Consider the following 72,089-nt stretch of genomic DNA (forward strand, 5'->3'; position numbering starts at 1 on the left):
CATTTGAAACAGGGGTGTTAAGATCCCCCATAATAACACCTTTTTTTATATTATTGTTGTGAATAACATCAAGCATCTTATTCCAAAAAACCTTCCTTTCCTTTTTAGTATTAGGGGCATACACATTTAGAATGAACCAGGACTCACCACTATATACATTGGAGGCCTTACAAAGAAGAGCATTACCTTCATTAAGAATGTTGGAGATTTGGTAAACCTTTTTTTTTAAGAGCATCAAAACTCCCCTTGCAGCACCTTCCAAATTTGTGGCTTCACTATTCATATTGCTATTGAAAGATAACTTACCTATCATATCTTTTCTCATCTTTGTTTCTTGAATCAGTAGAAAATCAGGTCTTTGATCTCTGATCATATTTTGGACTAACTCTTGTTTATGGACACCATTTAGGCCCCTTATATTCCAAGATACGATCTTCATTTCTTTTTAACAAAACATTCATTGATGGTTCTCTGGCTCTCAGCTGCCAAGTTCTTTCTAGCCTCCTCTTGAATTGCTGGACTCAGACTTCTTCTTCCTGGAGACTTAGGTTTTAACCTGACATCTTCTTTGATTCTACTTCTAGTAGCTACTAGAGTAAGTGGAAGATGATCTCAGTTCTGATATTTCTTCTTTTTAACTAAGTTCCCCTTGACTTTATTATCTTGAGAACAACTATTAATCCATTTCCTCCAATTAGGATATCTGCTCCGGGGAAGAGTTATTGATTAAATCTACCACTTTCTTCCTCAAGGCATTGGGAGCTGAAGGCTTCTCCAAAGAAGCCAATGGGGGATCCAAAGTATTCTAAGCCTTAGCTTCCATCTCCTACCCTACCTAGCTAACCTCTTCTCCTTTATTTCCTTCACTTTGTTTATGAAAAGAGTTATTAGGAATTCCCCCTGGTTTTGTGATTGGGACCAAAGATTCTTCAACCGAAATCTCCATCCAAGGTTCCTCTAGGATACCAACCTCCTACTCTTTCTCAATCAACAACTCCTTACTTGCCTTTTCCATGGTTTGGGGCTCCACATTGTGATCCTTACTATCTGACACCTTTAATCCTTCTCCTCCATCGAAGCCCTAATCTCCCTCAACAACATAAACTTGATCCTTACATTCTGACACCTTTAATCCTTCTCCTCCTTCAAAGAACTGATCTCCTTCAACAACATGAACCTTATTTTCTAACTCCTTTATTCCATTTCCTCCTTCATTGCTCTGCTCTCTTTTCTGGTCTATGACATTGTTTTTTTCCTCAGTCCCCTTCTAGTTCTCTAGCTTATTCAATTTATGTTTCCAGACCATTTTCTTACCCTTTGCTGAGGTGCTAGAAGTCTTGCGTTTATTCCTTTCTGCCTTTGCCCTAGGACATTGGTTTGCCTTATGCCTATACTTAAGACAGAGGAAACATGCAAAGGGAATAGACTCATAAATCAACTTTTGAACATGCACTCCCAACTTGGAATGGAACACCACCATATCTGGCATATCCACACCTTCCCTTACCCCTATGCAGATGCGAGCATAGGTAAGACATCTTTTTTGAGGCTGTGATTGGATCTATTGAGAGAAGCTCCCCAAAGGAGCCAACAACCCCCACAAAAACATCTTCATTCCAATATTCTAAGGGGAGCTCTGGAAGCCTTACCTAGTAGGGGCTTGCACAAAAAAATAGTCATTCATATTTAGATTAGAAGACCACTTCTGAAGAACCAAAGTAAACGACCAACAACCCACGGCCCCTCACACAGAATGTTAGAAAGGTCTTCTATACAAGAGAAATCGAAAGACAGAAAGCCCTTAGCGATTGCCATAACAGATACTTGACCTTTAAGGACCCACTTATTTTTTATGAAAGATCTCACAATATCAATATTTGGCCTTGGCCCTAAAATTTTTCCAACCAAGGTCGAATCCATTGACGCAATACTATGATCCATAAGCTCGTCCAGAATGGCAGGGCACAAGAACCATTCTTTGCCTCATGTAGAATCTTAACTAGTGGAAAAGAGGACTTACCTATAGGCTTGACCTCGAAAAGTGACGACCATTTAGCGGGGTCTAGAAGACCCGTCTTGGGAACCAATGGAATCTTGTATGACACCTTGGATGGAGCATCTGGGTCCCCGTCATCTTTCTCTGCCTGGTCTCCTGTGCCCGAAGATCCTTGATTGTCCTCCTTCTATGACCCACGCCCCAAGCTAGGGGCCCAATTTTGACAAACCAGAGAAGTCCCACCCTAATCGAAATTCAAAATTTAAAAATTGCTCTTCCCTCCCTTACCAACGCTCACCATGCTTTTTTTTTGGTTTTCCTTCAACATTGTTACTACCCTAAGCTTTAGGTGTTTCAAATCTCCCCAAATGGGGTGAATATATATTATATAAAAACTAATATAAGGTCATGTAATTTTTAATAATTTTATTATAAAAATAATTGATTTTTAATAAGTATATTTATTTTAATTATATCTTTAAATTCTTTTCATAATTAACTATATGTTTAATTTAGATACACAAGAAGAATTTTTTTTAAAATATTATTTTAATAAGTTAAAAATAATTATTTAAAAAAAATTATTTTTATAAAAACTTACTATTATATATATAATTCAATTAATTATTACATATATTGCCATATAATTATAAAATAGATATAAATTTTAAAATTACAAACTTAATATTACTTTACCATTAGAACTTGTGAATATATGTTTGATTTTTAATATATTTATTATTTTATTTTTTATAATCTAATAAAGAATAAAAATAAATCATTTAAAACAATAAAAAAACATATTGACATAAGTGTAAAAAGTGTGATATAAAATGTTTAAAATTTAAATGTTATTATTAACAATCGCCCTTATTTATTATTTTACCAACAATACATTAATGTGCATTTTCTTCTGATAGTATGTTGCATGTACGATGGCTTTAGACATGACAGGTACGGTGGCTTTAGACATGGCCATGGGCATACCCAGCCATTGGGTAGTTATTGTTGTCTTATAGAGGATTGAAGCTCTATTTTTTAGGAGGGTGTAGTCTCATGAACAATTTCTTTTTTAAAATTTTTGTTATGAGATGATTTAGAACCTTCTCTTTAAAAATAGGAGCTCTTAATTTTTATCAAGGGAATGAAAAGGGGGTGGAGATAGACAACTTAGAGTGCTTTTTGTCACTTGTCAAACATTTTGATTTTTAACTTTTTGTTTAAAAAATAAATTGAAGAGAAATTCTTTTTAGGTTTAATTACACTACATTATTCATGAGATTGTTAGCTTAAAAATATTCTCTAAAAAATAACAAGCAACTCCATCTATATTGTATAGGAAGCCCCCTTCAATCTGACCCCACCATAAATGTACATAAAATCGTAATTCTAAGTTTGGAGGAGATTTTTAATGATATTTAACATTATTTACCTTTGTATAATAAAATTACCTAAATATTAAAATAATAATTTTAAAAATATTTTTTAAATTAATTTTAATTTCTTATATTATAAGTTTAAATTTAATTTTTATTTCATACAAAATGATATTTTTTAATCATAAAATGAGAACTATTTTTTTATTTACAAAACTTAATTTTTTTGGCTCATAAATACTTTGAAATAAGTAATTCTTAAATGTTATTGAATTGCTAAATTTTAATTAGTAAATATTAAATAATTTTTTTGCATGTTTTAATGTAAATAGCATATTTTTTTTTGGTCGGTAATAATATCTATTTATTTATATTTAAGAAAGTATACATCATATAAAAGGCCCTTATTTTTTGCCAAATGTTCACACATTGCTAATCTTCATTACAAAAATATCACCCTATCCCCTTATCGTAAAACAAGACCACTATAAACCTTCTAACATCTATACAATCTATACTAAATACTACACCCCTCATAAACATAGACATTTCCTGTATTACATCAAGGCATTACATGCACAAGGCCTCCCATCGACTACCCATGAAAACATATCACTTAAAATTCTTCCTTTCCATACGTCACCTTGTTGGTCCCATCTTTGTATCTCGTCCACTTTCTGCTACCCACATTGCCACTCTTGTTTGCAAATTTCCACACTTTCACTTATCTTTGAACCCCAGGCTATAAACAAAGAAATAATATCAAGATTTATGCAGTGTTTTATTTTCCTTTCATGGAAATTCTTTCCTATCACTGCAATCACAACATTCACCATTTTCCTCAATCTTAATTTTTAACAACCCTCTACGTGCAGGGCCTTTAAAGGATTTCATCTGCTTGTCCAAAGTGACTGAGAAAGTCATTTCCATGACTACCTCTGCATGCACACACCAACACTCTTAAACCAGACACCTCTAACACCTTAAACTTGATCTTTGTTTGGCACAAATGGATTTTCTAGTCACTTTAAACAAGTAACCTTTAGATTTAGCTTCACAAAGAGGCAATTCCCATCCATGCAAGACATCTCATCAAAATCATTTAGATCCATTATATATTTTTTACCCAACTTGGGTTATACGATGGTTGACCATCTACCTAAGCACTAATAAACATAATTCCTTAGCTGACATTACAGGTCATTTGTCCTTTATTAATTAATTCTCATTCATTATTGATTGCAATCTCTTAAAAAGGTAATTATTCATCATTCATCATCTTGATAGGACAACCCCTACTATTACTACTCATTAATTACAACTAAAAGCACCTTAGTGTGCAATAGGTACATCAAAGATATATTTTGGATCAATTACAAAGAAATATATTAAAAGGATAAGGGTGGACAAAGATTAGTGGCATTACACTTCATCCATACTTAGAATTCATATAAGTTTCGTGTTTTGAGGGCAACTATTAATTATCTATGAGAATAATACTACCTATGGAAAAATCAACAAAACTTATTGTGGAATATTTTTGGGGGGAAATCATAGCCCATTGCATAAAATTACAAGGCTTTAATTCCTAGATTTGAGATGTAAAGTTTATGGGAGATCTAGAGTGACCAAGACTATGTAGAGGAGAGGGCTCCATTGAATGAATAGATCCATCATGATTGATTGTTCCTATTTCCTTTTGTCCATACGTAGGCTCAACATGTTGGGATCTCCACTTGTTTGTGATATTTGGATGCATCGGTCTATCAAGTGGTGGTCTTGAAAGAATAAATATGTCTAAAATAGCAAACCAGATGCCTAGCAAAATGGTACACATTGTGTTCTTCTACATGGGCTCCATTTTTCATCATTTTTCCATGCCTAGCTTTACACATTTATTATCCCCTTGAAGAAATAAAAATATACTCATAATAACACAAATGAAGTTCTCTCCAAACTACTTTAGTAATGCAACACTTAGGGAGATTTTATTTAGGGTTTTTAATACCTAGATCACTCTTATTATTAGTTGAGTTATTTTAGAATGCATGCACATATTGGGTTTGTTTTGGCTAACAGACATTTGAGGTTTTAAGTTGTTTGACCTTTAATGGTTTAAAATTGGTGAGCAACATCAAGGACCAATGGTTGAAATCAATGAGAATTTTGTAACACTATTTATGTGCGGTGTCATTTGTAGCTTCCTCTTACCCATTGTTATTTCCATTGTTTCATGTTGTGTGTCATGAGCTTATCTAATAATTCACAAACACCAACAACAATATTTGGTCAATTCTACAAATCAAATGGGTTCTAGGGATAAACCTCCATCATTGCAACTTTATCTTCCTCTTTCATCATGCACATATTATATAAATGACAAGGATCCTAAAGCACTATATAAGTCCTTGTTAATTCCATCCACTCTACCTCCATCTAATCTTCGATTGAGGTTTATACTCTATTTTTAATATCATTATTATCCTTCAATTCCTGCTAAAATGAAGAATGATAAATGGTTGTTATGCAATTTCATATGTCTAAGAAAAACTCACTTTTAATCTCTTGAGCATCTATCTTTACGAGACTTTTATCTACTAACAACTTGCTCTTTTATTTGTTATAATTTGTAATTTCATTAATCTTTCATCAGTTTATTATAGAGTTATTTTTCATTCCATATTTCCATATGCTCTTTTTTGGTTGTGTATTCTCTGCAAAATCTCCACTTTCATTAGTTAAGCCAAATCTTGTACACTGGTCGGTGCCTGTGATGTGTCACTTGACAAAGATTGGGCGACAAGAGTGGTGACTTATTCCAATGTTGTTGATTTCAATATCTACAGTAATGGAGTTGTGCACAACATTGATGGTGTTGATTTATAGTATTGGTCATTTGAGGCAGGTAAAAGAAAAGTTCATTTTTGGTCTTGTACAAAACATACTTTTGCCAATTATAACGAGGATCAATATAAGAATTTTCTCACATTCATTGATAGTCTAATTAAAATTAGAGTCTTTTCTTGCATTTTCTGGTCTCCATTGTGATTCTCCTGAGTCCTTTTCAACGTCTCTTTCAATTGACTTTTACCTTTCAAATAATGAATGGCGATGATCAATTATATGGTCGTCCAATGCCTCTTAGCAAGAGCAGGCCATCAAATGTAGAATTTAGCTCCTCACATTTATATAGGGAATGCCTTTGGCATAATAATAAATATTACCAACCTCTTTTCACAATGTTGCCCAATTTGTCAATTTATGCTTCCTTATTTCCCTCATGGAGAGTGTGACTTAATTGGTAATCCTTGTACTTTTTCAGATCTTCTAACCCCTCCCTTGTTAAAATTTGAATATATCAAGTTTGAGTATTACTACACTTCAAGGCCTTCACAATGAATTTTGAATCACCTTTGCTATGAATCCTGATCCTTTCCAAGAAGCATCCCCAATCAAATTACTAGAAGACTTGCCTATTCTTTAGCTTGGTTATTCTATCCAAATTGAATCCTTTTAGCTACCAAAGCTAGAACCTCCCCATAAGAATCTCTTTCTATTACACCCACCCCTTAAATGCCTAGATTTCCTTTAGAAGAACCATCAAAATTTTATTTTAATCCACCCAACTTCAGGTGGAGCCTAGAATACATCCTCTCATTGTCTTTTGTTGTTCTCATTACTACTCAAATCATTCTTATATCTTACTCTAATGCTTGGCCAATGCTTATGAACCAAACTATCCCATGAAGAACAAATTATATTGGGGCTCATCTCACTAATCACCAAGCTCAACATTTCCTCAACTGCCAAATTAAACCTTTGTATCACTCTTTCATTCAATTACAATTTGTCTTGGAAGATTCTCTAATTTCTCTCCTTCCAAATCTCCCATATTAAGAAAGATGTTGGATATAGTGGTTTTATTCACTTGAGTTGACCAACACCTAAAGATACTAATAGATTATTTGGGAGTGGGCATATAAAATTTAATCTTCATCGCAGTTGCTCCCAACACTTCTGAGAAAACATAGACAACACCAAGAGATGATCCACATCTTTAGAAGCATCATTGCACATCATACACCTAGTTGGACCCACAAATCCATACTTCTTCCTTCTTTCCTCTATCAAGATTCTCCCATGTATAGACAACCATGCAGAGGCCCATGCCTTCTATAAACAATATTTGTCCTAGCATAATTTATAGGGGCATCCCTCTTGTAGCTCCTCCCTAACTAATAAATTGTAACCAAGTTTTGCCAAGTAAGACTTTGTTTTCACTACACACCAAATTAATTTGTCTTTGCAACCTATTAATGAAATTATTCTCTCCTTGAATATTTCTTTCAAAAACTCTTTATTATCATCGCTTAATTCTAAAGTTGGATAAATCTTTCCATTCCCATAGATCACCTAATGGGGAAGGGTGCAACTCAAAGTAATCCTTCACCTTATTCCCCCACCCAATCTTTATCATATCCTTTATCTCCTGCACATTCTGCCTATCGACAAGAACTGGTCCTCCATCCTAAGAATCCTCCGTAAAGGAAACATTATCCCCATCACCAATTTTCCAAGATATATGATTAGTTATCACTAATCTACAATCCAAAATAAAGTTCCACACTATATATCCTTTAGGAGGATCTCTAACCATGAAAATCCTAGTATTCTCCTTCGAGTCTAGGTATTTAGCTTTAGAATCCTCACCCATATTTGTGATGGGTTATTATAAATATCCCACAGGTCAATTTGTCTCCCAACACCTTATAAATTACATGTCATTTTCTTAGACCATCACCACCATTCTTTTTTTTTTTACAAATATTATTCTTTTATTTTCAACTTATATATTCTGTTGATATATATCATATAACTCTTCTACAATTATTTTCTTATTTTCTAGTTTCCAAAAGGTTTTCTTCATCACTAACGTTATTGTCTTAAAACTACATATTTGTTTGTCTTATGCTAATTTCTTTTCTTCTTCTTCAATCTCAATATTTTGTATTCAACACTCTCCTTATTTTCTTCACGTTTCGTCTATCGTGCCCTTCTTTCATGTTGTGTACATATGCTAGAAGATGCAATATATTAATATTTACCTGATCATTATTATTGTCTAATATCCCTCCTTATATTTTGTATAATTCCCTGTGTTCTTTTCTTATGGTTAAAGCACCCATTTATGCCATTTTCTTAGACCAACACCACCAAATTGGCTCTCACAAAAAGTTTGGATTTGGAATGACCCTAATAGTATCGTTAGATAGCTAGGTATCCTTTTTTCTATTCATCCCTTTGATAAATATATGTGGCAATGGGTGTAATCCAAGATTGAGAAAAAAACACATCAAATGGTAAACACATTTTCTTCTCTAGCTATTGGAGTGAAATTTGTACAAAAATTCCTACCTTCACATGCTATTTATTATGCTTCCTTGTGGTTATTTAAAATTTATCAAAATAATAAACTTGAGAATATTTTGAGGGACTTCTTGTGGTCTGATAGTATGTGGCATATAAAAAGACTTTGTGTTAGTTGAGATTGGTGTTTTACTCCAAGAAGCATGAGAGGTTTGGGCATTATCGATCTTATGTCTCATGGGGTAGCTCTTGCATCCAAGTGATTCTTTAATTGCCTTAACATAAATGATCCCTATAAAGTACATATCAAGAACAACATCTTCAAAAAAAACAAGAAAGGGAAATATTGGAAATATAATCTATTATGTGATATTATTTTTGGGCATTTTTGGTTTGAAAGTTTTTGGCTCTAATATTTTTGTTATTCTCTGGAAAGCTTGGACTTAGGTGATACCTCTACTTTGTTCCAAGGATGTTGTGGGAGGTCCCCCTTCCTTTTCTATTCCAAATTGATCCATCTGGTGGGAAATATATCTTAATGATAAACCTTTGGCTTTAACTCAATGGTTCTCTACTAGAACCTGGAATGACAAGGGTATTAAATTCATTAGGGATCTAGTAATTGATAACAAGATAGGGGATTGGGAGACATTAAAAGATAAATGTGATTTACCATCCACTCAAAACAAAAATTATACTCTAATCTCTAAAGCTAATGGACCATTATTCCTAGTCAAAATTCTTAACTCAGACCAATTCATTTAGTGGTTATAATGGAATGATGACAATGTTGGACTTAAGTAGTCATAATGCCATGGTGGAATGGAAAAACAATGATGACTAAGATATGGCATCACAAAGGCTTTAGTATTGTCTAAGACTTGGAGTGTTGACATTGATTAGCATCTGGTTAATAAGAGAAAGAAGTGTTGCAAGGGAGTGCAACCATATGTAGACTAGCATATCAACCATGATAGAAGGAATGTGCAGTCAAGGCTATGGGCAAAATATAGGCATAGAAGCTAGTTGATCAAGTGTCATCCAAGATGATTCACCAATGATATAAAAGGACTAGCAGATAATCTAATAATGATGTGACATGCATACATAGAAAAGCAATGGAAGCAACTAAATAATGCAAGGACACAAGTCTAGATGAAGACTTATAGGAGGATATGCATGCTTACATGAATAGACACCTATGTATAGGTAGTCATAGGTATTTTGTGACTAGCTCACTTATGGATTTCAAATCTTGAATACACATTTTGAGTGGGATAATTTAAGGTTTTGGCACCCAATTAATGTGAGTGTATTTAAGGACACTTGAACTTAATTGTTGAGTTTATTGTTGCTGAAGATATTATTGGTCAAAGATCTATAGAAAAATGGAAGAGTTCAGAAAGGGAGAACACAGTGTAGAGCAATAGCCCAGTGCACTGGCACACAAAGAGAGAAGTGAACAAAGAGTGTTCACAAAACAAAGCCAGAATAGAAGAAGGAGGTCACATAATCTTTGTAGGTAATCATAGAGGATCTATAAGACAAGATGTGAAATACTCTTAGATATAAACCTTTATTTTGATTTATTAAAATTGTAGTGATTATAAGCCTCTAATATGGAACCCTTTTACTTGCAAGAGAAGGCTAGTGGGTATATTGCTCCCACCGTCTTTTTCATCTTCTCGTTGAGGATTTTCATGTATAAATACCTATTTCATTGATGTATGCCTTCTTGTGTGATCTTATATAGTTTTATTGTGTTGCATTTCTTATTATCTTATTAGCTAAGAGAATGGTGAGTAAGATTGATGTTATAACAGATAGAAAAGTGTGTATTGATTCATCCCCTAGTACTGGCTAGAACCAAAAATTAGTATCAAAGCTCAAAACCCTAGTAGTGACAAGTTTGATAGCTTGAGATTAGATCAAATGATAGCCGCTAAAATTTAAAGACAACTTGATGATGCTCTAGACACTATTGAGGACTTGAAAGAAAATTTGAGAGAATCGGTGGCAAAGAGAAAGAAACCAATGAAGAAGTTAGATGAAAGTCAAGTGTTAATAGAAAAACTAAAAGAGCATAGTGGATCTGAGGAATCCAAAGAAGTAATATCAAAACTCATGACTAATAATGAGAAGCTAACTCGAAGGATTATGTTAATGAAGAAGGAACAAGAGATAGCAGTAGTCAGATTGAGTAAATCTCAAGATGAGAGAGGAAATGCCATTCTGACAAGAGATCAAGCCTATGAAGAATTGAGAATATCCCAGGAAGAAAACCAACAAGTTGAATAATTTCTAAGAGAAAAGGATGGCTATGATGGAAGAAGAACATCGATACATCAGACAAGGGAATAGTATTTTGTATGAACAATATCATGACAAAATGGAACAATTAGAAGTTCTAATTAAAGAATGAAAACAAATGGAAGAGCAAGTTTGTAAGCTAATGGATGAACTGAAGGACACAAAATAAAATAATGAAATATTTATGAAGTCTAATGAAAAGTACCATGAAGTTGGAAGAGCAACTCAAATCTCAAAGGAAAATGATGAGTTCAACTCATCTAGGATTCAAAGGAATCAACATAATAGAGAAAGGAGTCTTTGGGAATGAAAGAATTGAACCTCAAGAGGAATAAGAAGACATCAAAAAGATTTAATAAATCTAAAAAAATTGTTATTATTGTGGTAAAGTAGGTCATATGTGAAATGTTTGTTGGTACAGGAAAGTAGTACTTGGTACTCAACATGCCTACAATGGTGATTGTAAAATTTGTCTCTTGCATGGACATAGTACACATGACTACATAGATCTTACAAATAAGGCAAGAGAAGAAGGATATTTCTACCATTGTAATAGGTATGGTCACAAATCCAAAAAGGCTTGATAAAATAAATCATCTCCAAAGACATGAAGACACACTAGAAACAACAAGTGTGTCATATAGGTTTACCCCACCTTTGGGAATGGTGGTCATCTTGCATTCCACTATAAGCTAAGGACTAGCTGCAATAATAATGTCAGAGCATGGAATGGTACATGTACAATGTGCTAGACATTTCATATGATTGGTCATACTACCAAAATTTGTTGGGCCAAACAAAAACCTAAACAAAAAACCATGGAAATAAAGGAAAGAAAAATATCATTGATATCGCACAAGTTAGCAAGGAATTCATGAAGGTATGGACCAAGAAGAAATTGGAAGAAGCTAAAAACAAACTTGTAGAGGTTAAGAACTCATTGATGAATGGTGAGACCTCCAATTCAAGCTAAGCTAGCAAAGCTTAAGGGGTTATGCAAGTAAGGAAAATTTTGCACTGGTCCTTGCATTCAAATTAGTAAGTCATGAAGTGTGATGCCTTGGAAAAGTGAAATTAGTCTTTGTTTTATTATGCTTTACCTATGAAAATAAGATAGGATGCCTCAAAAATATTGACCATTAGATGACATGTTAGAAAGAATTAATTGCATAAAGATAGAGGTAGGTAAGACATAAAGATATAGGTAGGTAAGAGATGTGTTTACCATTGGAGGCCTCAAATCTATAAATAGGCACATCACAAAGTGAATATGACTTTGCAAACCTGAGACCTCTCAAGATTTCATATTCATGAAACCCTATCTATCGAAGTGTGATATTAGAGTGAATATTATGTGCGAATTTGATTGAAAAATAAAAGGTGACCTAAGAGTCAAAACAAAAAATTTAACCGTGTGAAGAAATAAACCAATTTACAAACTTGGCAATGGATGTGGAACCATTTGAAGTTGAGCTAGTCAATGGAAAGGAAATTTAACCACCATTATACATGCTCATTCTAATGAGGCTTGATGAAAACATGAAAGTATCCCTATCCAAACCGCCAAGAAATGTTATCCTTGTTGAGAATGTCAGTGCATACTTGAAGGCAAGGATATATGAGTTGGGTGACAAGGAAATTGGAGTGATGCATCAATCGTTCCATCATAATAAGGCATAGAAATCAGAATTTATTTGGAAGAAACAAACCTACATCATTCTATTGATATCCCCAATTCATTTAGGGATGATTGGGTTAGATTAGTGCTCAGTAATGTACATGAAAATTACATGTATCTTGACAAACCCTACAAGATTAAAAAGTAGGTGATCGAGAGAGTCACAAGGCTCAACAAAACTGGAGTAGAGCTGACACTAAAGAAGTATTCACCTATAGAAGTGGCTAAACTAATAGGATGCCACCATGATGGATGCATGTGTTCAATAAAGGACACCAATGATGAGAAAGTTGAGTTTATAGTGATAGTGATTTCACACCAACTCTATCACTCCAATAGGGGTAATAGCTTGCCAAGAAGAGCGGTGTATGGTACACACCAAATAATAAAGGAACATACACCACATTATTTGAATGGATGGATATACATGCAACTACTAGAGAACATGTAAAAGATAAAGAGGGATAACAACACACACATATTTAAGTATGGAACTATACTAGTAAGGATATTTCTTCTTCAAAAATGAGTTCCTTGTATTTCTAGAATTTTAATGGAAAACCGAAAGTCACATTACTATACAAATCACTAGTATGAACAACAAGTTGAAAGATGAAGGCCTTGGACTAGTTTATGGATACTTAAAAATTTTACAATTGGAAATGCAACAGAGGAAGAGGACACCCTTCAATATTATTATAGACTAGAGACAAGAAATATGTTTCCTTGCAAGCATAGCCATGTGCATTGTTCAAGCAGTCCAACCCTGAACCCACTGGCTAAAAGAGCTACTTTATGAGACTAGTGTAGAGTAAAAACAAAAACATATCAGGGGGTTAATGACTATGCCCATTGATCCAAAAGAGAAAAGCTTAGGAAAAAAAGAGGAGAAAATGAAAGAGCTGAGAGAACAACATGAGACAATTGTAGAGGACAAGAAGAAGAAAAAGAGTAAAGGTCAATCCTCAACATAGGTTGACAAAGAAGAAGTACAAGAAGAAGAGGAAAAGAAAAGAGAAGAGTATTCACTTGAGCCCATATTGGAAAGGGAAGCCATTGGGAAAAGGATCCCCTCTATCGTTAAACCTCCAAATATATAGACATACAAAAGAAAGACAATACAAAAGGAAAAGAAGAATCCTCCAACCCCACTAGAGGAAGAAGAGTCAGATGAGGAAATAGAGTCTAAGAGCTTGAAAATTCGAAAGGAATCTAAGAATTTTACTATCAAGAATATTTTAGATGATATCATGCACAATGACAATTACAATACACTGAATAATAAATTTACAAATTTCAACAAAGAAAACAAGAATAAAATTGTAAATCTTGTTTTGATAAGAATGAGAAAATTTAATAGAGAACCACCAAACATTAAAAAAAAATTGGTGTCCATTGAATTGGATACAATAATTTGTAACAAATGCAAGGAAGGAATCATTGAGTGCAAGGGCATGTTAGATGAAGCTTTAGCTAAGACAAGGCCTAATTATGATGATAATGAAAGAAAAAGAACTAGTAGAATCATGCAAGAAGGATTTCAACATGCTAGTAAATGTAATCCTAGTGATTAAAAGCCTAAGAAAGGAAGCATTTTAGAATGCAAGAAAGTTCTGGACAAAACTAGTAAGTCAAGAAGAATCAAGCTTAAAGAAGAAATATGATCGAAAACAAGTGCCACAAGTCTAAGAAGAACAAATAGGTGAAAAAGAACCAAGTGTGTCTACATCACATGTTGAGAAGTCAACAAAACATCATGGATCATAGAAGAAGATAGTTGAACAAACTGTTACATTAGCTAAGAAAAGGAATCAAATAAATCAAGATCTAAACAAGGAATCAAAGATAGCAGAGAAGTGAATATGAGAAAATAATAGAAACATCACTAGAGGCGGAAGTACAATGAAAAGTTGACTCACATATAAGAGATAGTCATCCTTAAAAAAATTATGTTACCATGATGGATTCAAGTCCAGAAAAGCACAAGGAAATAGAGAAAGGTGATTTAAAAGGTCATACTCTGACTCGTGATAAGAAGGATGAAGAAGCAAGTGAAAAGAAAGGAAGAAATATAGAAGATAAGGATTAAGTCCTTGAATAGGATGTCACACCTGAGGAACAACATATACCTTTAATGGATATTTTTGATGACACTATAAACCAAGAAAACACAAATGGAGAATAGGAAAAGGATACAAAACAAGAATTGAGGCAAACAAAGTTACCATCATTAGAGAAATAAAAGAATTCAATCAAGACAAGTTGATTTGGTAGCTCATTCAAAGGAAAGAGAAGTATGAAGAAGCCCAACAAAGGCAAGAGGAAGCGTGATCTAGAAGAGGAGTTAGATACCAAGGAAAGGCACAAAAGAAGACAAAAGACCCCTAAACTAGCCTCATCGTCCACATTTGAGGATGAGGGAGAAGTATATGAAGAAGATGCTAAAGAAAACATGAGAGAAAAGGCCATACTTGCCATACTTGAATAGCTAATGAAATGGAAAAGAGGCTTAATGAGCTAGATAAAAGTACAAGAAAATAAAGTTATCTAGAAAAAGATACAAGAGGGAAAGCACATTGGTTAAGGCCAAAGATCTCATCAAGGAATTGGTGTCGAGAGCCCCATACAAGGTGGATGATGATTTGATCCATTAGATAAAAGATCTCGTAGAACACATCTATGAGAAGGCAGAAGAGACATCAAAGGTCACGAAACAACACATTCTAGTGACAACTTGAGAAGAAAAAGACATCTTATTCAAGACAATAAAGAGTAGTTGACAATCCTTAAAGATAAAATATCTAAAGCATTAAAAGACATCAACCTAGTGTTCCAAAATCTATGTACGAAACACACCTTAACCAATGACCTAGAACAAAGAAGAGAAAAATATCATTAGGAGCTTGATGAAGCCATCCATGCTTATCATCCTCCAATAGGATCCAACCTCATAGCACACACCAAAATTCAAAATACCATGTATTTGGTAAATTAGTTGCAAATAGAGTAAGAGAAGAGGGAATTTTGATTAATGGAACTATAAAGTTTCTTATCCCCACTAGCTTGGATCATAAGTGAAAATGTCAAAGAAGCAAAAGCACATATTGCTAAGCATCGATAGATACAAAGGAAATTATAAACATGAAACTGACAGAGATAAGGAGTGGAATACTTGCTTTCACTCATTAGAAGGAGACGCGAGAGAGTCGCTTCAATACAACTCGGGATAGATGCAAAGAAATATCTTAAAATTCATAAGCCTTTGGAACTCCATACCCTTTTTCCTTGATGACAAAAGGGGGAGAATATTAAGGGGGGTTAGATGATAACAAGTTGAGAATAATAAGAAAGGGGAAGATTAGAAACATGGAGAATATAATTGAGGTGGGGAACATAGAAAAGAAAGGGGAGATATAGAGATAAGAAAAATGAGAAGAATCCAAAAAAAAGAAGAATATATAAGTAGAAATAGAGTTATCAATCCACAGAGGGGGAGATTAAATTCTTAAGGTTGCAGATAAATAGAGATGAGACTCGAGTGAAGAGATAGGGGAGTACAACTTGTGAAAGAAGAAAGTCATGTTAACATAAGAAAAACAATTGAAAAGGTTTTTCTATTAAAGCTAAATGGGAGATTGTTGGACTTAAGTAGTTCGAATGGCATGGTGGAATTGTAAACTGATGATGACTAAGATGTAGCATCACAAAGACTTAAGCTTTCTCCAAGACTTAGAGTGTCATCGTTGATTAACAACTGGCTAATAGGAGAAATAATTGTTGAAAGGGAGTGCAACCACCAGTAGACTGGCATACATGTCATGACAAAAGGAATGGTGCAATCAAGGATAGGATTGATAGATAGGTGTAGAAGTTAGTTGGTCATAGGTCATCTTAGTTGAGCCACCAATGATGTAACAAGCCTAAAGGATAGTCTGATAATGATGTGATATGCACACATAGAGAAGTGGTAGAAGAAGCTAAAGGATGCAAGGACATAAGTCTAGATGAAGAATTATAGGAGGACAAGAAAACCTACGTAAATAGGCACCTATGTATAAGTAGACATGGGTATTTTGTGACTAGCTCACTTATGGATTTCAAAATTTGAATACATATTTTCAGTACGATAATTTTAGGGGTTTGACACCTAGTTAATGTGAGTGTATTAAAGGACACTTGAAGTTAATTGTTGAAGTTGTTGTTAATGAAGATATTATTTCTTTAAGATCTATAGAAAAGAAGAGTTTAGAATGGGAGAACATAGAGTACAACAACATACTGGTGCACTAGCACAAAAAGAGAGAAGTGAACAAAGATTGTTCATGGAAAAAATCCAAAATAGAAGAAGATCACATAACCTTTATAAGTAATCACATATGATATACAAGGCAAGGTGTGCCATAGTCTTAGATCTAAGCTTTTAGTTTTCTTTCTTACCATTGTAGCTATTGTAAGCCTGTAACAGGACACCCTTTTGCTTGCAACGAAAGGCTAGTGGGTATATTACTCCCATCGTGGTTTTCATCATCTAATTGAGGTTTTCCACATATAAATACATGTATCATTTATGTGTGCCTTCTTGTGTGATTTTATATGATTTTATTGAATTGCATTTATTATTATCTTACAAGTTAAGAGACCTACAACTAGTTTAGTGAGTAAGATTGCTGCTATAACCAACATAAATGTTCATATTGATTCAACCCCCCCCCCCAATACAAGTTCTGACCAACAATCTTTTATTTTATATTTTATGTTTCTACCAAAATGATTTACAATACATTGAAAGATAATTACTGTATTCTTAAGTGGATTAATCATAGTTGGAACTTCGAGTGGTCTAATTCTAGATGGCACCTTGTTCTTGATTTGTTTTTGCCATTGGTCAGGTGAACCTAAGAGTCTTCTTTATATGGATTTTATTGATTAAAAATCTTGTTGTATGTTCTAGATTATCTTATATTGGTTTGGTACTAGCTCAATGTTCCCTATGTGGTTGCCTTGAATCTTTTGAACACATTTTTTTTAGTACAAATTTTCTTTTGAAATTTGTTCAGTCTTTCTTGGTAAATCATTAAAATGGAATATCATAATTGGATTATCTTGGCAATAAATATTAGCAAGTTATTTAGAACCCTTTGGTATTAATATGAATATGTTCTAGTTTGTTCTTATGATGGAAATACTATGGTTCCTTTGGAGGAGGAGAAATGAAGATATTTTTTAGAGCAAAAGGAAGGTTCTTACTGAGTTTAACTCTAAACTCACTCATTTTCATATAATGTCTTAGGTCTCTGCAGTACTAGAAGTACTAAAAGATAGGTTCATGACTTTGATCTGGGACAAAACAATGATCCTGTATAGGAACTTGATGTGCAATTTGTTTGGTACTTCAATACCTACTATGAAATGCTTAATGAAAAGGAGCATGAAAGGTTAACAATGTATACACAAGAAATCCAAATTGGCAATGAGAATGAGAAGAAATCAAATCAAGTAAAATGGGAACCCAATGGGCACATTTGGAAAGAAATCATTAATTCTCAAGATGTTAACCCTCAACAAGTGCCCTAGACAAACATATACTCGACTGCAACAACAAAAAAATCAACCAATGTAAATGATTTATTTCCTTGCATCATTATTTTTTTGGTGTACATACATGTAATTTGAATATATAGTCCGACTGGAAAAAAAAATAGTAACATAGCACTACATACTCGGTTAGTAAGGGTGAACCTACTTGAATTGGTGATACTTTCACCCTGATCGCATTTTTTGATGTAGCTAGCTTTACAAACAGTTTTAATATAAAAAATAATTATTTTATATTATTTTATTTTGTTTAAAATAAATATTTATCTATTTTTGTAAAAAGAATTTGGTAAAGGTATATAATTTAATTTATTATATAATGTAGAATTTAAGATATGATGTTAGAAGAAGTGTTTAAAAAAAAAAAAATTTAAATAATATCTTTCAAAATTTATATATTAAAAAAATCATTATAGAGGAACTATATTGATTACATTTTTATATTTTATTAAAAGCATTATTTTTAAAATTAGCAATAATATAACTTGAAAAAAATACAAAGCACACTTATTGATGAACAAGCACTTTTTTGTAAAGGTCAATGTTTAATGCTCATAATGAACGTATGGATACAAACATGGGCTCTAAAATAGAGCTCCCTATTAAGTAATTAACATTGTTTATAGGAAAACCACTGGATGTCTCAATGTTTGTTGTAACAAAGAAAAAACATTACAACAAAGCATTTAAGAAAATACAATGGGAGGTTTAAAGCTACACAACCTTTTCCAACATCCTCCTTGCCTATGCCAAAAATGGGAGCTTTCAAATAGGGATGGATATCCATCAAGGCATATAGGATGTAATATTTTTTATATAAAATTTGTTGCACTTTCTCTAGTTGGCATGTATACAAAATATGGAACCATGGAAAAGGCTTGTTAACTATTTGACAAAATGCCTCAAAGATATGCCATCTCATGTAATCTTAAAGGAGAGAGGAATGTTGCCAGATGTCTATGTTGTAATTATCCTCGTAGACATGAATGCAAGTTGATGAAACACAAATAGCATGGGAACTATTGGCATGATGCCACAAATAAATGTTTTGTCATAGACTGTATTGATCATAAGCAACAATAGAAGATGAGAGGGGCTTAGATATGGGTTTGAAACACCATTTGTTCATTTAAAAAAGGTATTATTTCTTTTCAACCTAGCAATATTTAATCAATACCACATTTACAGTGAGGTAGAAAAGGGATTGTTAGGCCAAATATTGAATAGGACATACAAATGGATGACATTGATACCTAATAATGCTTCTAGGGATTTACATTAGGGAGTTTTGGTGTTAGATGTTATCTAACATAATGCCTAGAAGAAATGCGGTCTCATGGATTGCAATGATCACTAAGAAAAACTTACATTGTATACTTTTGTAGAAGTGATTTGGATGTACTTTATATGGGATTAAGTAGAAGATAACTTACCATATCAAGATGTATAGTCCTAGTCATAGATTCATCATTAGAAATATTATATATATATATAATCCCATCTAGAATATTATTTATTTAACTATATCTTACTATTGGCATAATCATTATACCTTCTTTGGTACAAGCACTAGTTATTTAACTTGAGAAAAAAAATTACTTCTAGCAGCCGAGGGGTTCGTTAGTTTAAAATAGCTCTTCTGCAACGCCTGGAAAAGGTGGGATCAAGCAAGTACTATTATTGTTTTTAAAAATTCTGTTGGTCATTTCTTTAAAATTTATTTTACAATTTATTTTTTAAAGATTGAAACGAAAGGATACAATTTTGTTTTGGACGATCGATTTACTTGTAGAGGGCCATGCTAGTTTTCTTTGTGTCATTCCAGTTTTATCAGATGTCTCCAAAGAGACGTTTGAGGGTGATTCTACAAGGGTACATTGTTCCCACTTTCCAAGCTTTGATATTAAGTTGATATGCAAAGGAATAATAACATTAGTATCAAGCATAGCACAAACTTTGATCGAAAGGGTTAGGTCCTTAAAAAAAAACTAATCCAGCTTCAAATAAATACCAATCCAATTATCCATGATTTCAATTAGCTCATGTTTCCTAAATTCCAACACAAGGTTTTGGAATTGGATCCAAAAGGGTACAAATCAATTAGTAATTTGTGTGGAATGGAAATTAGGGGTCCAAGGTTGCCTGCACAATCCCGATCCATTAACACCTAGTGCTTAACATATGATGTACTGTCTCTATTGATAGGATTGTCAAAAAAGAACATAAAATACCAATCTCTTTATCAACATAAAACCTTTGAAACACCAGACCATCATCTATTAAAATCAGTCAACATTTCAATATCTAGATTCAACTTCTAGAATTTGCATAAAAGAGCCCTAGTTCTAAGGTCATGCACTTGATTATTCAATTGATCCTCATAAAAACAATCTTTGAAACCCCATTTTAGAGAAGGTGAGTATCTAGCTTCCATTTCCAAATATCCCGATTAAGGACTTCCATAGAATCTAAGATATCTATTAGACCAAAGACATTAAGTTACAATGATTATATAGAATTTAACCCTAACTATTCCAAATTACATATGCTATTATGATGTACCTAAGGACACATGCCTCAATCTATTTGCATATCATATAAGATCATTAAAGATTTATTCATATGAAAGCATTATAGAAAAATTGAGATAATCTCAGTTGGAATTCTAATCATTCATCATCATTCCTCATACAAACTACACGCTTGCATACCATATTTGATCTTGGATCATAGACTCATTAAGGATTTATTCCTATGAAAGCATTATAGAAAAAATGGGGATCATCCTAGTTGGTTTCTAGTCTTCCATTCCTCATACAAAATACATGCTTTCATACTATATCTGATGTTGGATCATCACTATTGAATTAAGCAATCATGGAGTTTGACAAAAGAAGAATGAATCATTTTCCAACAAGCTCTCAAATAGTGTGTGTCAACACCTACCTCACTTAGACATACATGTACACTAAGCCAAGGTGCATATGAAGTAATAGTCAATATTTTATAGTTTTTAAAATAGAATCTAAGATATCTATTAGGCCAACGATATTAATTTGCAAGGCTTGTATAGAAATTAACACTAATTGTATTTGTTTAGTTGGACCAAAAGAATTAATATTTGTAAAATCATCAAACTTTAAATAAAGTATCAGTCTTTTAAAAAAAGTTCTACTACTTTTTCTAACCATTTTAATAGCACTTATTTTAACTTAATGATAATATTTATTTTGCTTTGAGAAAAAATGAGTTTAAAATTGTAACACTATTTTTTTAACAACTTACTATTTTTTTAATATAACTTATTGCACTTATTTTAAGTCAATGATAATATTTATTTAACTTAATTATAATATTTATTTAGCTTTAAGAAAAAATAACATTAAAGTATCACTTAAAAAAAAAAAATCTACTACTTTTTAAATCTTCTTTATTGCACTTATTTTTTAATGATAATATTTATTTAGCTTTGAGGAAAATGAGTTTAAAATTGTAATGATAATATTTATTTAGCTTTGAGAAAAATTAATCTGTTTTATTGATAATATTTATTTAGTTTATTGCACTTATTTCTTAATGATAATATTTTAGCCGATAGGTTATTTGTGGGAACTTTGTTCTTGGAAATTAATTTTTTGACGAAAAATCTGGAAGAGTTTGGCTGGAAAATTGATAATCCTTCTTGTTAATTATTTACTGGCCAGTTTTTATCTCCCTCCACTTTTAACTCTTGTTTTGATATTTATTAGTTGTTATCTCCACTTTTAACTACTATTTTTCTTTTCCTATTTATTAGTTGCGATCTCCACATTAGCTCATGTTGTGATCTATTGTTAACTTTTTATTTTTAAAATTGATTTAGATTTTAGTTTTTAAATTATTTTAATTTATTTTTTTATATTAGTTTAATTTTTTCTTTAAATATTATTTTTTAGTTTCTATAATTTATTTAGTCAATAGAATATTTATTTGACATATTATTTTTTTGTATTTCTCTTGTTAATTTTTCATAATAGAGTTTTTGATAGGTTTTTTAAAATGATTTTTTTTCATATTCGATAAATTTAATTTAAATAAACAATATTTATTAATCTATTTAAAAGATTTTAGTAAATATTATGTTATTTAAATTAAAAATTATTAATAATCTAATTTGTCCACGTAAGATTATAATTTAAATATCTACTTTTAACTATTGTTTTTCTTTTCTTATTTATTTTTAAAAAATTACTTGTGATCTCCACATTAGATTATGTTGTGATATCTATTTATTAAACTTTTGATTTTTCAAATTGATTTAGGTTTTAGTTTTTAAATTACTTAATTTTATTTTTTATTAGTTTAGTTTTTTCTTTAAATATTGTTTTTTCATTTTCTATAATTTATTTAGTCAATAAAATATTTGTTAGAGATGTCGCTCTTTTTCATTTAAAAAAAAAAAATTTCTTATTGATTTTTCGTAATAAAATTTTTGATAATTTTTTTAAAAAATGATTATTTATTTCATATTTGATAAATTGAATTTTATTGTAATATATTGAAATTATTAAACACGTTTCTTAAGCAATATTCAAATTTCTTAAATATTGTAAATTTTATATCTATGTTTTAATCTTCAACTTTTTTATTTTTGTATTTACATTATTTAATGTTCATTCTACATTTTTCTCTTAAATCTCATCTCTTATTGGCGCACTCATTGCATGTACAAAACATGCGACTGCTAATTATTTAACTTTGAAAAAAAGGAGTTTGAGAAAAGTTAATCTGATTTATTGATAATATTTATTTAGCTTTGACAAAAATGAATTTAGGTTGGTAAAAAAATTTGGACCATTTCTCGATTTATGCGTGTCATCCTTGCGCAGGGGCCATGCTAATCTTCTCTGTATCGTTCCAATTTTATCGGATGTCTCCGAAGAGACACTAGTATTGTCGTACTCTGAAGAATATAAAGCAATCGAAATATAATCGTTCGCCGCATGTGGGAGTAAATAGACTATGCCAGTTCATACCTTGCACGATTTGCATGTTGCAGAGAGACACGTAAGAAATTAAAACAAAAACAAATGAGAAGACTACATATCTGTACATAGGAATGACTGAAATTTAAGATGCAGACCTGAGCAAATAAAAATTTACTTAATTATTACTTGTAGGAATCGACATACAAGGTGCATGATTCAAAGTATACTTATGACGTACTCTAACATCATCAAAGCAATCATGGAGGGTCATCTACGTATTCCATAATCCTATAGAAAAACATCTATATAGACGTCTCTTCAGAGGTCCTATAATGACCATATATAAACATCTATCCCCTACTCATTCTCATTCTATTATAATGTGTTAATGGAAATTATGTAGTAACATTGCAACAAGAATGATTTTATGTAATGCTATGGAATCATTAGTCCAACTTCACTTTTTAGAAACCACATGTGATCAAATCCCCCACAATAACATGGCATAAATAAATTTATTGTGTAATTACCATTCTAGTATTATATGACAATAACAATTTCATATTTTTCTAAATCTATCGAAATGGCAATACAATCTGAACATAGAATGTTAAAAGGAATAGGAGAAAAATTGCACTATGTACCATTACCTATAGTGAAACCCATGCTAATATCAATTGGATGTTAATAATATAATCAAGAGTAATAATATTGTGTGATGGGTTAACATTATGAACCAAACAATTATCTAATAAATAAATAAGGAATAGGAGGTAGGAGAGAGGAGTCACTTCATGCTCGCCATAACTTCATGCTTCCCAAAATCTTATGTAAATATTTCAAATTACTCTCATACAAGTTTATTTGTCAAGTGTCCTACTTAAAAATAAATTTTCAAGCCCAAATTTACCTAAACATTATATCATATTAACATTAAGCACCTCTTCCACATAACGTTATACTTGTAAAATTATCAAAAATACAAAATGCAAAATTCACAAATTCAATCCATAGAAGCTTATGCTTAGAAAGTTAACAATATGATACATCACTTAAACATCATGCATAAGGAAAAATACAATTCAAGAGATCCATCCAACACAATCAAGTAACTCATTCATTGTAAAATAGTTTGCTCATCTCCCATTTGTGTTATAGTTTAGTGAGATGCTCCCATTAATTATTCTTGTCCAATGTTTGGGAGGGGTTGTAGATATTGAATGACCAAAATTTGAGATCAAATTTGATTGTTTTAAGCAATTGCCAATCATTTTCACATTTGGATGATATCACTGAAATTAGCTTAAGGTCCAAATGGTTACCAGATCCCTAGAAGCTGTTTGAGTAGGGGAATGGACTGAGTTTCACAAATGCTATTTTTGTTTTGTAGATTTATGTGTCTTCTCATGCATTTATCTCCTAAAGAATCACTAGATCTTCCCTGCATTTGTCAATTTGGCATTTGATACATAAGTACACTTTTCAAGGGCATTAATCCCCCTAACATTCTAAGATAGAATCTTCATTGTACTCGAGGAGAGTAATTTATTCATACCTTTTTCTAAATTGATTCTAACAACTCTTTCTAAATTAATAATAATAAGCTCTCCTCAAACACTATTTTTTTATGAATCAATACTAATATCAAAACTAAAAATATATTCATACCTTTTTCTTCTTGAAATGTTAAATAATTAATTGTAACAAATTTCCACAATCCATAAAGTTCTGTATTCGAGCTTCTGGGTGTGATTGTGTATGATTTTTAACATCAACGTTTCGAATCATACTCTATGATCCATCATCAGGATGATAATGAGAGAGCTAAGAAAAAGAATGCTTAGCTCTCTCATTATCATCATCATCCTGATGATGGATCATTGAGTATGATCTGAAACGTTGATGTAAAAAATCATACACAATCACACCCAGAAGCTCAAATACAGAATATTAAATAATATCAATTACAAACACAAAAAAATATTGAATTAATAATTTAACATATTTTAATCCTCTTTCAATTATTCACAAAATCTATGCCACCCAAAAGCCATGTCAACAATTTCCTAAATCTATTTTTTAAATTAAAAAAAGTAATTTTTAAGTTTAATAAAATAAATATGATAATATAGTGTGTATATTAAAATCAAATAATAATAATAATACATTCTTTTTATTATTTAATTTGTAAACTTCTTAATCTTGGCATGTTCTTCTCATCAAAATTAACATTTAAACTTAATAAACTTCAATTTAAAAAAATGAATAAATAAAATGTTAGAGCATAAGTTAAAACAAGAAAGATGATTAAATTTTTTATGAAGTAAAAGCATGTTTGTTTTTAAAAAACTTAAAAATTAAAACTTTGTAACTTTAATTTTTAATCCAAATTACCATAAAAGAAAACTTAATTTTATATTAAAAAAACTTATTTCATTACTAACTAAAAGACTTATTAGTCCTTGTCTTATATAAGGTAGGGAACTAATGTTTTTGTTTGACCCTCTTTTTTCCCATTAAATATATATCATATACCTAAAGTTCTAAACAAAATATTTTAAAATTTATTTATCACAATTAATTTTTATTTTTTTGATTTGTCTATGACGAATTTCCTGGGCTTTAGAGTTTTTTCTATGTAAAAATAGTTCAAAAAATGATAATGGATGAGACAAGGAAGCATATATTGTTGTCAATAGAGTTAGAAAAAGATACCACTCGCAAGCATATTATTCTTCCACATGTATTCATTAGCCGAGTAATTATGTGTCATTAAGAATAGTTATGCATACTAATTATTTGGTGCAATTGACTCTATTAAATACGCTGCCCTGCAACTATTTTTATTTTATACTAAGACCCTGCCAATAACAAAGAAGATTTGCATGTGCGACTCCTTTGGTAAATCACTACTCATCAACATGTTTGAAACCCTAGCATTCTTAGTTTATTATGTTAGAAAGATAGGGAAATAGAAAGGTTAAAAGAACATGTAAAAAAATCCATTCCTTACTATGAGCTCTTGGTCAAACAAAGTATAATAAATTAAGATGAAGGGAGTAGATTTCGTAGGTATGATGGAAAAATTTCAAGAAAACTAATTATTGCAACTAAAACAAAATAAACATCACCACCAACTTCATTTAAGGTTGAAGTCCTCCCTCACGTGGCATGTGAATAGCTTTTTCCCTTAGGGTTTGTTTGGTTGCTGGAATATAACCTAAATAGTCATTGAAAACTAAAATATGATTTTTATTCTTCATTTGGTGCACGGAATTGGAATGGAGAATAGGATTATGTATTCCCATTTTAGCCCCAAAATGAGCATTTATCCATTCCCAAAAATACATGTTATTGGAACAAGTTATTCCTATTCTCAATCTGACATGTTCAAAATTAATATTTTTGTGGATTCGTGGTGGAGTGATCAGAGGCCCATGATAACTCTTCTTGAAGCTTCTTTTCTACTCGATTTTTTCTCCAAGAACCCATTCCAAAGGCCCTCAATTTCCAAGGAGAGAGCATTCTAGAAGGTCGAACATGAGATGGTTGTTGTTCCAAACAAACTCAAAGTAGAGAAGTTGATCAAAGCATTTCCAGGGAAAAAACTTTGTCGGATCTAAATCTTGTGAGGACATTGCAACAGCTAATTTTGTGTTGTTCATGACAAAAAAACCTGAAGTTTCTTCAATTCCTTATCATTATCCACCCACACGTTCCAAATTTTTTCGTTTGTTGGGTTTTCAAGTATTAGATTCAAGTTTGGCTTCCGAAAAGGACAATCTAACTCTATTTTTGTCTTCCTAAGAAGAAACATTAAGAAACATTTGAAAATGCTTTCAAATTTTTTAAAAATAATTAAGTTTTTGTTGTCCATTTGATAACTCGTATTTTATTCTATGTTAATTATTTCAAACTCATTATGTAAAATATTTTAAAAAAATAAAAAATAAAATTGTGTATTTTAATGTCCTCCTATTCTTTAGAACATTAAAAATAATTTTACCTCCAAGTAATATATGTTATGAGGAAAAATGATTTAAATCAATTTTGTGGATTGTCTCTTTCAAGGGCCTATAAGAGCATGCAAAACATCATCTTTCACTCTGTCAGTTTATGTTTGGAGGAAATTTCATAAGGAAATTTTTCTTCTCGAGAGTCCATGTGAACCTGCATTAGAATATAAGGTTTGCAAGATGAAGAGAAATGGTTTATTACTTTTAACTTATTTGATTTCATTCTTATTTATTAAAGAAAATATTTGCTTTTGTGTGTAGGTAGATGGTATAATGGTCACACTTCAAAATCTAGTAAGCCAGAAGCCCATCACCACTACGAATCTCAATTTTGGCCACCATTGTAGCCACTACAGAAAATGCAACACCAAATCACATTCATCCACTTCTTCTTCCTCTACCCTTATTCCAATTCTACTTTTGTACAATGAAAAATAGGATTAACATATTCTCAATCAAATTCCAAGTGAATCAAATGTGACCAGAATTGCAATTTCCAATTTTCATTCCCAATCCACATTCTCATTCCCATTTTCAATTCCTATGCCAACAACCAAAATGACCCTTATCTTAAAATCACATCTCCTTTTGTGAGAATCATATTTAATAATCATAAATACATAGTTAATAGAAGAGACTAAAATGTGTTGGTGGGGCCTTTTCACATAAGGTATATTGATTTGGTAATGTTTAGTTAGCTCACTTTAATCTTTAAAAAAAAATAAAGAAAATAAATAAATAAACTATTTGGTAGGTCCTATTAATTTAGTGTGAAACATTATATTGATTTATTCATATTAGAGATAATTATAAAATATATTAGTGGGTCATGTAGTACATATATTAAAATAAGATGAGTATACTATGTTTTAATTGTAGCCATGAACGCTTTTTTCAACACTGGTAAGACGTAAATGCAATAATGAAAGTTTTGATATACACTTCAACATCTTCATTTGAATATGTATTTTAAGTGGCACAAACCATTCACTCAATTTCTATCTCTTATGGTTGATTATAAATATGGCATGGTTTAATCATGAAACAACAAGATTGTGGATTACATCACCACTAACTCAATGTTAACTCTCACATTACTGTAGGAGCTATACCAAAAAATAGTAACTATAACAATTTGTTATTGCTAACCCCCCAAGATAAGATAAGATTATTGATAACCCCCCAGTTTTGCAGGATAATGACATGGACATGGTGGAGGGTAATCCGGGTGGTAAGATGGAAAGTTTTGAGGAGACCTATAAATTAGAGGTTAAAGATCTAAGAGAGAGGATGCAGACTTTGGAGGAAAAGGTTGGACTTCTGTCTAAGTTCACCATTAAGGTGGCACACATGGTGGATACTACACTACACCTGCTGAAGGATAACCAGGAGGAGGACTTGACCCACGAGGACTCCAGAATGCTATTTGATTTCCTTGCAGAGGATTGGGCCAACATCCTCCTTAAAGGGAAGGATGAGAAAAATCCAAATTAGGGCTTGCTACTCTCTATTTTAATGTTTAATGGTTTGTTGGTGTTTGGACTTAGTTGTTTTTAAGGCTATTATGCCTTTGTTTAAAAACTTTGTCACTTATGATACTATTCCAGGCATCTTAGTAGGATGCCTATAGACTTTATTATTATGCTCCTTCATATGATGTTTTTTTTTGATAAGTAGTTGTAGGGGGTAATTCTATTTTGTTGGTAATATGTTGTTTGTTGACCAGTTTGTCTTTTGTATGGGCCAACCCCCTTGTTTTGGCTCCTTTATAATTCAAAAACAATCTATTTAAAAATTAATTAAGACTTGCTTGTTTATCTATGCTCCCAATAGGTATAGGTTTTTTTATCTATAAAAGTGTTGGGATTAACTGGAGACATTTCCTTAGTCAATCTTAAATGACCAGGTAAAGGTGTGTTGATAGCTTTAGCATTCTCCATAGAGAAATGTTGCAACACCTTCTCAATATATATAAACCTAAGATAATGTCGGTTTTCTATTCTTCATATCTCTACAAATTTTCATACCAAGGGTTTGTTTTTCTGCCCACAAATCCTTCATAGCAAACGGATTTGCTAACTTTTGTTTTAAACCCCTTAATGTGATCCATGTTATATCCAACTACAAGCATATCATCAACATATAAACATAAAATAATGCAGATGCCATCATCATCTTAAAATAAACACAATGGTCAGAATGGCACCAACTATAACCATGCTTATTCATAAAACTATCAAATTTAAGATACCATTGCCGAGGTGCTTTCTTTAAGCCATATAAACTTTTCTTCAATCTACACACTAAGTTCTCCTTACAATTGACCTCAAATCCCTGTGGTTGTACCATACATATTTCTTCATTCAAATCAACATGAAGAAAAGTTGTTTTAACATCAAGCTACTCCAAATGCAAATCTTCAGTAGCCACAATACTTAAAATAGTATGAATAGAAGCCATTTTAACAACAAAAGAAAATATCTCATCAAAATAAGCCAAATCCTTTTACAACTAACCTAGTTTTAAATATTTTCTTACCTCCATCCTCTTCTTTCAACTTGTAAACCCATTTATTCTATGAAGCCTTTTACCTGCAGGCAACTTGCATAAATCCCAAGTCTAATCTTTGAGCAAGGAGTCCATTTCGTCTTTATTGAGTCCATTTTGTACTAAGTGAAAGATATGAATGTATTTATTAAGCCCTTTATTGATGATTTGTTGGAGTTATGGAATGGGGTCACTATGTATGACATCTCTAGACCAATTGGTGAAAGGAAATTTCAATTTCGTGCAATGCTTGTATGAAAATACATGATGTCCCTAGACTAACACATTTTTGTGGTATGTAAAACTATTAGTGCATATTTTTGGTATTTAATAGTGCTAATGCATTTTTTTTGTATGTTTAAGTTGCATGTGATAATTGTAAATATGAATCTTATAGTACACATGTCATCCAATTATACATGATCTTGTAGGTCTTCAGACAAAGGAAAAATGTGCATGTCCAATTTGTGGTCCAATGACGAAATCTCATCATCCAAAAAGTTTAGGAAAACATGTGTTTGATGAGCATAAACACTTTCTCCACAAAAATCATAAGTATCAAATTGCTAAAAAACATATTTTGAATGGGAAAGAAGAGACAACATCAAAGTCACAAAGAATTACACCTCACAAGTGGAAGTTGGAATACAATAGAATGAATCGTCAAGGTAATGTCATTCCATCTGATATAGGTTTTCATATGAAATTTAAATTTGGATACTGTTTTTTGTTTACTAATGATATAATTTATGTTAATGAAGGTTGTCAAGGCATCAATGAGAAACTTCAAAAAGGAATTAAAAGATATCTTAGACAATTTAGTAGGTTGTCATATTACGAGCACCTCCTAATCGTGCATTTGTTTGATGCCATGCATATTGGAAAGAATGTAATAGACACTATGGAAAATATTGGATGGAAGTTGTGAGAAAAAAAAAGGTCGAAATTTGCAATGACATTGATGAATCCAATCATGCATTGAAGTGTTTCCTTGAATCAAATATTAATGAAAACTGGATTAATGCGAGCACCATTCCTTGGTTATTAACTCAGCAACAAACTGATGCCATATATGAAGCCATAAAAAAATTGAATTTCCCACAAGATTTGATGCAAACATAAGTAGTCTCATATCAAAGAAAGGCGATTTTGGATCAGGTGTTACTTCATTGGTTAAAGAAGATCATCGTAATGGAGATCCCAATGTTACGCCATTGGTAGTTGATCTAGCAAATGGTTTAAGAGGTAGAAAGGTACATATAATTTAATCTATCATGACCCATTTGTTTAATATCAACTCATAGGTGTATGCATAATTTTGACATGTTTGAAAAATAACAAGTCAAGCACACAAAGCTATGTACTACAATGGTCATAAATTTTGCATAAAAAGGTGGACAAGACTAAGAGAACTGATGATTCTGGGATAGCTACAGTCTTTGAGGTGAAAAATATTTTGTCTAGAAATGACATGTATTTTCAACAATTTGAAAATAGATACTATGGCATTTTGGATGATATAATTGACTGCGACTTTAATTCCTTCAAACTAGTTATATTATGTGTCAAGTGGTATAGGCTACAACTGAATCAAAATGATCCTGATAGAACTATTATTGAACATGATAATGGATTTACAATGATTAATACAAGGTCATTTGAACCAGTTGGAAATGAGCCCTATGCTCTTCCAAGCCAATGTGAACATGTGTTTTACTTTGGCGTTCCACATAAACTGGGTTGGTCATTTGTTATTAGACACAATCCAAGAGGAAGACCGATAAAGTATAATGTGATTGAAAAAGAAGATACTGGAGAAGTGGAAGAAGAAGTAGATTATGATGATGGTGAAGATGAAGAAGGGGATGATGATGATGATGTGTTAGGATTAAACCATAGACATGAATAACAATTACATGCAAATATAACCATTATCAAAAAATAATAGATCACACAAAAAAGAACACAAGACACAAAGATTTAACATGGTTCACCTAATCACTGGGATACGTCCACCAAACAACAAGTTTGATATTATTATGATCTAGTAATTACAAACTGATTACAATATGTAATCCCTTATAGCTCAATACCACCGCAAGAACCAATTTCGCATCACAACTATGAAAGAATCCCTAACCCTAAGCTATTTTATACAAGTATTTTTACCACTTTAGGGTTATAATTAATAATTACACATCGGCCCAAAATCTTGATAAAATAGGTCCTAAAATTTTTTTGTTCCAAAGAATTTATGAAATATGTACAATACTTTCTTGATCATTCACCACAATTTAACAATCTCCCACTTGGGGATTGATCAAGCTCCACACTGAACAACAATCTCCCTTGTAGCTATGCTGCTACTCCATGAGGCTCCTAGTGGATCAAACCACCCTGGACTTTTTTGTTCTTTTATTCATGTTCAGTCTAGAAGACCAACTGAAGCTAAAGAGGAGTTCAACTTCTCCCTTGTTATTATCTTTGTCAACATATTTGCTGGATTATCATTTGTATGTATCTTCTCCAACTTTAACTATCCATCCTCCAAAATTGACTGAATGAAATAGTACTACAACTATGTGTTTGGTCTTTGAATGCAGAGCTGAATTCTTTGCAAGAAGAATGGCACTCTAACTATATGTGAACAAATAATTATCCTTTTGAGGATGTCCCAATTCTTCTAAAAAGAACTAAAGCCATATCATCTCCTTGGTTGCCTCTATAGTAGCAAAATACTCTGGTTTTGTAGTGGATAGAGCATTAATCTTCTATAACCTAGAAACCTAGCTCATGGTTGCCCCACCAACAATAAAGACATAACCTGTAGTACTTCACCTGGTATCAATATCCCTTGCCAAATCTAAGTCAACATAGCCCTATAAATCAGTAGTAGAGCTCCCAAAGTGTAGACATTTATTGGACGTTCCTCTCAAATATCTAAGAATCCATTTGACTGCATTCCAATGCTCAATTCCTTGATGACTCATATACCTGCTAACGACTCCCACTGCATGTGCAATATCTAGCCTTGTATATACCATAGCATACATCAAACTTCCTATAGCTGAAACATAGGGTACCTTGGACATCTTATCCTCCTCTTCTTGTGTCTTGGGACACATCTACTTAGTCAACTTCAAATGACCAGGTAAAAGTGTGCTAACAGCTTTAGCATTCTCCATAGAGAAACGTTGCAACACCTTCTCTACATAATCAGCCTAAGATAACGTCAATGTTCTGTTCTTCCTATCTCTGCAAATCTTTATACCAAGGATTTATTTTGCTGCCTCCAAATCCTTCATAGAAAATGCATGTGCTAACTGGTGTTTTAACCCCTTAATATGATCCATGTTAGACCCATATACAAGCATATCATCAACATATAGACATAAAATAATGTAGTTGTCATCATTCAACCTCTTAAAATAAACACAATGATCTAAATGACATCTGCAATATCCATGCTCATGCATAAAACTGTCAAATTTCAGATACCATTGCCGAGGTGCTTGCTTCAAGCCATATAAACTTTTCTTCAATTTACACACTAAGTTGTCCTTACCTTTGACCTCAAATCCCTATGGCTGAGCCATATATATCTCTTCATCCAAATCACCATGAAGGAAGGTCTTTTTAACATCAAGCTGCTCTAAATGCAAATCTTCAGTAGCCATAAGATTTAAAATAGTACGGATAAAAGTCATCTTAACAACAAGATAAAATATCTCATCAAAATCAATGCCCTTTTTTTGTGCAAATCCTTTTACAACTAACTTGGCTTTAAATCTTTTCTTACCTCCATCCTCTTCTTTTAACCTATAAACCCACTTATTCTGTAAAGCTCTTTTACCTGCAGGCAACTTGCATAAATCCCATGTCTTATTCTTGAGCAAAGAGTCCATTTCGTCTTTCATTGCAGACTCCCACTGAATCTTAGTATCCACCTGTACAACTTCATCATAACATTCAGGTTCACCAGCATCGGTAAGTAAAACTGAATACAAAGAGGGATAAAATCTTTCTAGAGGTCTAATTTTTCTTATTGACAATCTAACATTCACCGGTGTATGTGGATTTTTTTGTTGCAATTGTTACACATCATGAGGAATGGCTGGAACTTCAACTTTTGGAGTATCATCTAGCACTAAATAATCATCTTCTTTATTCTCATGTTGTTGCAACAAATCTTTGTACAATGCTTTCTCATTGAATATGACATCCCTGCTTCTTGCAAGTTTATGATTTTCAAAATCCCAAAGCCTATAACCAAATTCATTAATGCCATATCCAACAAATACACATTTTTTTGATTTAGCTTGCAACTTGGTTCTATTTTCAGAATCTATATGAGCAAAAGCTTCACAACCGAAGGTCTTGAGAAAAGAATAACTCACCTTCTTACCAGTCCATGCTTCCTCTGGAATACCACAACCCAAAGGAGTAGAGGGACCTCTATTAATCAAATATACAACAATATTAACAACCTCTACCCACACGAGTAAGGGCAACCCAACATGCAAACTCATGCTCCTTGCACACTCCATTATAGTCTTGTTCATGCATTCATCCACTCCATCTTCCTGTGGAGTCCTTGGAACAATTTTCTATCTACGAATGCCATTAATGGAGCAATAATCTTCAAATTCATGATTACAATACCCACCACCATTATCAGATCTGAGGTATTTTCATTTCTTACTAGTCTCATTTTCAACCAAGCATTTCCATTTCTTAAAAGTTTGAAATACATCAATTTTTGTCTAAGGAAATAAACCATACTTTTCTAGTTGCACCATCAATAAATGTAACATAATAATGAGAGCCACCAAGGGAAGATACTTGAGCCGGTCCCCATACATCGGTATGCACAAGCTCTAATTTATCCTTTTTGTTTTCCTTTCCAGTTTTTACAAAACTCACTCTTTTCTTTTCCATACACACAACTTTTACAAAAATCCATATTAACACATTTTAGACCTGGTAAAACATTCTTTGAATGAAGTGCTTTAATACTTTTCTCACTCATGTGTCCAAGTCTATTGTGTCACAGCGCTATATCAGAATTTATTTCAGCAACTGTTCCTGAACATTCATTTTTCTCTGAAACAATTAAAGTAAAAGGAACAATATGAATTGTACAAAGATATAAGGTGCCTACTTTCACACCTTTTGCTACTACAAGAGAACCTTTTGAAACCTTCCAATTTTTATCATTAAATATAACTACACAACCCTCATCACTGAGTTGCCCTACTGAAACTAAATTCCTACTCAGCCTTGGAACATGTCTTACCTCATGTCGTAGCCAATGATTCCCATTCTGCAACTTAATCTTAATTTTTCCCTTTCTAATAATCTGACAGGGTTCATTATCCCCCAAATAAACAAGTCCAAAATCCCCCTGGACGTAATCAATGAAATAACCTCTACGAGGTGTAGCATGAAATGAAGCACCATAATCTAAAACCCATGAATGATCAACACTTTCTAAAGACAGAAGCAAAGCATCCTCTTCGAATTTGTTACTTACCACATTTGCCTCCTTGTCTCCATATGGTTTATTTCCTTCATTTTTCTTTCAATTCCAACAATCTTTCTTTTTATACCCTGGTTTCCCACAGTATAGCCAACAGTCGTTTGGTCCTCTCGATTCAGACCTCCCCCCCTTTGACTTTCCTCTTGATTTCTCACAATTTCCAAAATTACTTTCTCTCTCAGTCAGTCTACCCCTGCTTTGTGCATTCAAAGCACTTTCTGATGTAGATCCACTTGAGGTTTTCCTACAAGTTTCCTCACTCAAAACAACACCAATCACATCATCATATTTTAGGGTAGTAGATCTAGGAACAAAATTACTCACAACCATTACCAAGCCATTCCAACTTTTAGGCAAAGAGCAAAAAATCAAGAGAGCCCTAATTTCTTCATCAAAATTGATACCCACAGAAGATAGGTGACTAGTAATAGTATTAAACTCATTTAACTAATTTGCAATTGATCCACCTTCTGCCATTTTCATATCAAATAAATGCTTCATGAGAAATACCTTGTTTGAAGTGGAGGGCTTTTCATACTGTGTCACTAGAGTTTCATCAACTCTTCTGTTGTCTTTCCTTTTGTAATATTAAATTCCACCGATGGTGCTAGGCATAATCAAATGATTCCAAGTGCCTTCTATCCAAAAGATCCCATTCATCATTTGACATAGATCCCTGATTCTTGGTTTTGCCTTCGAATGACTTCCATAAATCCTTCTGATAAAGATAGTCTTCCATTTGCATCTTCCATAACTAGAAATCCTGCCCATTAAACCTGTCAACCCTCAACTTACCCTTATTTGCCATCGCTCCCACTCATCCGTGAGACTATCCTATAGAGGATAATTGAAAAACAACCTCGCTTTGATACCACTTGTTAGGATTAAACCACAGATATAAATAACAATTACATGCAAATATAACCAATATTAGAAAATAATAGATCACACGAAAAAGAAAACAAGACACCAAGATTTAACGAGGTTCACCCAATCCTTGGGCTATGTCCACCAAACAACAAGTCAAATATTATTATGATCCAATAATTACAACCTGATTACAATCTTTAATCCCTTACAACTCAATATTGCCACAAGAACCAATTTTGCATCACAACTATGAAATAATCCCTAACCCTAAGCTCTTTTATATAAGTATTTTTACTGCTTTAGGGTTATAATTAATAATTACATGTCAGCCCAAAATCTTGATAAAATAGTGCTCAAAAAGGATCTATGAAGTATGTATAGTACTTTCCTGATTAGTCACCACAATCTAACATGATGATGATGATGACGAAGATGTTCATGATGATGGTGATGGCACTGATGATGATGATGATGATGCTAATGATGGTGGTGGTGGCGAAGATGATGATGGTGGTGATGGTGATGGTGATGGTGATGGTGATGGTGATGGTGATGATGACGATGATGACGATGATGACGGTGAAGATGATGCTCATAGTGATGATCATGATGTTGACGATAGTCATTTTGATGATTTGGATGATGATGGGGATAATGATGATATTCATGATGATGAGATGGACAATGAAGATGATTAATGGCATGATCAATGGAAATGTATTAGGTTTTGATTAGGTTGAAATATGTGTTACGATGCTCAATTCTTGGTGTTGATTACTTATAATATGTTTTTTTGTTGTTTTATATATATATATATATATATCTATATATATATATATATATATATATATATATATATATATATATATATATATATATATATATATATATATATATATATATATATATATTCTTTTTCATAGGGCGACATGGCCGATCCATCAGATGACAAAGGCAGCGATGTTGCTCCCACCCCTTCTCCAGCACAGGTAAACCTTCTATATAAAAATTTATGCAATTGTGATTTTACAAAATGTCATATTATTATGTTACTTTTGTTAAGGTTTTGGACTTGTTTTGATTGTTTTACTGGTGTTTTTGTCACAATTTGATTCTTAGGGAAAGAAAAAAGAACATATTACACAAGAGAAATTACTTGTTGATATGGAGGCCACAATATTATGCAATGATGACATCGCATATATTAGTGACCCTATAACCATGTGTAAGAAGACCCTCAAGACCATCAACCTACAAATTCTTATGCTTGTGATGGATCCAAATCCAACAGAAGAGAAACATGCCACAAGAAATGAATTGTGTCACAGAGCACGTTGTCTGGAAGTAAGCAACAATGAGTCATTTGCTAGGACAATAGTTCAATAAAGTTTTATGTTTTATACTAATTTATGGATCATGAACCAAAATATGTATGTTTTGTTACAGGAATTTTTGAGACCACATTGAGTTGTTACACCTGATGAGGGTACCAGTGTATCTCATACATGTATGTGATTTCAATTCTCAATCATCAAAAGGGACATTATTTTCTTCATGATTATTATTGAGTGTTTTATATTATTGTTGTCATGTTTTTGCAATCGATATTTTAAAAAGACAATACATTGTATCTATATATATGTGATTTTTTTCAGGTGTTGATGATGTGCATACACCTACTTCCACAAGGTTGACCGCCACTTTAAGTTTGTCGACTGCAAGATCCAGACAAGGAGCTTGCAAACATCCATACCTGTTGCAACTAGAGCTGGTAAATCCTTGTTTTGCTACATTTTGTTATGTGTTAGATATGATTTGATTTGTGCTTTCTTGTTTATTTGAGTATAGTATGACATTGATTAACTTTGTGTAGGGACAGGTACACCTTCTCATGATGATAAAATTGATACTAGTATTGGTGATAATTTACCAGTCTTTCTTGGAGCAGCTCATGTTACTTCTACTAGATCATTAGAGGCATCATTGTTGATGGACAATAAATATATGATTCCCTTAAAATTGTCAAAGCTTCGAGGTACTTTAAAATTGTAGTTATTTAGAGTGTAATTGTAGTTTACTTATTCATAACTCATTTTTGACTAATGATCCTATGATGATTATGCAGGAAACGATCTTTTTTATGAAACTTTTTATGAATTAACATTTAAGATATTTGGGCCCATATTATGTAAAAATTACGTAGCTTGATATAATTGATTGCTATATTTTTCCATTCATCCATTTGTTGTAATATATTCAAGGTACATAGCTTGAACTAAATTTCATATCTAACAATTTTGTTTTTTGTTAAAAGGTGGAATGAGCAAGGCCCCGAATAAAAAAATCAACTCATAAAAACTATAGAGGACTTCTTTGGTTAAAAATATTTTGATTAGAGTCCAAATTCTAAAAAAAGCTTGCAAACATCTAAAGACTATGAGAGACCAAAATAAAAAGGGCTCTAAAGGTCAACTCAAAGTACGAGTGACCTCCTATGGTTCCACAGCTAGAGTGGAATGAAATCATTGAAGATGCAAAAGAGACGAGACTAAGAGATAAAGGAATTAACCCACCACCTAGGAAAAATAGGTATGTGGTAGCATTAATATAATTATGCACAAATTAATGATCTCTAGTTATTCATTAAAATGCTTGACTTGATTACAATAACAACAGTTTCTTAAAATAACTCAATATATGGACATTCTAAACAAATGTAATAGATTATCTTGGATTTTCTATGAAGCCTTGAGTCTTCCAAATTTGATCTTCTATAGGATCATATTAGTTAGTTAGCACTAACTAATTGTGGCTGATATGATATTTATATAAAGAGGCATATTGTATCAATCTATAAGACCATCATGTCTTGTATCGAATGTATGTATATGTATAGATTTTCATCTTAGTTTGATATGAAGTGATTGATTAGATTTAAGATATATTATCAGATTGATTTGTATATGTATGTGAGTGTATGTAAAAGTATACAATCTGTAGTCTCTAAAATAATGGATGAAACAATGAACTTCCTTTGTTTTTCCTCTACACTCAAATCCCCTGGATCAAGCAAACTAGTAGCATATGTGAGATTTATATGCTAAATATAAAATACTCACCATAGATAAACAAAAGGACAAAACAAAAACCACTTCCTATAAAATCAAGGCAAAATAACACTTCTTCCCATTTCTTGACAAGAAAGGAGTCAACATCCTACAAAATTAGGGCAGCTTCGACTTTGTAATCAAAACCAATTCTTGCTTGGAAACTATCAGTTATTTGAAACTGAGTGGGAACTATGACAGTTGCTGTGGTGTAAACTATAAACCATAATTGTTACTGTCTTCCCTGATCATCCATGTGTCCCCTAAATGAGAGTCACACAATAGTGGTTTTAAATAAGTTAATGAATTCAACATGTGAGCATTCTAAAAAGTCTTGGCAGTAGACTACAATAAAAAATGGAAGAGAAGTCTGAAATATGAAACCTGTACAAGGCTTGACCATAAATAAGGACCCGATCCATGTAGTTCATTTGAAGATGCAACTACAAGGAATCATTTGTATAACACTTGATTTTTTGAGCTTTAGTCATCTTTTTAGCACAACTGGCAAGGACTAATAGCACAAATGATGAAGACTTTTTACATGCTTTATTACATTGTTAATGTTTATTAAGTTTGGTTGCAGGATGAAGACTTTTTTGCATTGTACTTCTTTTTTAGCCCTCTTCTTATTGATCTCTTGTTCGCTTCATTCCTTGTACTTAACTGAAAGCTCAGAGTTGAAGGCATAAGTCTTCATTAAAATTCTAGTATTGAAGTCGAAGTAGAATATACAAACATATGACTTCATATGACTATTATTAGCCTATTTTTATTTTTAAAAACTCTAGTTGTCGTTGATGGTATGACAAGCTCATCGAGTCATGACAAACTCATCGATTCAACTCTCGTTGGCCTCGATATTTTGACATTTTGAACTAGTTGTCTGACGCTACCATGTGATATAAATGGGGATGATTTTCGAGAGACGTGGAGTGCATCAAAATTTTGACACAATTCTACTAATGTCGTTTTTAGACGTTTAAGTGTTGAACTTTTGACCTCCCCACGTCAAAAAATAGGTCAAAATTTACTAGTGATATGAAATCATTATAGAAAAATAAAGATCATTTCAGTTGGGATTCTAATAATTTTGCATACAAACTACACGCTTGCATACGATATTCAATCTTGGATCATCATTATTAAATTGGGTTATCAAGGAGTTTGGCAAAAAAAGAATAAATCATTTCCCAACAAGTTTTAAAATAACATGTGTCAACACCTGCCTAACTTAAACATGTGTGTACACTAAGCCAAGGTGCATATAAAATAATAGTCAATAATTTATAGTTTTTCTCATAGAATCTAAGATATCTATTAGACCAAAGACATTAATTTACAAGGGTCATATAACATTGAACACAAATTATATAAAATCTATCACATTCATTAGACCAATTAGATTTTTTTGTAAGATCATCAAAATTTAAACATAGTATTCCTATTATTATTATTTTAATTTATATTGCTCTTATTTTTTAATTAGTTTTATTACGCTCTTAGAAAAATTAAGTTTAACATTGAAATGATAATACTTATTTAGCTTGTCCAAAATTAAAAAAATTAAAAATTTATATTGCTCTTATTTTTAATTAGTTTTATTGTACTCTAAAAATTAAGTTTAACATTGAAATGATAATACTTATTTAGCTTGTTCAAAATTTTAAAAATTAAAATTAAAATGAAAGATTGATAAAAAAATTGAAATGATAATACTTATTTAACTTGTCCAAAAACAATTTAAAAAACTAAAATTAAAATTAAACTGAAAGATTTCTGAGAAAATTGAAATGATAATACTTATTTAAGTTGTGGACTTTAAAAAAACAAATATTTAATTAAAAAAATTGAAATTATTATTAAATTCAAATGAAAAATTGAGATGATAAACAAATATTTAATTAAAAAAATTGAAATAATTATTAAATTCAAATGAAAAATTGAAATGATAATTAAATTCAAATGAAAGGCTGTTTAATTATTTAAGTTGTGGACTTTAAAAAAACAAATATTTAATTAAAAAAATTGAAATTATTATTAAATTCAAATGAAAAATTGAAATGATAAACAAATATTTAATTAAAAAAATTGAAATAATTATTAAATTCAAATGAAAAATTGAAATGATAATTAAATTCAAATGAAAGGCTGTTTAAAAAAATTTGGACCATTTCTCGATTTATGCGTGTCATCCTTGCGCAGGGGCCATGCTAATCTTCTCTGTATCGTTCCAATTTTATCGGATGTCTCCGAAGAGACACTAGTATTGCGGTACTCTGAGGAATATAAAGCAATCAAAATATAATCGTACGCCGCATGTGGGAGTAACCAGACTATGTCGCACGCGACACTAGTCACTGAGAGACGCGACTGCTATCTACTATTTACGCGTAATTGGTAGAAGAACAGAGAGACGAAATCGAAAACTCCATTTCAGTATAGAATGCGTCCATATGGAAAACTCTCTGAAATTTAAAATGCAGACCGGAGGCCATTAATTTTTACTTAACTATTGTTTGGAGGAGTACGCTACCAATGAGAGTAGCATGGTCATAACCAATGCTTTATCCGTAGACAAGACATGCAAAACTTGGGTAGAGATCACAACAAACCTTTTTAAAAGACAAGGCTAGCTGGGTAGTCTGAAGTCTGAACTTTGACCAGGGAATACGGGTTCATTTTCTGCTAATCAAAGTAGTTCACATAGAATCAACAGCCAGTTGGGCTGAATCAGGATTTCCCTCCCTATTTCGTCCTCACCGTCCAAAACAATACAAGTAACTCTCGTTATTTCATCCGTGCCCGCCCCCTTCCAAATCCTCAGCCCGCATTTCGCGTCCTCTATAAATTTAGCGTTAAATGGCCGCACAACGCTGATCGGCCAGCAGATAAATGGCATCCCGCAGGAAATGCCCTATAGCAATGAATTCTATCCGCAATGTTTGAGAAAGGATGCCCAATTGATCCGTCCAACCCATTACAATCCTTCCCCGATGTTCTGTTCTGGCCCTGAATCCATTTGGCAAATACTCCCCATCGAAACCCACATCGGCCGTAGGGCGAAGAACCCACAAAAAGGGCTTTGTGCTCGACTCCAAACCCACCATAAGGATTTCATGATCATTCATCTTTCTCAGAGCGTTTGGATTGGTGTTGCTGTTGGGGATGAGCTCCAATTTGAAGTGGAGTTCATGGATTCGGATATCTTGTGGTGGGGAAGAAAGTAATTTGTTTTGGGCAAAGGGGGCTTGGTGAGATGAGAGGATTAGGGAGATTGAGAAGCCTTTTCCGGCGTAGAATCCCAGACATGGTAGGAGAACCAGATGAGGGCGCTGATCGGCCATTTTCCACTGGTTCGGATTCGGCTTGGAAATCTTGCAACCTCCTCTGGAGTGGTGAGGAGATCACCCGGGATGCTTCTATCTTGCAACTGGATTGGATTGCTAGAAACGGAAGCCGGGGAGAAGATCGACCAGATTACACTTTTGGGCAGATGTGTCCACTCTTGCTTCTGCAGAATGCTGTCACTTCAGTTCAATTTGTGGTGCAGATTTGGCAAGTTCAACATTTTTTTCTACAATCCAGTCTGTTTAGGCTAATTCCGTTCACCTACAGTTCCTAATTCATTTGTTAAATTTGTCCATTTTTTCTAGGTGAGTGAAGCTTAAAGCTAATTAACTCTTTGTAGAATTCAAAGAGCACGAAGTGATCTAAAAGTGTCATTTTAAAACATTCGCCCAATTCCTGCCACTAAGACCCCCCAATAGTTGTTATAGTACTTTTTGCACAAATGAACCAATCAGCAATCAAGAAAATGAAAAAATGAAAAAAGTGAACAACTATTGGTGTTCATGGTGATTTGTTTTGGCATGTTTGTGTGCAGATACCCAAGTTTTTTTGGGCGATAATCAGGGGAAAGGTAACGGTTAATGTGGTGACATTGCGTACATGAGCGACAACTGACTTGTTTCCCCTATTATGAAAACTACTTGATATTTGTTGCAACAATTTGATGCAGGAGCATCTTGCATGGGAAAATTATTGAAATAAATAAATAAATGGTTGTCATTCCATTTGTCGAGGTGTGTGGATAGAATTTTCGAAAGTTATGAATATTGTAGAAAGTTGTGGATATTGTAGAAGGTTGTGAAAGAATTCTAGAAGGTTGTGGATAAGTCATGTATGGGGTGGTAAGTACCTATTTAAGCAAGGCATATGAGCATATCTAATCAAGCTCAAGGAGAAGCTTGAGAAGTGGAAGCTCAAGAAGGAGAAGCTTGGGAAGTAGAAGCTTTGGAAGGAAAGCTTGGAAAGGTGAAAGTTGTGGAAGGTGAAGCTTGGAAAGCTTGGAAAGTTTCAAGGTGTGGAAGAGGAGGAGGAAGTGAAGAGTGCATTTTCTTGAGTCTGTGGACAGAGCGCCGAATGTGAGGCAGTTTACACTTGGATCTTGGATAAAGTTGGAGAAGAGCTAGTGATTGCGGTTTAGAAACAAGGAGGTTGCTTGGTGGCTTGTGAGCACAAGCTGAGATCTTGGAGGTTTCTACCAGAGAGTGGATTTGGACTAGCTTGAGTTTGTATTGGATCTTAAGAGATCTTGCAAAAATGTTATTGTAATTGCTAAGGATTTTCAAGTTTAATAAAATTTCTTGGGAAGCATTTTATCTCTCTTTGTCTTCATATTGTTGCATTCTTGGTTGTGAGTTGGTAAGGGTGGTGTGGCCCTTCGTCAATGGTATTAGAGCCGTCCTTCATCACAATTATACACCCTTTCTAATAGAGGGACTACAAAGGAAGTAATTTTATATCAAGTGTGACACCAAAAAATAATAATAATATTACTTATTAGATTTCTCTTGGATAAATTATATACCTTTTCTAATATAGGAATATTAATATATTGGTTTAGTAAACAAAATTATTAGATAGGAGATTTTTTTTCTACACCAAGTCATATTGTGATATTGTATAAGGATTCAAGGTTGTAATTTTTGAGATTTGACTTCTTACATTCCCTTGAGCAGTGTATGAAAAATGACAAAGAAGATGGACATGATGGATGCATTGGATGAGAGATCACTTCCCATGCAAACCAAACTTGAATTGTCGATGAACATTAACTCTGCATAAAATGGAAAATAAAATATTTCACACAAGACACATGCCACATTATCAAAGCTCCCAAGAATAAAATTGGACCAAAATCTAACGTGAGAATAAAAGTGGGCTTGTACCAACCCATCTCACCAAAATCCAAAAGTGGATCTCCACCGTCGAGTACAAAATTGTCATTACAAACCAAATCAACCTCATTCAAGTGGAAGAGGACAAACTTATTTGCACAAAGTAAGAAAAAGGCAAGAGTTCTCTTAACAAATACATGAACAAATCCACAAGAGTAGTTTATAGTTGGGCATTTAAAGTAAAGGATTTATCAAGTCCAATGCGAAATGATGAAATATTTCAATCACCTTGTTCGAGAGTAATTTCAATCCATGATGACAAATGGACCACTCAACACTCATTGCATCTAAGTGATGCTTGCAGAGGTGAAGTACCAGGACTTACGGGAGGTCACTCATCTTCGTATTACTCCAACTTAAACGTCATTAAAAATAAAGATGCCTATAAGAGGCAAATAGAGATATCATATTTTGAGATGCTTGGTTGGATTGAAGGTAATCAATGGCATATGTTTATGCAATGTATTTATAAGAAAATCATTATGCAATAAGTGATTCAACGATGATAATCATTAAAGTTCCAAGCTATTGTGTCAACAAATAAAGATGACGAACAATGATAAGAAGTGTATAAAGTTATAGACAAAGAAAATTTGTGTTAGTGTTCTTCAAGATATTAGAAACATAGATGCAATGATAATGGTACTACATGCAATCTAATCCAATGTAGTAAAATCAATGTTGCAATACAATCATAAATATGTTGAAAAAGGTTGTCAAACAGGCAATGTTGTTACATAATGACAAAGATGCTAAATAAGTGATTTTTTTCTTTTATCAAAGTAAACGAGATTTACAATCTCAAAGTCTATGACTATCCTAAAATAAATAAATAAATTACCAGACAAACAACAAAACATTGTTATGATAGGTGCAATAAAGCATAAGATTTAAGAGTAGTGTCACGATCTCTTGAAGAGCAAAAATGATAGTAGTAAGGAGATGCTTGGGCTTATGAGCTGACAATACTAAAAAGATGTCATGTGAAAATCATTTGAAGGACAATAGATGAATATAGAGATATCTTGAATGTAGTAGACCAGGGGAATGTAGGAAACTATGGTCTAATGATTGCCCATTAGCAAAAGATGACAATGCTAAATGATGAGAATCAACGTTACCAAACCAAGTGACAATCAATGTTACAAAATATTGATCTATTCAATGTCAAATAACAATATGAGATCATTGTCCTTAGGAATCCACAATTTTTCTTTAAGAAAGGTTGTAAGATATATTGAATGTAGTAGATCAATGGTATGCATGAAACACTACTCTAACAATTGTCAATAAGAAAAAGATGACAATGCTAATTGACAAGAACCAGTGTTACCAAACAGAGTGCTAGACAATGCTACAAAACATTGATAGTCAACGTGAAATAACAATCTAAGATCATTTCCCTTGGGGATTAACGATCTTTTTTTACGAGAAGCAATTGCAAACACACAAAATATTCCCCTTAGCTAAAGAGATAGAATTATAAAATGGGCACTGGTTTGTAGCCCCCCCTAAATTGAGCATTTGGTAAATTTATCAAGCTTATCAATAGTCTTGACAAATTTTGTAATTGTATATAAAGAAAAGGTTGATATAAATAGTTGTGAAACTAAGGACAATATGCTATGTACTAAAATTGTTTCACATTTTTCTATATAGAGACTAATGTTATCATTTCTCTTCCACATAATGTACCTCTTGGACATTATTTCTACAATTAATATCAACTAGCACATCTGTTTGCATCTAGTGATATTGCTGTCATAACTCTCAAAACAAGAGCTACAAGATAACATAATTCATGTCAAGTGCTGACAGGTAGGTTTTGAGAAATAGGATAAGATGAAAAAAAAAGAGTAAGGAAAGAGTGTGTAGAGATGTGCAAGAATAGATAAGGATTCTATGAACATTTTCTATATAATGACGATTTGTAGTTTTACAGTTTTTATTTGTTGAAAAAATGTTTGAAATAAGAGATGAAGCTCTGGCCATTTGACAATGTAGACGAAGTAGCTTGTGTTTTCTACAACTTTAAATCATTATATTTGTTCAATAAAATATAACCTTTGCATGGTTGAACAACAACTAGGTTTCTCTCAATATTATTCTTAATATACTTGTATCATTTACAATAACAATCACATTCATAATTTTCATCAGTGTAGACATTGTAAAATCATTGAAGATGAGAATTCATTGGATTGTATGAGATAGTCCTCTACTAGGCAATCTCACAATCTAGGTCCTTAGCATTCTCGGTAGCCACCGAAATGCTTTATTGAAATATTCATTTGACATGCTAGATTTATAGGCTCTCTATGTCATGGTAGACTTTATTAAAGGCATTTGTTGATCTGGTGTAGAGGCGTTTGTTCCATGCATGTCCGAAATGTCACCCTCAAAAAAAGATCCAATACCATGTCTAAAGAGATAAATATTGTGCTAGGTTATGGAGGTGAAGTCAAGTTGCAAAAGCAAGGTAGAAAAAGCAAAATTTAATAAATTATATTGGTAGCAATGGTAGGTTTAGAAGGTTGGTTCTATGAAAGAAACTAGCAGAATGCATGATAGAGTTAATTAGAGGCACTCACAAGTCGTAAAAGTATTGCAAAATATTGAATAAAAAAGTAACATATTTTAATCCTCTTTCAATTATTCACAAAATCTATGCCACTCAAAAGTCATGTCAACAATTTCCTAAATCTATTTTTAAATAAAAAATATGATTTTTTAAAGTTTTATAAAGTAAATATGATAATATATTGTATATATTAAAATCAAATAATAATAATAAAAAATTCTTTTTATTATTTAATTAGTAAACTTTTAAATCTTGACATCCAATTCTCATCAAAACTAACATTTAAACTTAATAAACTTTAATTTTAAAAATGAATAAATAAAATGTTAGAGTATAAGTTAAAACATGAAAGACGATTAAAATTTTATGAAGTAAAAGCATGTTTGTTTTTAAAAACTTAATAAATTAAAACTTTCTAACTTCAATTTTTAATCCAAATTACCACAAAAAATAACTTTTATATTTAAAAAACTTATTTCATTACTAACTAAAAGACTTATTAGTCTTTGCTAGGGAACTAATATTTTTATTTGACCCCCCTTTTTCAGTAAACAGATATCATATACCTAAAGTTTTAAACCAAATATATAAATGTTTTGGCAAAAGTGGGCGAACCAGTGAATGTATTATTTTTACTAAAATTGGTTTAAGAGCTCAACTGGGAAAGAACCAGAAAGAAAACCCAGCATCGTCGCAATATGTACAAGTATTATACATTGATATTTACAATGTTTTATATCAATGAACATAATCAAAATTATAAAGTAAAGGGATATTCCCATCAGAGTTCGAATCTTGTCGAGTTATTATAATTTCAAAAACATTTCAACCAAATGGGTATGAAGCTCCCAAACTCGACCAAAAAATACAAAATGATTAAAAACATGCCATTTGTCAAAAAATCCTCCAAAACAGATTACCTTAAAACCTTAAAATTTTCATTCCTCCATATACTCGCATGAAACACCACGAGTAGAAGTTGAGGTCGAACCAATTTGCAGAGAGTGTCCCCACCCAGAATTCAAACTTGTCACTAGAGCCACCTCCCAACTCGAGCCCAAACTAGTAGTAGCATCATTTGTAGTATATGTGACAAGAGGCTCCTCCATAGTAATGCGTGCCCCTTCTTGAACATATCCCAATTCATGAGATACAGTCTCGAGAAGAGTACCAAACCAATGCACCCGATTAGTAATCACTATGTCATCTTGCAAATTAGGACCTAAATCTTGGAGTGCACCTGAAGGAGGCCCTTCATGAATCTGATAATTAAAATTGGATAGGCTCAACAAATCCAATATAGCAAAGCCAGTGTGTTTAACTCTATCTTCCAATTGGTGACCCAAAACCCTTGCAGTAGTTTGGAGAGCAGATTTCATAATGTTGGGATTCTATTTGTCAAAGGCTTTCTAAAGAGCATCGAACATGACCATGTATTCATGTTGCCTTAATAACTAAGATATTTGGAAGAGACCACCCACTAATGCATGTCCAAACCAAAGATCATACTGCTGCATGGCATTTGCAAGTTATTTTCATTCCAAAATTGAGGAAGAAGCACTTTCGCTGCCAAAATTTCTAGCAAATGAACCGACTATAACAAGTCCATGGCATTTGAAAGAAAAATGGACACGAGATTTGATGGGTATAGGAAATGTTTCACAAAAGGGCATAGAATTGCTTCACCAATTACTTGCCAAAGACCCTAACGAATTGAAGGAGACTTGATGTAGAACATCATTTCCATGGTCCTATCATCAATACACAGGGGCAAAACAACTTCATTTATACTGGAGTTAGTCCATATATGATAGTTTTTGGGTAGTAGAGACTAGTGAAATCGATTGCAGGATTCACACTTGACACATAACTCCAAAGGTGAAGACATTTTTGAGCAGGGCATATCAAATATCACACAACTCTGTTGATATATGAAGCTAAATAAGCCACTATCACCTTTTATAAAAGCAAAAACAAATATCTTCATAGTATTTGTGTAGGATAATAAATATTCACCTAATGTGAATACATACCGATCGTATGAAGGATCAAAAACCATGTGAACAAATTGCAAAGTCGATCTTTGTATTGATCTCACCATGTGTAAAAACACCACGTGGCCAAAGTGAAATCAAATCATACATAGCTGATGATAGCTTACATGACGCTATGAATGATTTGAGAATGGGGCAATAATTAATAATCAGTATTTAATTCTAACAAATCACTAATTCATTATTAATTAGAATATGTAAATCTTTGCATTTCTCAATGATAGCTGAGAGTTGCGTTGTAAAATTTGAAAGCCCACTGCATCCTAAGTTGGAAAAATAATCTGCAACTCTATTCCCCTTTCTGTATGTGTGTAAAAATGTGACCACCTGAAGTTGATCGATAGTGTCCCAAATTTTTGTTGTAGCACATACTTAAGTTGCCAAGTTAAGTACAACTTAGTGACAACTAGTGACACGGTCAACATTGCCCACTCGGTCATCACTGCCTTGCTTGGTCAGCACACCGTCACTTGGTGCTCAATAGAAACTCGATCAACAAACCACCTCTTGGTGTTTGACAAACACTCGATCATCACTATTCTGAGTCACTCAAAAAGACACTATGACCAAACAACTTGGTCAACACTAGGCTTGAGTTCACTCGGCAAACACTATGCCCGAGTAACTTGGCAAGAGCAACGCCCTACCTTACTGGGTGAGCACTAAAACTCGACAAGTACTAGATCTTGGCAAGTGCTGAAGCTTGGCAAAATCATCATGAGCTTGGTTGTTTCTTGTGCCCTCATCATGTGCGTTGTCATTGTTGGCTTTGTTTGTGTGTGTCAGTTTGGTAGTGGCATTCGGAGATTCGTTGGTTGCCGGGATTGTGTTGAAGTCTTTCGTTGCGATCTTTGTGATCCCTGTATGATGTTGTCTTGTGCATTCATACTTGTAAAAAAAAAATATCTTGGCTTGATTTGAATCCTTGTTTCCAAGGATCTCCGGGCGGGGCATTACATCTGGTATCAGAGCCCATGTTCAAACATTGGGATTGTTAGAAAGGTTAATCTTTCCTTGGATATATATTTTAATTGGATATTCCAAGGGTCCCTACATGTAGTTTGTCCACTTGTACACATGTGGAGGACATGTCATTGTTTGTCCTTTATTCCACATGTAAGGAAAACTCTTGTTTATTTCTTTATTTAGTTTATCCTCCTTAAGAGGATTGTGACACTTTGCACACACCTATTATGAATGTGGCATTCATAGAAATGGGAGTTACAAATGCAACTCCTCTCTCATCTCTATATAAGAGATGCTCCTCCTTCTTTCTACACAACACTCTTAGCACTTGATGTTATTGTATTGAGCTACTTTTGCTCCAACACTCTCTCTCTCTCTTCTCTAGGCATTTGCCTTCATTCATAATACTCACAAGGGGTTTTCTTTGCTTTCCCCTTATAAATCCTTGTCTCCATTGTTGAATCATCTTGGTGTATGCTCTTGGAGTTGCTTATCTTATGGTAACATTGTTTCACACTTAACTTACTTGGATTGTTTCTCATTCCTTGCTCAACATTATAATTTCTTACAGGGATCTCTGTGTTATGTTGCCCTTGTAGTTGTTGCTGCGTTGGTTGAGTGTGAGTGTCTTGGTGAGAGCTCGTGATCTTTGTTGCTTTGGTATCTACTTGTGATGGACATGCCTGTCCAGTAGATGCAACTAGATCTGTGTGAGGAGAAGGAAGTGAGTCTTCCTGATTTTTGTGAGCAGAGTCGATGTGCCTTGCTTGGTTGGTTGCGTGTGTGACCCTTTTTGGATGGAGCCACTGATTGGTTTCCATGTGTTGGCTTGTGTGCCTCTTCTTGTTTCTCCTTGTGGGGTTAGGTGCATTGTTTCCCTGTTTTCTCCTGATTGTAAGTTGATGAATGAATCTTATTTGTGATTCTTTATTTTGTTGTTATAATGATGAAATGGTTCCTTTCATTGAAAATGAGTGTTTATTGTGAATCATTGCAAAGTAGTAGTTTTGCATTATATCCTCGGGTTAATGACTTAAGTCCCCAATCTGATTGCTTCTTAAGCTTATGTAAAACTGTATTAATTTGATGAATATCTAAATGTTGCATTGCATGGAAATTTTTGTTGTTTGCATATGCATGAGATTACTGAAGGTATACTGCTTGATGTGTGTGAGTGTGTTCTCTGACATTGCTAGGATGATGTATTCCTTAGCATTGTGTGGTGATTTATCCCTCTTGTGTGACTGTACTCAGTCATCACTTGTAATGTGATTTGTTTGATGCCTTATTTTATTTGGCTGGAGGTACTTTCCTCATGTTGTTGGGCTAGAATTGGTTCTTAGTATTTTCCTCTCTTGGAGTAGTCATCAATTTTATCTATCGCTCTCTTTGTGGCAGTTGTCATATTTGACTTATTGTTGAAATGAGCTCTTTTTGGTACTTACTATTGGAATCGGCAATTCTCCCATTTGGGCTTTTTATTTTGTTTCATGAAGACTATTCTGGATGTGTTTTACTGCGGCCCAGTTGTGTGCTGTGACTCTATCATGTTCATCTCGAACCTCTGGTAGTACGTTCAAGGGATAATATCATGGAGAACATGCTAGTGTGTCTTTGTTAGATCTAAAGTTGTTATTGTAACTGAACGGTTTAAATGGTGATTAAACTTAATGTTATTTTTGAAAGAAATTGAAAGGTATGTACTTGTTTTATGGTGACTCTTGGAACCTTGCTTGAAAATCTTTCAGTTCATTATGCATTAGTTCTGGAAGTGTTTTTACTTTCTATGGGCGACATTTGTTCAGCATTGTGCGACACTGATAAAGTATCGCACGCCCATAGAAAGAATGTCGTACGATACTATAAAGTGTCGCATGCATTACTGAAGAAGTGTCGTACGACACTGGAAGAGTGTCGCACGGCTTTATGAGAAGTGTCTCGCGATACTTTTCTAGTATCGCACGCCTTCTTGAGAAGTGTCGCACGCAGTAAGGGAGAAATGTCGCCCTCCCTTAGTAAAAAGTGTCGCACGATTTTTGTGAAAAACCTGCGCGTGCCATAAGCGGGCACTTTTCTTCGTGATCCGATATTTTTGAGAGTGGTTTTGGATACCCTTTTGGGCGTTCTTCGAGCCTATGTTGTTGCATTTTGAATTCAGGAGGTTTCTTTTGAAATTTAGTTTTTGGGTTTCTGTTGTTGTCCTTCGGGGTTTAAAATATATCGTTTAAGTATAAGTTGACGTATATATTTAATTAATTCCTTATACTTAAGATATATTTTAATATATGCGACAAATCATTTGAGATAGGTTTCAGACCTCTCAGAGATAAGTTATGGATTCTAGGAAATTTCAGGGCTTCAAAAATCCAGACTTAGCCAATTTTCAGGGCTTCAGGATTTAAGGCTTAGCCAAATTTCGGGATTCTGCATTTTACCCCAGCTTGGTGTTTTGTTGATGGGTGGTTGTTTCTTGTGCCCTCATCATGTGCGTTGTCATTGTAGGCTTTGTTTGTGTGTGTCAGTTTGGTAGTGGCGTTCGAAGATTCGTTGGTTGCCGGGATTGTGTTGAAGTCTTCCGTTGCGATCTTTGTGATCCATGTATGATGTTTTCTTGTGCATTCATACTTGTAAAAAAAAAATATCTTGGCTTGATTTGAATCCTTGTTTCCAAGGATCTCCGGGCGGGGCATTACATGGTGGCACTTAATAGTCCTACTAACGGCTTTAGCCATGATGATAAATAAAGCTGGTGAAAGAGGATCACCTTGCCAAACACCTTGCGTGGAAGGAAAGAAGCCTGACCTGATCCATTAATAATAACTAAAAACCAAGCCCTCGAAATGCATGCTTTAATCCACCTACACCAATGTTTAGAGAAACCCATTTTTTGGAGAACTTGGAAAAGAAATTTCCAACAAACTCTGTCATATGCCTTTTGCATGTGTAACTTGATAACAAAGTTGGAGGATTGATTACTATTGATGGAATGAAGGACTTTGTGAGCTATCAATGCACCTTCCATTATTTCTCTACCAAGAACAAAGCCACCTTGTTCAGGAGAAATTATAAATAGGAGAAATTTTTGAAGTCACAAGTAAATAGCTTTAGTAATGATTTAGTATGTCAAATTGCAAAGTGAGATTGGACGAAAATCTTTAAAAGTTTTGGGCTCCTTGGTTTTTGGGATGATTGCAATGTTTGTAGAGTTGAAGTACTTTAGCATAGATTTAAACTTTTTGGATTCCTGAATGGTTGCTAAAAAATCCAAACCAATAAACTCCCAACAACTCTAAAAGAAGAGAGCAGTAAAACCATCTGGCCCTAGTGCTTTGTTTGGGGGGAAGGAGAAGACTACTTCTCAGACTTCTTGAATGGTGAATGGGACCAAAAGCTTATTATTCTCCATAGGGGATACCATTGTAGGTATATGCTGAATGAAATCCTCAACTTGTGAAGGCAAAGGCGATCGATGATTTTCTGGTGCAAGAAGATTCTCGAAGAACTTGACACCTTCATCTCTAATTTGTTGAGCATTAGTTAAAATATTACCTAATTTTGAATCCATAATTTGAAAAATTGATTTAGCTGCCTATTTTTGTTGGGAAAAAGCATGATTTTTTGTGTGTTTTGTCTCCTTGTTGTAACCATACTTCCCTAGACTTTTGTCTCCAATATTCTTCCTCCCTACTACACAATTCCTCCCATTCATGCTGAAGATCTTTTTGCTTAACGTAAGTATCATTATCCATCCCATATTGAATTATTTAGCATTTAATTTCCTCCAATTGCAATTTGACAACCTCTTTCTACTTGAAAACATTCTTAAAAACTTGTTAATTCCAAATTTTGATATGCTCTTTGACATGTTTCAATTTGTTTTCAAATTGATGCATTTTAGACCCAAGAACAAAAGAAGCACTGATCCACCATTATTTTAAAAGTGGAAGAAAGTGTGGATGACGCAACCACATACTTTCAAAATTAAAGGATGACTTATGTTGAATATGATCTAGAGATGCAGATTGATCAATGTTTATGGAAATTGGAAAATGATCAGATTCTAGCGAAGACAATATCTTGAGTGAAAACAAAAATTACCTAATTTCCATTCATGAAAGAGAAGGAAACTGTCCAATCTAATTGCAATTTGTGGAAAACCAAACCTCCTGCTTGTCCATGTAAACTTTCCATTAGAAGGTTGAATATCCATTAAATCATTGTTCTCAACAAATTGATCAAAACCTTGAATGGTTTTAATGGGCGGGAAAATGCCATCAACTTTCTCATTTTGATTCAAGATTGCATTGAAGTCACCCCCAAGAATAACTTGGTGAGAGTTTTGAAGCTGAATTAACACTGCTAATTTATCCCAAAATTTCAACTTGTCTTGTGTAGAGGTAGGACCATAAACATGAATCAAGGTAAAAGAAACATCAAAATCTACCACCTGCAATATTTGCCAATTTGTGTGTTGCTTAATAAGATGTCCATGTATTGTTAATGGATTCCATAGGACAACAAGACCACTAGAAGCTCTGATGCTGGGAGAATGTACTAAGGACCACCTTAGCCATTTGGCCATGGTTGTTTGAAATGTATCTTGTGATAATTTTGTCTCTTGTAACAACACAATTCAGCTTTCACAGATTCAATAAAATGGTGAATCCTGCTTCTCTTGTCAAAGGCATTTATGCCTCTGACATTCCATGAGATTATTTTCATTGTTGACAAGGAGAACAATTTTTTCTCCTCGTCACTTGCTTGTTCACAACAAATTTGTCATCTAATGTGGTTTGAATACTTGAGGCAATCTCAATTCTAGTCTTTGATCCATTAGGACACCCTCTTGATTTGGGTGTCTTGCAAGTCTATAGATGAAGAGAGGGAGACTGAACAATTGAGAAAGTTTGATGAAGATAAAAACTATTTAGATTATTCTTAGAATGAGATTTAGATTGATCTTTGCAAGTCTCAGGTTCCCTCAAAATTGTCTCTCCAAGTTGAAAATTTGACTTATTGGCCACTTGTTGAAAAATGGAATCCTCAAAACTATTTGGAATATTATGAGATTGAGATTCAGGTTGATCCTTGCTAGTCTCAGGTTCCCTCAAAACTGTCTCTTCAAGTTAAAAATTTGAATTGACTGCCACTTGTTGAAATATGCACTCCTCAACACCTAATGGATCCTGATCAATGCATGATTCTAGAAATGAAACCTTTTTCTCCACTTGACATGCACTTTCTACAAGTTCTATAGTCTTACAACTAGAGGCTTTTTTTGAGCTGATTTGATTGTTCCAATATTGAAATTCTTTGAGCAACACATCAAGATCATTATTTTCCTAATTTTCTATATTGAATCCTTCTTCCTCTGCTATACCAAATATTATATTATTTGCAATTGTAGATACAATTTGATCTCCAATTTGAAGAGTTTTCCAATCAGCATACTAGCTTTTAGAAAGAACATTCCTTATTTTGTGACACATTAGTGGCAAATCTGAATGTGGCTGCTCCAAACTATCCAAATCCAAGTAATGCAAAGAAGGCTTTTGTGATGGGAGATCATGAGGAGCCTTCAGCTCTCAGCTAACAAGCATTGGATAAAATGCAAGACCAACTGTGAAAACATAGAAAAATTAATTGTTGTGGAAGAAACCAAAATTTGGTTTTCTACTAGAGGATTAACAAACTGAGAAGAAGCCATAATATCCATATTGTAGATTGGTTCTAAATGAACTTTGTGTACACATAACTTAGGGTTTGTGTTATAATTTGGACAGACTTCATGTATGTCTAGAATTGAATGTTGGCATTGAGTATTAAAATGACCCAATCTATCTTCAAACTTATGAACTGTTTGCTCATCCTGAATTATGATTGACTGGTCCCATAAACCCCATTGAGAATTTATAGCCGAATGAAAGGGAAGAGACTGCCACATATCTAACAACAAACAAACTCTCACTTCCAAATGTGGGTGATCATAAGGTATAAGATCATGTTTAAGGAAGATTCCCAACTTGTTTGCAAAGATTTCAATAATCTAAGGGTCCCTATACTCGAGAGATAAAGAGGGAAAGGAAATCTAGTGTGGCATAAAGGGGATTTTAAGAGATTGAGGTTTAAAGTTAGGAATCCAAATCATAGTAAAAAGCCCAGAGCCACAACAAAACCAACCTTTTTGCTTATGCACTAGATCTCTAGATGCTTTTGAATAAAAAATAACTACAAAACATTTTGATTTTGAATCAATATAGAAAATATCCCTTAACTCTGGCCAAGATGAAAGAGCCCAATCTTTAATAGAAGAAAAGAGCAGAGGGTTAGAACAAAACTTACCAATTAAAGCAATTTGCCGAAGCAAATTGATAGAGTTTTGTATCATATGACTTGGAAGTGTAATCATCAACCTATCTGCAGGTTGTAGATAAGAATCATTTGAATTGGGATTGACCACTTGCTTCTTTCTCCATACTTGGTGAGTTTTAGTTGGTTTAAAGGGGGCCCTAGGTGGATTCTGAGAAAATTTTTTAGGAACCAAGGCAACACGAACTGATTTAGAACTATCCATACCACGGGATTCATCATGAGAAAAATAAGGAAAATCTGTAGGGGAGAATCATTGTTTCCTCACCTGAATCCTTTGCCCTAGCTGTGGCCACCCGAGGCTCATATGGGGGACATGGAGGAAACCGTTGACATATATCAAAAATAGGTTGTTTATCTTGATGACGACGATTAGCAATTTCATTAAATCCATTCTTCTAGCTTTGATTTGATTGACCCCTGTTCACTAGAAATTTGGATTTGTTCCCATCCTGTGACAAAGGTTGTTTAAGTCATTTTAAAGCCTATCATTGACGATTCTCCTTTTTCAAAGGCTGAACCATGCCCATGACCCAATTTTTCCCCAAGCTCTTACTGTCGAAGATCATGAAACTGAGGATTAGCAAAGAAAGGTTTAGCTGGCTGGACCATCGCTTTCCCTCAGAATATTGAGTTTTCCCCTAAACAAAAATGAGTTTCCCTAAAATGAAAGTGTTGGAATTGTAAATTATCATGGTCCTTCATAACCGGCTGCATGATGGGGGTTGAGGAAAAAATACTGGAAAGGGCATCAAGATACAGTTGTTGTTTGTTTTTAAAAACCCTAGATTACTTGTATTCCCTTTGAATATTAACCCTTGAGTGGAGACTTGTTTGCACACCACCTACTTTTGTATTTGCTAGGCATCTGAGCCTACACTTAAGCTAGCACTTGCCCCTACTCCTGCCTTTTTACTTATGCCAATGCCTACCCCTACTCCCACCTTTGCCTTTCTCTTCGTCATCCAACTCTCATTCAGTTTAGTGTTCATTCCTAAGAGCTGGATGGCGAAGGCGAAGGTGAAGGTGAAGGTGGGAGTAGGGGTAGGCACTGGCATAAGTGCAGAGGCAGGAGTAGGGGCAGGTGCTAGTATAAGTGCAACCTCAAGTGAGCAAGCAAATATAGAAGTAGGTGGTGTGCAAACAGGCCTCCACTCAGGGGTTAATATTCAAAGGGAATACAAGCAACCTAGGGTTTTCAAAAACAAACAACAACTATCTTTTTTTCTAATTAGTCTATGACGAATTTCCTAGGCTTTGGAGTTTTTTCAATGTAAAAATAAAAAAATGACAATGGATGAGACAAGGAAGCATTTATTGTTTTTAGCAAAGTTAGGAAAACATACCACTAGCAGTCATATTATTCTTCCATGTGTATTCATTAGTCAAGTAATTATGTGCCATTAAGAATGGTTCTGCATGCTAATTATTTGGTGTAATTGAGTCTATCAAATACACTGCCCTACATCTATTTTTATTTTATATTAAGACCCTGCCACTAGTAGAGAAGATCTGCATGTGTGGATCCTCTAGTAAATCAATGCTCATCAACATGTTTGAAACCCTAGAATTCTTAGTTCATTATGTTAGAAAGATAGGGCAATAGAAAAATTAAAAGAACATGTAAAAAAATGCATTCCTTACTATGAGCTCTTGGTCAAAACAACACATAATAAATTAAGCTTAAGGGAGTATATTTCATAGGTATGATGGGAAACTTTCAAGAAAACTAATTATTGCAACTAAAACAAAATAAACATCACCACCAACTTCATTTAAGGTTAAAGTCCTCCCTCACGTGGCATGTGAAGAGCTTTTTCCCTTAGGGTCTGTTTGGTTACTGGAACACAACCATAGTAGTCATTAAAAATTATAAGATGATTTTTATTCTTCGTTAGGTGCATAAAATTAGAATGCAAAATAGGAATGTGTATTCCCATCTTAGCCCCAAAATGAGCATTTATCCAATCCCAAAAATACTTGTTATTGGAACATGCTATAACTATTCTCAATCTGACATTTTCAAAATTAATATTTTTTTGGATCCATGGTGGAGTGATCAAAGGCCCATGATAATTATTCTTGAAGCTTCTTTTTCTACTCAATTTTTTATCCAAGAACCCATTCCAAGGGCCCTCAATTTCTAAGGAGAGAGCATTCCATCAGGTCAAACATGAGATGGTTGTTTGTTCCAAACAAACTCAAAGTGGAGAAGTTGGTCAAAGCATTTCAAGGGGAAAAAATTTGTGAGATCTAAATCATGTGAGGAAATTGCATAGACTAATTTCATGTTGTTCTATGACAAAAAACTTGAAGTTTGTTCAATTCCCAATCATTATGCACCCAAACATCCCAAAAAATTCCTCCATTGGGTTTTCAAATATTGGATTCAAATTGGGCTTTTGACAAGGACAATCTAACTTTGTTTCGATCTTCCTAAGAAGAATTATCAAGAAAAGTCTGAAAATGCTTTCAAAATTTGAAAAAAAACAAATAAAGTTTTTTTTGTCCATTTAATAACATTGATTTTATTCTATGTTACAATTATTTCAAACTCATTATGTAAAAGATTTAGAACAATAAGGATATTGTCGATTTTAATGTCCTCATGTTCTTTTGAACATTAAGAATATTTTTACTTCCAATTAAGGAAAACTGATTTAAATAAGTTTTGTGAATTGTCTCTTTCAAGGGCCTTTAAGAGCATGTAAAACATCATCTTTCACTCTGTCAATTTATGTCTGGAGGAAATTTCATAAGGAAAAATTTATTCTCAAGAGGCCATGGGAACCTGCATTACAGTATAAGGTTTGCAAGATGAAAAGAAATGGTTGTTTTACTTTTAACTTATTTTATTTCATTCTAATTTATTAAAGAAATTTTTTTTTTTTGTGTCTAGGTAGATGGTATAATGGTCTCACTTCAAAATCTAGTAAGACAAAAGTCCATCACGACTGTGAATCTCAAGTTTGGTCGCCATTGCAACCACTACAAAAAATGCGACACCAAATTGTATTCATCCACTTCTTCTTCCTCTTCCCTTATTCCAATTCTACTTTTGTACAACCAAATATGGGATTAACATATTCTCAATCAAATTTTAAGTGAACCAAACGTGACTAGAATTGTAATTTCCAATTCTCATTCCCAATCCCCATTCACATTCCCATTTTCAATTGTAATTACCAATTCTTATGCTAGCAACCAAACAAACCCTTATCTTATCTTAAAATCACATCTCCTTTTGTGAGAATCATATTTAATAATCATAAGTACATAGTTAATAGAAGAGACTAAAAAGCTTTTGTGGGGCTTTTTCACATAAGGTATATTGATTCGGTAATGTTTAGCTAGCTCACTTTGATCTTTAAAAAAACAATAAAGAAAATAAATAAATAAACTATTTGGTGGGTCCTATTAATTTAGTGTGAAACATTATATTGATTTATTTGTACTAGAGATAATTATAAAATATATTAGTGTATTATGTAGTGCATATTAAAGTAAGATGAGTATAATATGTTTTAATTGTAGCCATGAACTCTTTTTTCAACACTAGTAAGACATAAATGTAACAAGGAAAGTTTTGATATACACTTCAAAATCTTCATTTGAATATGTATTTAAGTGGCATGAACCATTCACTCAATTTCTACCTCTTATATTTAATTATAAATATGGTGTGGTTTAATCATGAACAACAAGATTCTGGATTACATCACCACTAACTCAATGTTAACTCACACAGAAGAGAACACAAGACACAAAGATTTAATGTGGCTCACCCAATCTCTAGGCTACGTCCACCAACAACAAGCCCAATATTATTATTATCTAGTGATTACAATCCACAATTCCTTATAGGTCAATACCACTGAAAGAAGCTACAATCTCATCATAAATAATGAAATCCCTAACCCTAAGCCATTTTATACATGCTTTTTCCACTTACAAAATTAGGGCTAGAATAAGTCATCCAATAGAAAAATAATAGTCAATGCCTTTACAATAGTCAATTCACCTTGTACTATGATAGAGAGCACACCCCACAAGGGGAACTGACCCCATGCTTCCATAGTAATAATCTAGGAGAAAACTGTGTTGAATAAAGTGAGAGAAATTAACCTCTAAGTTTTATTAGGCTCCACATCACAATAATCTTCTACTTGGAGACTGATTAGACTCCACACAAATAATAGCCCACGTGGAGACTGATCATATTACCACTAAACCTATAGCTGCCACTGGAATTTCAAACCACCCTAGACTTTGTTGTTCTTTTATTTTGTTTAGTCTAGGAGACCAATTAAAGCTGAAGAGGAGTTCATCTTCTCCCTTGTTACTGCCTTGGTAAACATATATTTTGGATTATCATATATGTTGGTAAACACTCTCGCTACATGTAAACACATAATTATCCCTTTATGGATCTCTCAATTCTTCCATGAAGAATTAAATCCATATCATCTCCTTGGCTACCTTTATAGTTGCAACATACCTTGCCTCTGTAGGGAATAAAACATTAACCTTTTGCAACCAAGAAATCCAACCCATTGTTGTCCCACCAACATTAAATACATAACCTGTAGTACTCCACTTGGTATTAATATCCCCTACCAAATCCAAGTCAACATAGCCTTGTAAACTAGTGGTAGAGCCCCCAAAATGTAAACACTTGTTGGATATTCCTCTCAATATCTGAGAATCTATTTGTCTACATTTCAATGGTTAAGCCCTAGATGACTCATACACATGCTAAAAATTCCCATTATATGTGAAAGATCTTGCCTAGTACATACCATAGCATACATTAAACTTCCTATAAATGAAGCATAAGGTACCTTGCACATCACAACCTCCTCTCCTGGTGTCTTTTGACACATCTCCTCAGTGAATTTTAAATTACCAGGTAAAGGTGAGATAATAGCATCAACATTCTCCATAGAGAAATGTTGCAACACCTTCTCAATAGAATCAACTTGAGATAGTGTCAATTTTCTATTCTTCCTATCTCTATAAATTTTTATTCCAAGGATTTTTTTTTTGCCCCCAAATCCTTCATAGAAAATGAATGTGCTAACTATTGTTTTAACCCCTTAATGTGATCCATGTTAGACCCAATTACAAGCATCTTATCAATTTATAAACATAAAATAATGTAGATGTCATCATCTAACCTCTTGAAAGAAACACAATGGTCAGAATGACACCAACTATAACCATGCTCATTCATAAAACCATCAAATTTAAGATACCATTGTCAAGGTGCTTATTTTAAGCCATATAAACTTTTTTTCAATTTGCACACTAAGTTCTCCTTACTTTGACCATCTATGTGGTTGTACCATATATATTTCTTCATCCAAATCACCATAAAAAAAGTTGGTTTAACATCAAGCTGATTCAAATGAAAATCTTCAGTAGCCACAATACTTAAAATAGTACGAATAGAAATCATTTTAACAACAGGAGAAAATATCTCATCAAAATTAATGCACTTGTTTTTTTGGCAAATCCTTTTACAACTAACCTGTTATTAAATCTTTTCTTACCTCCATTCTCTTCTTTCAACCCGTAAACCCATTTATTCTGTAAAGCTCTTTTACATGTGAGCAACTTCCATAAATCCCAACTCTGATTTTTCAGCAAGGAGTCCATTTTGTCTTTCATTGCAGACTCCCATTGCATCTCTATATCCACTTGCATAGCGTCATCATAACATTTAGGTTCCCTAGCATCTGTTAATAAAATAGAATACAAAGAGGAAGATAATTTTTTTGGAGGTCTACTTTGACTTGTTGACCATCTAACATTCATTGGGGTGTGTGTTATTTGGTGTTGTGGTTGTTGTAGAGCATGAGGGGTTGCTGGAACATCATCCTTTTTAGTATCATCCAACACTACATAATAATTTTGTTTCTTCTCATGCTATTGCAATAGATCTTTGTACAACACTTTCTCATTGAATATGACATCCTTGATTCTTACAATTTTATGATTTTCAAAATCCCAAAGCCTATAACCAAATTCATCAATGCCATATCAAAAAAATTCACATTTCTTTGACTTAGCTTCCATCTTGGTTCTATTTTCAGACTCTATATATGCAAATGCTTCACAACTAAAGGTTTTGAGAAAATAATAACTCACCTTCTTACCAATCCATGCTTCCTCTGAAAAATCATAACCCAAAGGAGTAGAGGGACTTCTATTGATCAAATATACAATATTATTGACAACCTCGACTAACATGTTCAAGGGCAACCCAACATGCAACCTCATGCTCCTTGCACACTCCATTATTATCATGTTCATGTGTTCAGTCACTCCATTTTTTTGTGGAGTCCTTGGAATAGTTTTCTGTCTAAGAATACCATTAATGGATCAATAACCTTCAAATTGTTTGTTGCAATATTAATCACCATTATCAGATCTAAGACATTTTAGCTTTTTACCACTCTTATTCTCAACCAAGTATTTCCATTTCTTAAATGTTACAAATGCATCTTAATTATGTCTAAGGAAATAAACTTGTACTTTTATAGTTCCATCATCAATGAATATAGCACAATAATGAGATCTACTAAGGGATGATACTTGAGTTGGTATTCGTTGGCCAAAATTACCTTCCCGCCAAAATCATCACATTAAAATTTAAAAGGATAAGCAACCACTTCAATATTTAATGCCATAATAATAAAAAGTCGTATGGTTAAGAAGCCCAAATCATAAGGGTAAGATGCTATGACAAGGGGTCCACTGTAAGATTGTGGGGCAATTTTGAAAGGGTCATGATGTCGCAATATATTGTAGGATCTATAAAGTAAAAGGTGGGGTCCTCTGATGCCATGATATGGTCAAGAGGTCGGGAAAGTGGATCTCAAGTGTTGTGATGCTATGAAGTGAGGATGTCATAGGATCACGAAAAGAAAGAGATCGAGCTTCAATGCTATGAAATTCAGAGGATATCGTCATATTGGGATGTTGTAAGATCCGAGATGTCAAAGGATCGTAGGGCCAAAGGTGAAGATGTAAGATCTTACGAAGCTGCTAGTTTTTGTATGGTCGTAAAGGGAAATTTTCTTGGTTTCAATCTTACACTTAAGTGATGCGTGGCATGTGGGTCCATCTTCTTCAGTAGGTCACCACACAAAGGTGGATGAGTTATCAAAGCATGTTGGTGTATGGTGGGATTTTTATTGGCCGAGCCTTTGACATGTCAAGGTCATAAGCCACATGTTCTATGTTCTACCTTCTACCGTCTGATGCAAACATATCAAGGGTGGTTGCCTTGTCACTTTGAGAGGTTGCTCAATATTTAGTTATAGCAACAAAGAGACAAGTTTCCATGTGGCAAGTGGGTCTGTTCAGTTTGGTGGGTTGTGATGTGGTGGGCCAGTGTCAGACAAGTTGGCAAAGTACCCTGTTTCTATTGGTTGGTGCATTGATAGGTTGGGTGTACCTTTGGGGCCGTCAAATGGAGGAAGATCAACATCTCTCTCTTTTTTGCTATAGGAAGTTGATCAACCTTTAGCTATAGTAACATAGCGAGGTCTTACCACGTGTCCCAACTAGCACAGTTTGGCTAACTGCTATGTGACCATTGCAGTTAATTTTTCAAGGGTGGCACAGTTAAGGAGATATGGTGGTCAAATGCATGCAGACTTTGCGAGGTGGAAAAATAAAAATAAAAATAAAAGAATATTGGTCCACATGGAGGTTTCTGTTTGCTTGACCTATTGACCTCATTGAGTTGTAAAGCCAGAAACAAGAAAGATAGGGTTTCTTACACGATCCAATCTTCATGATCAATTCCAACCACTTTCCAATGAATGTCACACCTAGTGAATGAAGGAAAACACTCCGCCACCTTTGTTTTGTCCATCTACTTAGTCAAAGTGACTTAAATGGTTCTATTTTGTCTTCTTAGGGCTCTATTTTGGTAAAGGATTGGATTTCATTGTGCTTGAATCTGTGCCAAGATTAGATTTTCTCTAGATCTGCATGGTTTTTCTCTGCAACCTTAAGTGGTAGTGGTTGAGTTTGGTTTAGGATAGAAAATATCTTAGTTATGCCTGAGCTATAAAGGCAATTTTTGTAAATTTTTTAAGGGTCAACTCTTCTCTGTTTTCTCTGATATTGTTCTACGATTTCACTGTAAATTCCCTTTGCCTCTGAACTTATATGACATTCTACCTTATCTCCTCTAGCAATTGATGTATTGTGCAAGACCTATTTGCCTCTCATTAGTGTATTGTAGATATCTGAAATCTTACATGGCTGTATCTCTTTTTTGGCCTATGAATGATATATAAGTGAATACTCTTCTTCCTTGTGTCATTTATTTGGGTTTTTTTGATTTTCATGTGATTGTTAGATTAAAACAAGTCTGGATGTGTATATATTTTGGTGTCATGATGGTTCAAAAGTGCATGTATGGGCAGAGATTAGTTTGAACACTCTATTTTGGTGCATCACCCCCTTAGGTTAGAAGTAGGTAGAGTTCCTTTCTATGCATTACTTCTCCCTTTTCCTCTCCATGTGTAGTTAGGTGCACCTTGATAGTAAAGGAAGTCGGCCTTCTCTGGAGACTCAACCTCATAGTTCAAGTCCCATAGCTTGGAGGTTGTTTCCATGTTTCACAAGGTTGTCCTTAGGTAAAAACTTTGGACAAGGGTGCAAAATTTTGTGACAACAATCCCCACACATTTGTATGTGCACACTCTAATGTCTTATTTTTCTTTTCCTTCCCACTCTTCACAAAACTAACTTTCTTTTGTTTTCCATAACTAAAACTTTCACAGAAACCTATATTAACATACTTAAAACTTGGTAAAAATTTCTTTGAATGAATTAATTTTATACATTTCTCATTCATTTTCCCAAGTCTTTGTGTCATAGTGCTATATCAGAATCTACAACAAATATTTGTTCTCTCTGCTCAACTACAACAATTGTTCCTAACCCTCTACAACAATTAATGTAGAAGGAACAATATGAACTATACAAAGATATAAGGTGCCTACTTTCACACCTTTTTCTTCTACAAGGGAACCTTTTGAAACCTTCCAATTTTTATCATTAAAAGTTATTGTGCAACCCTCATCACCTAGTTGCCTTACTAAAATTAAATTCCTACTTAGCCTTGGAATATGTCTTACCTCTTGCAATAACCAATGATTCCCATTATGTAACTTAATCTTAATTTTCCCTTTTCAACAATATGGCAGGGTTCATTATCCCCAAAATAAACAAACACAAAATCCCCTAAGACATAATCTAGGGAATAACCTCTATGGGGAGTAGTATGAAATGAAGCCCCAAAATCTAAAACCCCATGAATCATCAACATTTTATAAGGAAATAAGAAAAGCATTGTCTTCGAATTTATTATTTACCATAGTTGCCTCCTTTATCCCTTCTCTTTTGTCTCCTTCATTATTCTTTCGAGTCTAGCAATCTTTCTTCTTATGAGCTAGTTTTCCACTATACCAACAATCTCTTGGTCCTCTAGATTAAGACCTCTTTCCCTTTGAATTTCCTCTTGATTTCCCATGATTTCCATAATTGTTTCCTCTTTCAGTTGTTCAACCTTTGCTTTGTGTGTTCAAAACACTTCCTGATATAGATCCACCAGAGATTTTCCTACGAGTTTCCTTACTTAGAATAACACCAACCACATCATCAAATTTTAGGATATTAGATCTAGAAACATAATTACTCACAACCATTCCATCTTTCATGAAAATAACACAAAAATCAAGAGAGCCCTAATTTCTTCATCAAAATTGATACTTACATACGATAATTGACTATTAACCATATTAAACTCATTTAAATGATCTACAACTTATCCACCTTCTGCCATCTTTGTATTAAATAAATGCTTCATGAGAAATATCTTGTTTGAAGCAAAGGGCTTTTCATACAATTTTTCTAGGGTTTGTATCAACTCTTTTGTCATCTTAGCTTTCAAAATATTAAATTCCACCAACTGTGCCAAACATAAACAAATACTTCCAAGTGCCTTTCGATCCAAAACTTCTTAGTAGCAGTTAGTTTCTTGGTTTTTCCTTGTAATGGTTCTCATAAATCCTTTTGATAAAGATAGTCCTCCATTTGTATTTGCCATTACTAAAAGTTTTGCCCATTAAACTCATCAACCTTCAACTTACCCTCGTCTACTATCGCTCCCACTCAACCGTGAGACCTGCATGCAGAGGATAGCTAAAAAAATGGTGACACCTCGCTTTGATACCACTTGTTAGGATTAACTACATATAGAAATAAAAATTACATTAAATATAATCGATATCATAAAATAATAAATTGCATAGAAGAGAACACAAGACACAAAGATTTAACATGGTTCACCCAATCCTTGGGCTACATCCACCAACAACAAGTCTAATATTATTACTATCTAATGATTACAATCTGCAATCCCTTACAACTCAATACCACTAAAAGAAGCTACAATCTCCTCATACATAATGGCTCTACCTTAGGTCCCCACAAGGGGCAGTGCCCCTTGACTCCATCTTGGGGCCCCAAACCCTTGTAGTAATAATCTAGGGGGAAATTGCACTAAATAAAGTGAGAGAAATTAACCTTTAAGTTTGATTAGGCTCCACATCACAATAATAGGTCCTTTGAGTGATAAAAAATATGCTCTTTCTGAACTGCTATGTCACACTAGAGGGTGCAAGTATAGAGACAAAACTAGATTGGGATTTTATACCACTAATAATGGACCTATTTTTGATGAAAAAATAGAGGACAATGAAGAGTTTTAAGAGGGGACTATACCTAGGAACACTATTTCTCAAGAAGACATCAATTTTCTACCATCTACATCCCTTGTTTGGATAGAATATCAAACAATTCTTGTTGATCAAGTAGAGGGATCTACCTCTCACCAATATGATGATATTTAGCTTCATAAATTTGGTTTGTTTATTTATGCCTCTTTCAAGCAAAGATAAACGGACTTATAAATTTAGTTGCACCTTGTTATTTGATTCTAACTCTCTAGACAAATTTGAGTCTAGATGAGAAAGAGACAAATGAATAGAATAAGTAGCATTTTACAATGAGTGCATGCTCATAATTCCTTCATTCAATTTGGTGGCTTGTCCTTAATGCATTAATTAGTGTGTAAGTTAGCATGTTTTTTTTTCATGGAAATTAAAAACAACTATTTTTCACCTGCAAAAGTGCACACTTGCTTACTAAATCCATAATTATAATCTTTAGTGTAGAAATCGCCCAAGTGATTTTTTTGTACACGAAGCCCTAATTTTTTAAATTTGAAACCTGTCCAATGTTTTTTCTATCTTGCTACTAATTATGACAACTAAATACTAATTATTCCAAATTACATATGTTATTATGTTATATTTAAGGACACGTGCCTTATTCTATTTGCATATCATTTAGAATCATAAGGATTTATTCATACACTAGTACATTTGGGTTGCATTTTTGACCTAAATGTTTGATGATGGGACAATTTGGCTTTTCAAATTCTTAAAAAATAAAAATGATCTTGATAACATCAAAATTTTGATGACAATTAAGTTTAGTGTCAAAATTTCGATGTTGTCAGGGATATAAACAAAAAAAAGTGAAACTTCATTTATTCACGCAACAAAGTACAGGTAGGAGGCTTTAGTGGTGTGATGAAGATATTTTTAGTGTTGTTTAAGGTAAGGGTTTTCAGTGTTGAGTTGGGAGTATGCTAGGGAAACTAAGTCTTAAATATTGATTGATTATGCTATAGCGTGACAATAGACAAATCCCAAATTCATTGGCATTTGAGCACACCATCTCCATCCTCTTCATCTTCTTTGAAATCACAACCAACCACCTCAAAAGAATAGGTGTAGAATACAAGCTTGTGGCCTGCATACAATAGCCTACAATAGCTTGGTAATGAACCAAAATGATGCCTTGGCTCATGGACTTCCTAGGAATTTTTGCTAGTAATTTTCATTGATGCATCCTAGTATAAAATGGACCTCACCATGGAGAATAAAGCTACTTCAACCTTAAACCATCAAGATTTACATTTAACCCTACCCTTTTTGGAATGAAGATACATGTCAAAAGAGGGATTCAAACTTAGATATATTACCCTTAATAGCGATCCAACCCTCTTCCACTTTAATTGCCTCACCATGTCAGACAATGAACTCAATGTTGGACCACCATCATCCCAAGAAAAATTGCTTGCAGAGAAAATGTCTACTGTCTCTAGGGGGTTAGGATGTTTAATATTGATTTAAAAGGTGGTAATTTTATTAATGAAGACTAATACCCTTGAACAAGATCGAATCTCTTTGACATTTAAATATTATTAAAATACATTAAAAACTCTATAGTGATTGATTAGGGTTTTGAGATCAATAAAGCAACATGAGAAGGCATCATTTTGACATTCAATAGACCATTTTTACAACAAAAAATTAGAGTGAGATCTAAGGTAGATTTTCTTTAAAAGATAAGGACTTTTAGAAATGAAAACTCCTTAGAGATTGGAAGGTTGGACAAAACCCCAACTTCTTGGAAGATGAATTTATTATTGAGCAAAAATCAATGGTTAAGGCATCTTGAAGAGCATATGCAAGGATCATGATTCAAATCTGCATTGTTTTGGGATAATACATCCATATTCAACAATGAATTAGACATGTCATACCTTTTATTTAGTGAAACACAATGTAACATATTTGTGTGTTAGTGTTTAGAGCCATAATTGGATCGTAGTTCACTCATAAATAAGTCTTTTTTCTCAAACCAAATATTTAGTAGGCTTAGGAGTGGTTGGAGAAACAAAGGAGAGACTGAAAATTACCCCTGTGTCTAAAAATTGAATACTAGACATTTTCCATTCATCTGATGCAATCACAAACCTTAGACCAAACTTGTGGAATTCATATTAATTATGTAATACTTCATTTAGAGGTCAGCTAAAGAAATATGTATGTCATGATTTACCCAAATCGTGTGTTTTTGATAATTTATTTATTAGAATAGCAATAGTTCCAATTTTGCTTCATTCCAAGTTGTGTTCCATCATGTTTATTGCATAGATATCAAAAAGACTAAATAATTAGAAAACCACAAAATACCAAAAAATCAAGAAAACTCAAAACCTCAAAAAAATCAATAAATTGGACCAAATCTTGGAGGGAATCTTTTAGTCATTTCAAAGCCATCCTATTGGGTGAATTTAACTTGTGTATACTTTAGTGAATTAGTTTCTTGTTTAAAAAATGAGATGGATTACCATGGAAAGATTGTTTTAGCAATAAAAAAGCATAGAATTTTTTTGAATAGCCACAACACAATATCATTTTATAAATTTCCACATGTTGAAGATTCTCTTTAAAGGAAAATTAGTCACACTAATGCTTCATCTCCATCAACAAAAATAGGTAATCCTCGTAGCCTTACCAACAAATAAATAAATTGTGGCTAGTTATGATAGTTATGACTCCCTTCCCCACAAGATACAAGACATGCTTTCATTCACACAATTTTTGGGTATCAAATCAAATGTAAAAAGGAAATAAAAAATTAAATCTAGTAATGAATCATAAGGAGAAGTGAAGAATTAATTGTGTAAGAACTAGGAAAGTAAAAGGGTCACATGTTTGCAAATTGTGAACTATAACTCATCAAAATCAATGCAAAAATAAATCATCATGTGGTATCCCTAAAGAAGGAAAAAAAAAAAAACCTTGTGTAATGCCCCGTCATGTGACCCAAAAGAAGTGAACCTAAACTTTCATTAAGTTTGACAAACATTTTTTTAAAAAAAGTTAAAGATAATAACTTAACAACAACAGTTATAACATAGTGGAAGCAATTAACATACACATGTATATCAACAACACATAAACAGGTTACAACTCTAAAGGGTCATATGACATTGAATAATATTTAAGTTTAATTAATATTAACACCAATATATAACAAATCCATATTAAAGAATAACTACAAGTACAAATTCCATTTAAACAATATACAATTATCTCGAATGCCACTTGGCAATAATTAGAATGCACAATCATCCACTGTACAGGTCACAGGGTATGGAAGGCTGAAATAATGTACATCATGGAATAAATTACATCATCTCTTAAGATCTATGAAATCAAATACTATACACTAAGTATAACCATCCACCATAGAAATACAAGATCAAATAGAAAGGAACATTTGCACAAACACAGTCAGCAACGACATCCAATAGTCAGATCCCAATGGTATAAGAATAAGCATTACCACCCTACCTCGTGGAACCCAAAAAGGTCCACTCCCATTGCACCGAGGAGATACCCAAACAGGATAAAAAACTCAACAATAAAAAACCAACATCTAGGTTCAAGGAATCACCTAAAAGCAAACTATCTCAAAGGGTACCAAGACATAGGTATCAACCAATCCTAGAGGCAATACAGACACGTAGGAAATCTACTATGCAAGTGGGAAAGTGTCATCGCATGAACCAACTCTAGGGTTACCTGGCTAGTCTTTTAATCCTCTGCCCCCCTAGTGACTCTATGCAACACTAGTATCCTTTCGTACTGACAAGGCACACTAACGAGTCAACTCTAAGGTTACCCGACTAGTCTTTTAATCCTTCGACCCCTTAGTGATTTTCTGTGGTACAAATATCTTGTTAATTCATTTAAAACCCATTTAATGAAATGTTATCACTTATTAAATAAGCTACCATGGGTTACCTTGGCAGCCACTTTGGGCCTTGACCTCCATTGCAAGCCACTTCCTAACTTAAAATATGCCTAAATTAGACCTTTAATCAAATCTTTTAAATTTAATTCTTTCATGCACATTCAAAGAACTTTTTAATTAATTTTTTTAAAAATATTTTCTTTTCCTCCACTTATTAATTAGTGTAAGCACTATTTAAAGCATAGTTTATTATTTAAATTAATAAGAATAATTAAAGGTCATTATTTAAATGAAACTCTAATTTAATAATTATTAATTAAAAAATAATAATAAAACAATATTAAATCTTTAATCTTTTAATCATTTAATTCTATTTTTATCCACCTTCTTAAATTACACTTTTAAAATATATATTTTAAACTAAAGTACATTTTAAATTAATTTTAAATTAATTAAATAATGTCATATTCTAATTTTACACTAAAAAATTTAAAATAAAAAAGATGTTGCAAATCAACTTTTTGCCACACGAAATCAAGATTTCTGCAAAGAATCGCTACAGACTGTTCTTCTCCAGAAAAGGGTTTGTACTTTTTCCAGCACAACGTAGAGATTTTTAATACAAAGCGTAACTCTCATGTTCACATAAGTTCCTCCTTGAATCTAATAATTTTTAGAGTTTTTATTAAACTAAAAATATCGATTGTTAAACAAATTTTCCTTCTTATTATCTATTTTAGATTAATTATCAAATTTGCTAACTGTGGAATAAATATTTGTTGTGCATCTTCCATATGAAATGTAA

General features: G+C 33.2%; 2 non-coding genes across 2 annotated transcripts; both read right to left on the minus strand.

Moving 5' to 3' along the window:
- Positions 1-23,144: 23,144 nt before the first annotated feature.
- On the minus strand, positions 23,145-23,247 carry LOC149540396 (U6 spliceosomal RNA). The gene has a single exon (XR_016356603.1). It is a non-coding gene; the product is annotated as a U6 spliceosomal RNA (small nuclear RNA).
- An 18,280-nt stretch (positions 23,248-41,527) lies between these two features.
- LOC149540397 (U6 spliceosomal RNA) lies at positions 41,528-41,630 on the minus strand. Its single transcript, XR_016356604.1, has one exon. It is a non-coding gene; the product is annotated as a U6 spliceosomal RNA (small nuclear RNA).
- Between the last annotated feature and the right edge of the window lie 30,459 nt (positions 41,631-72,089).

This window comes from Cupressus sempervirens, chromosome 9 (assembly GCF_028749045.1).
Source record: "Cupressus sempervirens isolate cs-2001-9-10 chromosome 9, ASM2874904v1, whole genome shotgun sequence".
Lineage (NCBI taxonomy): Eukaryota > Viridiplantae > Streptophyta > Pinopsida > Cupressales > Cupressaceae > Cupressus > Cupressus sempervirens.